The sequence below is a fragment of the Rhipicephalus microplus genome, chromosome 3 (assembly GCF_043290135.1).
Source record: "Rhipicephalus microplus isolate Deutch F79 chromosome 3, USDA_Rmic, whole genome shotgun sequence".
NCBI classification, from domain to species: Eukaryota; Metazoa; Arthropoda; class Arachnida; order Ixodida; family Ixodidae; genus Rhipicephalus; species Rhipicephalus microplus.
Window position 1 is genome coordinate 27380776 of NC_134702.1, and position 72089 is coordinate 27452864.

The 72089-nt window shown below is 47.5% G+C and overlaps 2 protein-coding genes and 1 non-coding gene across 3 annotated transcripts; all 3 read left to right on the forward strand.

Annotated features, from left to right (window-relative positions):
- The first annotated feature begins 9355 nt into the window (after positions 1-9355).
- Positions 9356-12943, forward strand: LOC119162128 (kelch-like protein 17). Its single transcript, XM_075887809.1, has 3 exons — positions 9356-9595; positions 10246-10452; positions 12666-12943. The coding sequence occupies exons 1-3, from the start codon at positions 9356-9358 to the stop codon at positions 12876-12878; spliced, it is 660 nt and encodes a 219-aa protein (XP_075743924.1). The 3' UTR covers positions 12879-12943.
- A 41294-nt stretch (positions 12944-54237) lies between these two features.
- Positions 54238-57643, forward strand: LOC142802747 (uncharacterized). Its single transcript, XM_075887777.1, has 5 exons — positions 54238-54455; positions 54860-54970; positions 55756-55947; positions 56417-56542; positions 57346-57643. Exons 1-5 carry the CDS (start codon positions 54383-54385, stop codon positions 57498-57500), a joined length of 657 nt encoding a protein of 218 aa, XP_075743892.1. The 5' UTR covers positions 54238-54382; the 3' UTR covers positions 57501-57643.
- A 5673-nt stretch (positions 57644-63316) lies between these two features.
- Positions 63317-63388, forward strand: TRNAS-GCU (transfer RNA serine (anticodon GCU)). The gene has a single exon. It is a non-coding gene; the product is annotated as a tRNA-Ser (tRNA).
- Positions 63389-72089: the final 8701 nt, after the last annotated feature.

A 72089-nucleotide genomic window follows, 5' to 3' on the forward strand; every position in this document is an offset into this window, starting at 1 on the left:
GGTTTTCCACTCAAGGCACTTTGCAGCGTTGCGATGGATTCATGGGCGCTTGTTGAGGGCATCGGAAAACATCGGCGAATGCCTCAACGTTGCGCAGCGCGAAATCGCATATCCCAGTGTTGCTGTTGCCGCTTTCACAGAGTGTGAAGCAAAGCGACACAAACAACATCCTGGCGCCGGTAAAACGCTCTAGGCTTGGCACAACGGCAGGAAGGGGATCTGCTTCGGAATAGGCGTCGAAGAGAGCCGCTGCTGTAAGTGCCATGGCGACCGTCGTCTTGGAATCCATGTCACTAGACGATTCCGCGGTGATGCACGTAGTCAGGTTGCCGATGCGATCGCCTTCGGCGATACCGGCGTAGGCAGAGCCGTAGGCCTCCAGAAGCAGCAGTCCTAGCGCCGATGCGACCTGACCGCCGAGTCCGCCGAAGTTGGCCGCAGTCACGAGACCAACATCGAAGATCGGGTACGACGAAACCACTGGCAACAGCTGGAAGGAGCGGCTCTCGTAGAATAGCGCCAACAGGGCGAGCGAGCCGAGGGCGTCGATGACCGCCGAGTCGTTCGAGCTTTCCGGAAGCAGAGTCGATTTCCGCCAGTTGTCGACGAACGAGCTCGTCATGTCGTAGCCAACGACGCCGGGCGCTCTGTCTTCGACGTCGAAGCCGAGGAAATATTGTGGCAGGGTCGTCCACTGGTCGACGAACTGGACGCCTTCCCGGTAGAGTGGCCACGAAGCGAGGCGGCGGTAGAGCGCGTCCACTAAGGCTGTAGCCACGAGCTCGGCATCTGCACGGGTGCTGCCACGCATCACCTCTTCGTTGTAATGAAGCAGCACTGCCCGGTGGGAAAAGGCGTACGCGGCGCCGACGCAGAAAGCGCCGTGGTAGGTGAGCGCACGCCTGGTGCTGCCGCCGTGGTAGCTGACGATCAGTTTCCGGTTGGCGTACAGAGCGGCAACCTGCACCACGGCCCACGAGGTTAAGTAGTGCGCTTGCATTTCGCCCATCACCTCCCAAAAGTTGAGGAATTCAGCCACGTACTCGAGCGCCGTCGTCACGAATTTCAAGTTTCGAACGTGTAGCGTCAGGTTGCTGAGGGCCACCTTCCAGTGATGTCCGGCGAGTGGCGCGTAAGTCTCTTCGGAGAGCACTTGGCGCGGCGTTCGAAGCAAGTAGCAGGCGGTCAGGTTGTGGCGAATGATCTCCTCGGCGAGCGTAGTTTCCGTAATGTTAGTCTCGTCACCATCGCCGCTTCCGAAAGCGTTCTTGAGGGTGTTGAAGTAGACATCGAAGGCCTCGCCAACATTCGGCCGCCGATGTACGAGGTGTCGGAAGGCCCTGCCGGGTTTCAGAAGCAGCGTCGTGCTCTCTTCGGACACGCGAGGCACCAGGCGCAACACGACGTCCCATCCGAGCCTCAACGAGGTGTACATAAGTGTGTGCACCAGGTCGACACGAGTGGTATCGGCATGCCTGGGCCACGTAATGCCAGCCTCGCTCAAAGCTTTCTTAACGTTAGCGACTTCGTCCGATTCGCCGAGTAGCACGTTCAGACAGCTGCGATACACAGCGGCAGCCCTCTGGACACTGTTCTGGCCCGAAGACGGTACCTCGACGCGGAATAGGCGCCTTGTAATGCGGTCCAGAGTCCTCTCGTACAGAGTCTCACGCACGCTCAGTTCGTTGTTGCGCCCCCAGTTGCCACACACGAAGCGTGTGAAGCTGTCGCAGGGACTGACCGTAGTGTCGATGGATGACGTCAGCAACTTGGTGTACTCGCGACACTCGAGAGACCGGCACATGTCACCGGTGGGGCCGTTCCTCTTGGTGAAGAGCACCACCATAAGCAGGCTGGCTCCGATGGAGGTGGTTATGTGCGCACTGATGATGACCATGGCGAACGGTTGCAGCGTCGGCCTTGGGTTTGCCTAGAAAGATCGTGCAATAGCTTACGATGTAGCCAGGAGCAAAGTGCCGTGTGCTATGCTTTTCTGACTGTTTTTAAAAGCTAATTGGTCCTCTCTGTAATCAACAGTAACTGTAACGTTTACCAAGTGAGTTTTTTGTCGTTATTAATAAACATTCCGCTTTACTATAAACAGGTGGGAGAAGTGATATCAGTCCATGTGTTCAACGTGCAGTTTTTTAAAATTTTTTAAGTGCATAATAGCACTGGGATAGAAAAATTAGCTGAAGACCCGAACATAAGGTCATTCTTTCCCCACGTTTCTTTAAAGCTAACATAGTCATTGATTTAAAGAAACAGTCTTTAATGTATCAAACAAGGATCAAGATGTTGTTTCGTGAGTGCTTTTATTATATACCTTCTGCATTAGGAAACACGGGTGCAAAACTTAGGAGATCGTTGCACACGTTCAGAGTGTTTCCTAGACGTAATCTAATGCATTGGGAAAGTAATCAGCAGCCGAGGGAAATTGCGTATGTTTTGACATCACTTCCCCATATCAGACACTGACTACTGTTGCGTTCAGCAGCTGAGGATGAGGGCGTGGGTTCGAATTCTGAACGAAATGGCTACGTCTTGATGCTGCCAAAATCGGAGAAATGCTATGACAGACTGTGTGCACGTGAAAAACCTCAGCTGCCGTAAATTAATGCGGAGCGCTCCACTAAGGTGTCTAATCCCCTAAAATAGCGTTTGATGCTGAAACCCTCAGACACTCGTTTGTTAGCGATATACCAATGCTTTTTTTTTACGATATACTAAGAAGCTTCTGGCGAGCTCGTTCTTTATTACGAGCTCCGCCACGATGGTCTAGGGGCTAAGGTACTCGGCTGCTGATCCGCAGGTCGCGGAATCGAATCTCGGCTGTGGCGGCTGCATTTCTAATGGAGGCGGAAATGTTGTAGGCCCATGTGCTCATAATTGGGTGCATGTTAAAAGCTCCAGGTGGTCGAAATTTCTGGAGCCCTCCACTATGGCGTCTCTCATAATCATATGGTGGTTTTGGGACGTTAAACCCCACATATCAATCAATCAATCTTCATTGCGAACCCCGATTACCACGACAAAAAACACACTGGAACAAAAACTAACGCGCGAAAGCCTATTTTATTGGTCTTGTGCACTTTGAATTGGGTTGTATGTGCTGGTAGTAATGATGCTAAAGCCAAACCAGTAATATTTGACTTGTCATGCGTAGTCGCAAGGTCATGAACGATTGCTGTGGAAAGACAAGGGCCGCACTGGGTTCTGTATTACACCAATAAAATTTCGAAAATGATTTTTCTTCTTTTCTCCAGGCCGAATTGTGTCAGGGCCATAGGGGTGAGCAGATGGAGCTAGGGTAATGAGCAGAAGGATAGCGGGACATCAAGTCTGTCCCTATTCCATTACTTAGTTGTAGCCGTTGTCGCGTCGGTGTTTAAACAGCAGGGATATGGTCACAAAGGTGATTGACGGCAGTGGCGTAGTCAGTAGGTGGCACGCCGAACCCATGCAACCCCTTCCCGAAATAATTTGTTTTGCCATAGCATACAAAGCGAACAAAAAGCGTTTCAAAAAGGTGCCCTCTCCCCCCCCCCCCAAATTGTTACCTCTGTCCCCGATTGAAGGTAATGTAGCCTACCTGTTTGCAAGAGCTGTTTGCTTCCTAGTTTCACTTCCCCAGAGCCGGCGACCAACGGCAAACAGTTACTTAAAACTCGTTCGCCTAGTTGGTAACTCCTCTTATTGCAAGTAATTTAGCGCAACTTATGAATTACTATGAACACCCACACATTTATGCTTGCTTGCACTGAAAATACAAACACCACAAACAGCACTTGCGTTGTAGGTGTATATTGAGAGGAAGGAAGTGGGAATGTGTGTGTGTCTAGAGATTCCAAAGTTTCGTTAAATTTCTCACAAAAGTGAATTGTGGTGAGAAGCATGGGAAATATTCGTTATAATTTTTACATCCATTGCGAAGCTTCTTTTGGTGTATAACTGGTCTAAGGGGCTGAAGGGTGGCTTTGCGGTGAATCTTGGATCACCCACGCACATGCATGTGGTCCGGACCACGCATAGCTTCCACCTTTCAGATTAATTCTGCTGACTTCGCCGTCACTGAGAACACGAGACGTAGTGAAAGCAAATGTACTTTACTATAAGCAGGAGAACTCGTATGTAGAATGTTAACGTCAGGAGCTCGGCGCCGGTATAATTTTATTCCACTGCCCAAACAACAGAATTGCAACGGTAGGTGCTTGAAATGTGTCAAAGATCCTGTGAATGCTGAAACAGCACAGAGCTCACTCACGGGTATCGGCTGGAAGTGGCTATGCGGGGCGTGTCTGCCTAAGCTACCTCGCTCTGATGCCGACCTGGCAAAACTCAGCTCAGCACTGTGCCTGGTGGGCGATGGCCGGTTCGCGCCTCGGCTTGGGACTCGGTCTGCGAGGTTAGTGTCGACCGCGCTTCCTTGAAACGAACGTGGAAGTGCTGATCTCTTCAAGGTATGACCTGAGAAAGGATGAAAAGATTGGTGAGCGTGCTCGCTTTATCACACCTTCCACTCGCGTGGCGTCGGCGAATGTTTAAACACAATTGATAAGCCCAAAAACGTCTTATTGCTTTGCACAGTATTCCGAGAATATTATCAGATGTAACTCAATTACCGATAACAATTTTACAAAGAGATCACGTTGAGCAATGATGCGAGATTGTTGGCTGCGGGTCGAACTTCACTCACGGGGGACCTTGGCAGTTATCTGTTCAGAGAAAGCTCAACAGTTGATTCGAAAAGTTTAAAATCGGAATTTTGTGGCTGTTCACATTGTCGATCTCTGTATGAAGTACTTTACTGATAATTTATTTTCCCTATGAGGAATAAGTAAAAAAATTCCAGTACTCATCTACAGTGATAACTCAAATCATTGTCGAAGACTAGCGCCTACTGCTTTTATTTTTAACTTTCTATTTCTAAGATTCAGAAGCCAATTTGCGGCAAGCTGTGACACGAAATGTTCCAAAATAGTGTCTCCGCTATTTATACCTGTTACGGGACGCATAAAAGGCCCATGTAGAGTGGAAGGATCTGTCTTGTGCACGCCTAAAGCACTCGGTGTGGCGTGTTCCTTGGCGGCTGCCATTCCTCCCGCCCTCGGCGGCTCAAAGGTCGGCGACGTCGTGGTGATCGCACCATTGACGACCAGCCTGGTTACATCGGTACAATGAGCCCGGCCGCCGAGGGTGGTAAGAGACTCAGGAGGGGCCGCGTCCTCTTGCGACCGGGTCATCCTTCCAGAAGGAGTAGCTTCCGCCTTGCTGCATTCGGAAACCTCGACGACGTGGTGCGCAGCCGGCGGGCCATTCGCGCTCTGTTCGTCGGCGGTGCCCCGGGGTTTCCGGTGAACTTTTTTCTTCCGAGGCCGTATTGACGTCTTGCTGCGACCCGTGGTTTCGGTCGCGTGTGACGGAGGCTCGGAATCCATTGTCACTGGTCGCCACAAGGCAAAAGAGGGACGACCTGTAGGTGGGCAGGGCTGGGTTGCGCAGCCAAAATCGAAAACCTGGTCTCCTCACGCGCTTACTTCTTCTTCTTCTGATCGCGCGGTTCATTTCGGTGTCTTCTTGGTCTTCAGTAACCTTTCGGCCAATGCACGTGCACGAAGCAGGAATACAACAAATCTCGAGGTCCACAAGAATAAAAAGAAAAGGGTTGATCCCTCCTTCAGGAATCGATATAACAAGAAAGTAAGACGTGCCCTACAGATGTAATTGAATGTGTACTGTACATTGATACAGGAGAGATTGCATGATTTATATTGGTGTTTTTCAGCTACAGCACCGTCCAAGTTGGATGCACTGACATTGACGCTGGGTGGTACGTCTTTCTCCAAATAACGAATAAGCTCATAATCAAACTTGATATCGGTATTTCAAATCAAAATTAAGTTACAAAAACTTTGTAGGAATGACGAATTGCTGAAAGTTTAGGGCAAATTCACCTTATAATCGGCCAATCCCCTTCTTTGGGTACGAGCCATTTGCACAGGGAAACAACAACAACAACAACAACGACGGATTTCCGGTGAGCGCAAGCGAGAAACGTGGTATTTGGCCACGTAAGGCAGGCGCATGTCGCAGAGCTACATTTGGTTTGGATGGACGCAGTAAGCGAGGTTGACGCTTGGGCTAAGGTCAACACCTCACTGTGTTTTGAGGCGTTGACGAAATTGCTCTTCTATTGACGACGTGCCGAATGGGACGTCACGTAACAACACGGGTTGCAGCTGCTAATCGCGGAGGCTGCAGTAATGATGAAGTATTTGACTTCATCGCTCCAAGAGGGCGACACCACCCCGCTGACCAATGGCACTCTGAGAAGAAGGTGTGACATAAAAGCTTTTCTAAAGTCGCTAGAGTCTGTGACCATAGCGCAGTGTATAGCGTGCTTGGCAAGTGTTGCTACTGACCGATAGGTCGTTTTTTGGATGCCATATGACGGAATTTTAGATGCAAAGCAACTTCTGCTTTGGGTTCGCTCCCCTACTGCGCATGCGCCATCCCTCTCCCTCTCCTTGCGTGAGCGTGAGGAGGTGGCAGGGCACAGCCTCCGCTTCGTTTCTCCTCTCCCATTTATCTAGGTGCCACAGTTGTGTGCTCGTATATAATGCGGTGCTCCCTCACTCCATTGTCTTCTCCTAGCAGCGATGGGTGTTCACTTTGCGGAACAATCACGATAGTACACAAAAATCGAAGGGGGGTAACATAACGGGTACGCAACTCCACACACAAATGAAACATACGCTGAAACATACAAGCGGAAACTACAAATGGAAACACGAGTGAACACCAGTGCTGATTCGCCTTCCCACATGGTTCCTTTTAGGTTGAGATGATGCAAGTTTTTCTCTGACATCTGATAATGTGCGTCTTGTGGAAGTGATTTCTATGACAGAATGATTGCCTTTTTTATGTGGATAGTTTACGGTTTCGGTTTCTGGGTGCCGAATTGGGCTGTGACGTGGCAGTGTAGGTGGCTTGGTCACGTCACCTCACAAGAATGTGACGCACGTCACGCTGATGATCATCTGCTCTCGCACAGACGTGCCACACAAGCACCTGCGAAACAAACATGCAGCAGCCGCTTTCACGGCACGTTCGTAGCGGTGGTCTCCAGAGGTCCCTCTCTTCACTACAATAGACAGATTTAGTTGCGTGTCCGCAGCAGCCATGCGGACACAGCCTGCCATTGCGAATAGCAATGCGTGAAGTGACTTCAAACTAAGTGACTTCCCTGCGTGAAGTGACTTCAAACTACTCCTGTTCTAGGATATGACTTAAATTCTAAGGCCTCGAATTAGGGATGTCATAATTACTATATAGTAATAATTATTTTTGTGCTGTCTATTTTGTTCCGTGCAAATGGCTCGCAAGCATATCAAAATTTACCTGGTAAGCAACTCGGATGAATGCTAACAAATTCGCCTGATGAACGCCTCAACATTGCTTATTACTGTTTTACGAATAGTGGATTAGTGAGTCCAGCAACTTGTGCACAACAACAGTAACAACGACAATGACAACGCCAACAAAAATTACGAAATTTAGTAAGTTTGCCCCGGAGCATTTGGAGTTTTGTTTGGACCAGTGAAATAGACTGGTGACTTTGTTGCACAAGTTTATCTCTATGCTTACCAGAAACGGTGCACGCACGGTAGGTCATACACCTTGTGCTTGAGCAAAGTGCTGCCCTAGACACGATCTTACTCTTATCGGCGCTTTCAAGAAAACTAGCGAAGTGCGGCCCTGCTGAACAAACAAAAATGGCACTGCAACAAAATTTTCTTACGCAACTTTTGGTTCAAGAAATGAAAGGCATGCTTTCGTGGCACCGCGTAGGTTTTTGTATGAACGAACCGAGCAGGTAACGTTACTTGAAGTCCTTTAGCTCATTCCATCACCGCGCTAGGAGAATGAGATTGGTATAGGGCAAGGCTGTAGCTATATTGTTGCTGCACCAAACGCATAGACGCGAAAGCGATCCCACTCCTGTAGACGGCCTAAAGCAATAGAATAGAAGTATGAGCACTATCATGGCGTTCTTAAAGTGACAGTCGCCACGAATTCAACAAAAATCGCATAGATGGTCACTGGTTGCGTTAGTTAAAAAAGTGACGAAGAATAATTTGCGTCCATATGTTCTCTTTTATTATTTTTAACGTTTCGAATACAGACAAAATGTTAAAGAAAAAATGTAGCCATATTTATACAGCTACGTGCCTTGGCACACCCAGTGTTATTCAGCAACAAAACTTTCGCAGGAATAAGACGGCGAGAATAAACTTTTTTTTTTCTGAGAAAGCGCGGTGTGCGCCTCAGGTGGGCAGGATCCTTATACCTGGTCTTCGCAGGCCAAGGCCAGTTGCACCTTCACAGGAACCGGAAAACGTTATGCGAAACTTTCCAAATTATTAACTAGTGAGGATTAGTACCATTGTAAGGCCAGGTGCCGATATGAATTGGCGAAGACAGAGTTGTAAGCAAGGTGCGCCAGAAATCGCCCCTAAAAAGGACTTCTTTTACCCTGAGTAACGGTTAATAGAACGTGGTTTTTCTACCATTTCACTGATTCGTGGTCATTTACCTGTCTGAAGTTCGACCCAGTGCACAAATAATAAAAAAGGGCGTTCTTTTCCACGTCACATCCCACCTACTTCACTAACAGCAATAAATTGTTGATAGATAGATAGATAGATAGATAGATAGATAGATAGATAGATAGATAGATAGATAGATAGATAGATAGATAGATAGATAGATAGATAGATAGAAAAGCTCAAAGTGCCTTCAGTTCGTTAAAAATATATTGTATTTCATACCAAGAGTAAGGTAAAACGACGAACTTAGAGAGTTCAGTTTGAGCAATATCATAATGATAATGATGCTCAGTCATTTCAATTATTATGGTGGCTTATGTCGAACCGCATAAAGAGGTTGAAAAAAAAAGGGACGCCTAAAGCATCTAAGTCATCTTTAGTGCTTGTGTTGTTATTCTTTCAGTTGCCTTAGTTTTGTTCAAAAATCCGCCTTTATTTTTATTTATGTACTTTTCTTTTTTTTCTACTCTCAGAGTTATCGATTTCTGGTAATTTTTATTTCTTTCATGTTTTATTGATAGACCTGGTATAAATTATAATTGATTCTGTGTTTTCCCCGGCATTCATTAGTTAATATGTGAAATACTTCTAAGAGTATTATATGAACAATTTTTGACCATTCTATCGATGTTGGTACGAGCCATGTGAGATCGCAACCATCATCGCAGCCAGCTCGAGATTCTCGTGGCGCATGCAAGGCTTCCGTTATTTCCGCATCGACGCGACATCTCTTTGCTCGGGGAACCATGTCCGCGGTCTTCTGGGGCGACCAGTCACAGCAGGAGCTTGAAGGCCTGACGCACGACTGCGTTATTCGAACGGCCAATGGCGGGGAGTTTAGGGTCCACCGCGGATTTCTGGGCGCATCGAGTCCCGTCCTTCAGGCCCTCTTCTCCGTGAACCAAGGAGGCCGTTGCGACGTTCTGCTACAGGACGTGTCGGCTTCCGCGATGGACGCTTTGCTCGGTTACTGCTATTCGAATAAGGTGAGCCCCCTATCTACTTTTCTCTGCCGTGCTGAAGCAGTGCTTGAGGAGCTCGGCTGTTGACCAGAAGGTCACGGGTTTGATCCCGACCGTGGCGTTGGTCGCAGTTTGATGGAGGAGAAATGCTAGAGACCCATGTGCTGTGCCATTTCAGTGCACGTCAAAGGTCTCCGCTACGGCCGCACTCATAGTCGGATCTTGGTTGTGAGACTCCAACCACCAGATATTATTATTACTATCTATCACATCGCAGCGGAGAGATGGGAGTTCGTGCCTGCAGTGCGCATATAGGCACGTGCGCAGAGGGGGCCAGGTGCGGGCCCATCCCAGTCATTTAAGGGGAATGCCAAGTCTGTCCTTTCTATTTTTACTGAGTCAGACTTGTTCTGTCACTTATTAAAGTGTACAGTTATGGCGACGCAGCTCTCTGGGTATAATGGAGGACGAGCCCTCCTGATGTCACATTCCCGAAACTGTTCAAACACCACCATTTCTTTGGAAAGGCGGGTACAAAAGGAAGGTTGTTGATGCATGTCATCGCTTCACGTTATCCATCACTTCGGTTCAAGTCATAATACTATGGCGCAGCCTAAATTGCTTCTATGAATTAGGAGCTAATTCTGACGCTGAATTCGTTTCTTCTGCACCAGCTGTGTCTCAACGAAAACAACGTGACCGAGATCCTGGCGACAGCAGACATGCTGCTCATGGACGAGGCGCGCAACCAGTGCTTGCACTACTTGCTGCGCAACCTGAGGATCGAGAACTGTCTGGGCATCGCTTCCTTGGTGCAGTGGTACCACTGCCCGAACTTCAGCAAAGCAGTGCTGAGCTACGTGCGCGAGCACTTCGACCAGGTCAGTGATACGCCTTCGACACGCGCACTCTGCTGCCGAAAATTCCCTATTAAACTTTTGTTGGGCTAGTTGGTGACGTGGACGAACGCCTACTCACAACAGATTTTTGTTGGAAGAAAACGTGAATACATGTAGGCTCACATTCTGACAGCTCTAATCACATGGCGTACTTATAAACAATCAAAAGTTAAGCGTGATGACGTATATTTAACAAAAACGGATATGTGATGTATGAAACGTGGTGTGTATGGCCAGAGTAACATCAACATAAAAATTAAATAATGAACACAGCAACAGAATCTACAAAACAACACTGTAGAAGCCATTAGAAAAAAATTGGCAGCATATCCACGGAGTGAATGATGGAGAGTGGGGCGAAGCATTCGTCCGTACATTCGTTCTTGCTTCCGTCCGTCCATGCGTCCATCTGTATGACCGTACATGCGTCCATCCGCCCGTGCGTGCGTGCGTCTGTTTGTGTGTCTGTCCCTGCGTTCGTCCATGCATCCGCCCCTGCGTCCGTTCATGCGTCCATCCATGCATCTGTTTGTGTGTCCGTTTGTCCATCTATTCAACACTCCAAGTACCACCATCTTGCATATTTTCATCATATATTCCCCACGTAGAAGCACCGCCATCCAGCGGACATTCCAAAGATTAAAAAAGAGGTGGCACATGCACACTTTCTTAAGGCTTGCGCTTCGGGTCTACTTCTCACCTTTAACCATCTCGAGTTCATGGTATATACTAGTTCACTGTATTCATGGCACTGCGGCCCAACGCTCGCTAAACCGTTCTAAAACCAAGAAGGTTACGCCCAGCGAGTATAACGTAGCAACATTTTCCTGTCAGACAGTGCTCAATGTACATGCCAATTGCTGCTAATGGGAAATGAGAGACAGGAGAATTCGGCTCTTACTTTCTTACGGCTTGCGCTTCGTATCTACTTCCCACCTTTAAGCACCTCGAGTTCATACATGGTATATACTAGTTCATTGTATTTATGGCACTGCGGCTCAACGCTCGCTAAACCTTTCTAAAACTAAGGAGGTTACACCCAGCGAGTATAACGTAGCAACCCTTTCTTGTCAGAAAGTGCTCAATGTACATGTCAAAGGCTGCTAATGAGGATCGCAGCGTGCGCGTTAACTAAAAACTGAATGCTCTTGTCTCTCATTCTCCATTAGCCACCATTGGAATGTATACATTAAGCACCATTTCTTATTGTTCAACATCGCACAGAAAAAATCTCTCAACGGCACCACCTTGGAGGTCAAAATGTTATACTTGTTACATACTAAAACGGCTACAAGGGACGAACGGGTGCCGCTGTAAGGAGCTTCGCCCCTAAAACATTTTTTTTTTCGTTTCTTGGTCATACACTGTGGATATACCAGGTTATGCGAGGAGTCATTTCAGCCAAGCATTTCTAAAAAGGACAGTTCATATTCGTCTAATATCTCTGACGGTTCGCTGACGCAGTCCAGGCCCTTCCTTTTGATAAATAACGTTTCTTTGAGCTCGCGTGTGACGTTGTCTCGATTTATATTCAAAATCAAGGTTTTAAACGAGGAATGCATCTGCAGGTGTTACATTTTGTCAGCTAAGGAAAGAACGCCAGTCAAGTCGGAGGGCCGTTTCTAAACCTAAGGGTTATATTCGCATTATACTCTTCAGGGTACTCGACTCCTCCCTATAGTCATTGTGGTTGTTGTGCAAGCCATGCGTAGGCTTACACAGTTTTCGTACAGTGCTGTGCTCGTATCGCGTACAATGCGTTTGCATAAGTGGACGTGCGTATATGTAATATACATGGATGTTCATGCATATGTGCATATACAATGCTAAGCTTGTATCAGTGGAACAATTTCAGGCGTTCACTAACAGTGTTGAAAATTGTTCGAGTGTCATGTACTGATTGCTTTCACACGCCAATTTCTAAGCACGAGTGATTCCGTACACAGTGTATTGTGAAAAATATACTTTACAAAGAAGTGGCTTGACCGTTGACGTACAGATATGGAGCCTTATTTACTGGTTAGACACCTTACGATACCAGTTGTTTTCGTCTTATCTTCCTCAGCCTGTTCTTTATCGGCAAACTATGCATTGAGGATCTCACCAACTCGGCTAATTAAGAACAATTAGGATCAAGAATTAGCGTTCTGTGGTAGGGCAATCCTTCCGCGCTAACCACTGCATATTCGACGCAGGTGTGGCGTACAAGCGACGAGTTTCCGGTGGTCACCGAATCGCTGCTCGTCGAACTACTTTCCTCCAACGAACTGAACGTGCACGACGAAGTGGACCTCCTGCACGCCATAGTGCGATGGTCATCGGCGAGAAATGCGTTTGCGGGAGGGTCTGGCGCAACTATGTCGAGGCTGCTGCAGTCATTCCGGGTCGGCCTCTGCGACTCATTGTAAGGGAACTAGAAGCGAAAGTTGGGCTAGCTCGTTGCTCCAATCACCGTAAGGGGTACCTAATTATTACGAAACTGAAAACCAGTTCCCGGGATTAAAGAATATGAATGGGGACTGTAAGTTTGCACTGATTTATCTTTGTGTAAAGCGGCATTCTTTACCGTATTCATTTATTCGGTTTGTGGAAACAATAAAAAGGAAATTTCTTTTTTTTTGTAAATGCAGTGTTAGTTTAAGAGTTATATCGCAAAAAAGAAAATAGTTTCCTAAGCGTCATTTGCAATTGGCCGAGAGGAATCGCTAAGAATTTGTTCATGTTTCGGAATACCTGAACCAGTTGACCAACAACTAAGGTTTTTGTGCCTCTTTTTTTTTAACGCAACAGACAGCTTACCACACACCGAGTCCCAATTACAGAATGATAAAATGAAAAACGACGACAAACATTCGTAATGAGAATTTAGCTTTCTGCAGTGAATATCAAGTCGCATGCTGCATACACTGAGTGCGAGAGCAGTGCGTGTTCGTGCGTGGTGGTCTACTGCGCATGCGCCACGGCTCGACTTTATCCACTGGCGTCCACAATGAAAACGCCGCTTCTCGCCATGCAACTCAGTTTACGTTGTGATTGCACCGAATTGAGTGGGGCTGGATAACATATTGTGCGACAAAACCACCACAATATACAAACTCTGGTTTTCAGGCCTAGTGCGTGACAGTATCAGACTAAGCGTCAACGTACATGAAGGTGATGGACACTCCATAATCTATGATCCAGCTTCAAGCTGCTTTTCCCTCAGGGATGCGTGACATGCATAACAGTGTTTGTTAATTTTAAGCATGATTTAGAAGTATAAGTTCAAGTCACTACGCGAGAAGAATGCTGGAATATGTCACGATGTTTCGAGGTCTTTTCATTTCTGCTATTATGTAATCGCACGTCCTAGCCGATTGTCACTTCATTTAAGAGCAATCTTAGCAAAAAATAATTTTTGTGAGTACGGGTGCTGAAGTACATTGTTCTTTGTTCAATACATCACACATAATTTACTACAAAGCCACTGATAGGTTGATGGATGTTTTTGTATTAACCACTGTTTGTCTCACTTAAGGTATCTGTAACGATCGTTAACTGAGCCTTTGACAAGCTCTGAACAATAGGGCAATATCCCCGAATTTCGTTGCGTCGGGTAAAAGTAAATTATTGCACGCACCGCATACGCAATTTTTCGTACTAATTTATGATGCTTTAATGTAAACGAATTATGCACCCACCGTTCCGGTGGTCTTTGAGGTACCTTTATATTCTTTTCGTTATTCCAAAACCTGGGCCAAGGCAAGCTCCTCTGATGTGTTGTTTTATGAAGCTCGATCAGCCTAATCAAGAAGCCGCTACATAGGTGTACCTTAATCCGTTATGACGACTGTTTCATAACACAGCTTCTGATATTATCACCGAGTATTTTCTTTACATGCTAGTGATATGGGTGTACGAGGAGGCGTTCACGTAATGCATCACTGAGCGCAGGGCGCTGGAAGACTTCTGCCGCTCGCATCCGACGCTGGCGCGCAGCCGCGCGTTCAGCCAAGTTGTGTGGGAACCACAGCAGCAGGGCCCCTGCCTGTGCTCGCCTAGCCCGCTCCTGCTGGTGCAGTGCGCTGCCCGCTGCTGCTCTCCAGGCGCAGCCGACGCGGTGCCCCCCTTCGATGGCTACGGCGACAGCAGCAACACCAACGCCGCTGACGCTGCTGCAACCAAAAGACGTGTGTCGAAATCTCACACGGATTACCGATTACTACATCAAAGTTCGCGGGACTATCAACGTCGGAGAGCTTGTAGTGACCACCAGTGAATTGCCGGGAAGAGCAGTTCTCCTGTAACACTTCCTCAACATGGTCGGGAAACGCGGCCAATCGGTATTCGAGTGTCTTCAGAGCACGTGCGTCAAACTATATAATGCAATACGCAGTCTGCATTATGCAATTAGTTCTCAGAGTCAGTTAGAATAGCCCTTCCTGTCCCAACGTGGGTGCGGTCTGCAGCCGACCCGCCCTCTTGAAGGGCATCGGCTTCTCAGGAACATTTATAAAGTTCTTTGGCTGACTGATTTACCATGCTTCCAAGCATGATGACGCGAGTTCGGCTCCGAATGATTTGTTTTGAGTTACGAAAGCAGCTGCATGAGAACCTGGTGTTTTGGCCGGTAACCTTGCTTTTAAAAGCTTTGTTACCTGTGCCCTACTTCTATTGGTCTGTCGTCTCTTGCGCAGCATAAAAGCGTATGCCTTTCCAGCTCGTCCAAGCATGCGGTTTAATCTTTTTCATAATCTTGTTCAGACTGTGCTCTTTTGGGAACCTGAACCCCACGACAAAACACTGAATGAGTACAGGTATACTGAGAGCGTGGAAACAGTAAACTGAAAGAGACACACAGTATGCATAACGCAAAGCCCTAAGACGCTATGACAGCACACAGTCTAGTCTACATAGTCCAGCAGAGCAGTTCAAGCGTTTCCTTCAGCACGTTATTGGGCTTTTGGCAATAGCAACATATTGTTACGTACGGTGAGGTAACTTAAGGGGTTTTTAATGGGCACTGAGTCCGCGATCACAGTAGACGCAACGTCGTCTTCCTTCTCTACGCGTGCTTCCCTTGTTTTTCCTGGTAGTGACACTTCGTATCATTCCTCCTGTCTAAGACAAAGCCCTCAGGGCAAGTCATTCCTGTATCCTTCATGTAAACGGCTTCGGGCGGGCAACATGCGTCACCTCTGTCTTGCATAAACGTTGGCCACTAGTGGTGACACGTGCAATTTCACAGTTGACCTCGATGAGACGATGGAGTATTACGAACGGACCGGCGTAGTGTGCCAGTAGCTTTTGGCTCAAGCCACGTCTGCGTACTAGGGTCCACACCCACACTAGATCACCGGGGGCATAGGTTACATGCCGGTGTTGACTGTCGTAGCGAGTTTTAGAGAAGTCTTGCGCTGCCAGTGTTCGTAAACAGGCAAGTCGACGTGTCTCTTCCGCACGACACAAAGTTTCCGCAATTGTTAAATCGTCATGGACGACAAAAGGAAAGATACTGTCCAGCGTATGTCGAGATGAGCGAGCGTAAAGCAGATAGAAATGGCTGTAGCCTGTCGTTTCGTGTTTCGCCGTGTTGAAGGCGTACGTGGCGAATGGTAACACTTCATCCCAGTTTTTGTGGTCGGAGGCGACGTCAATATACTCATTCTCCCGCAGGAACATCGTTCCCGCAGCTTGAGTGCGAGCGCTGTGGCTCGGCGCGCAACCCTGATCGCTGGTTGCCACGCATGCCGTACCAGATGCTCTTCGTGGTAGGCGGCTGGAGCGAAGGCCGCGAGCGTGACACGATCGAGACGTACGACTCCAGGGCGGGACGCTGGCTCATGAATCACATGCAGGGATTCAAACCCAGGCAAGCTTCTCTGGTGCACGCACATCTTGTGTCCCATTACGCATATCCATTGAGTGGGCATCGGGAAAGCTCTGATCACGTATTCCTTTCCTGTTGCCGTGGAGGTGGCCATCGTTTCTATGTTGGGGCTAGCTTAAAATGAGTGTGTAAACGATTCAGTTAATAGAACACACATATCACCGGCTCTGAGCACACATCGACTAGTTCTTAAATTTGCTTTGACCTTAACGGACAGATTATACATGGACATACAGCACAGAATGCGATGAATTCTCCTATGATGTGGCAATTTTCCCTACAGCGCAATTGTTTCGACACAGTGTATAACGAACTGAACACATATATTTACAAAAGGTAGGATACACATCGGACATTCATTAAGGAGATGCTTTGCGTGTGCAGTTTTCGCTGGTGGGCTTTTCTCAGGTAGTCTCCCACATCGGAGGATTATTCTCATAGGCCTGCGTAGGGTTCCCGTTCTAGAGGGCGAAGTTCATATATGGAACTGACTTTTCCCGCCCCTTCCCCTTCTGACGAGTTACAGTGCCCAGTCCCTATTACTCAATATATAGTACTGACTTTGCGTCCACATCATGGGGGGGGGGGAGATGCCGCCCTTCCTGGCCACCCAAAAGGGGGACGCAAAGTTCATACTATAAATTGATTATTAAAAAGTGAGCCCTCCAATCCGGCAGAGGGGGAGGGGGGGTGAAGTAAGCCTCATATATGAACTTCGCCCCCTTGAAAAAGAACACTACGATCATTCTTTGAGGTTCACTGGGCTTTCTCCCTTACGGAACTTTTCAGCTCGTCCACTGCATGGAAACTATGAAAATAGGTCTTGCGTAGCCACACACACACATATATATATATATATATATATGCTTGTTACCTTTTAGTTTCATCTTTCTGAGGTAAATGTTGCTCTGGCACTTCTGTTGCTGGACTGAGAAACATTAAGACCAAAACTTTCGAACGTTATGCACCAGATAGCATATTATATTCATATGCATCGATCCATCGTGGTGCAATGACTTACAGTGAAATACGTTTTATGCAAGAAAAATTGCCGTAAACCTGTTTATACATTTCTCAGTAAATGCGGCATCCGTCTGCTTGAACCTCCAATATAGGTCAGATATTCAATTACCTGGCTATGAAGGGCACAAGTTTTAAATTTGATTTGCGAAGCTGCCACTTGCACATAAATTTTAGAGCAATAGCACTACTTCTCCCGACGCAAACCCAGAAAGAGTTCTCGTGCGTGCGTTTGGTCTTGAAACCTGGCCTCCTCGCACGTGCATCGTCATAGTCATAGAAATGCGCAGTGTCGGTTTGTTCTCCTCTCCCGTTTACCCCATATTTGTCGGTTTGAGAAAACCGTGAGCTGGCGCGCACATGCGCCTGGAGACCTTCCTTCTAGTCAGTTAGGTACCTCGATAAAACTTGTTCCATCAAGGGACCTTACCGGTTAAGGCAACTCAGTGCCATAAAGCACGCAGAAGCGAACGGGGAAAGCGTGCCGCTGCTTGGCGCCCGAGGGAGACACCACTGCGGATTTTTTTCCGTGGCAGTTGCTGATGTCGCTCTACCAGACTGGTTTGACAGCATTTAACTTTGGCATTTTATTGTTATAAGAATATTTGGTCACGCTTTGAAGCTGTTATAAATATCACTACGTGCAACCGGCTTAAGGGAAGGCGCGCATCCAGAATTGTTTACTTCTTGCAAAGTATATGGGGCGTGATAGTGCAGGAACACCAAGGCGTATCTTTTCGCAGGGCGTACCACGGCGTGACGTTGATGCAGAATCGTTTATACGTGGTGGGTGGCATGCGAGACACTGAATACCTGCGCTCTTGCGACTACTTCGACATCAAGCGCTGCACGTGGGAGACCTGCTCGAGCATGAACGTCGCTAGAGGCTACGTCTCCGTTGTGGCTCTGGGCGGTTACGTGTACGCCATCGGTGGTCGAAACGGTACGCACGTGTATACGTTCGCAGTATACAGAGAGGGAACATACAGAAATGACTGTGCTGTGGGGAAAGCGTGGTAGGCTTGTGATCTGACATGACCCGAACCAATATCCGGGAGCCCGTCGTTTGGTACCGCGAGAAGGCAGGGTACTTGTTTTTGGGTTCCGGACTATGACTCGTGAGCGAGTGTGAAGCTGTTGGTTGACTTTACATTTACAACATCGAGCTAACAAAAGAAAGCTTTTTTTAGAGAGGAGGTTAGAAAAAGAGGTAATGATTTAGAGCACAGGGTGCTCTACTATAGGAGAGCTTAAAGCCGTCCCCAATGTGTCCAGTGTATTGTACTAGTGTATTGTTCAGGAAGGCGATCGATTAAGCAATTCGTTTTAATCCTTTTGCTTAGCACCCACCTATCTTAATCTGGTGGCGGAGTTCATACTTGTAAGCTTTGCCAATAAAAAAAAGCAAACATTAGGTATACTTGACGTGCGACATAAGTATGTAAGTGTTAGGCAGTGTGTCTTTTTACCTATAAAGTGCACAGATACCTATTTTAAACATCGAAATGTTTATTACACTGCGATGACAATGCGATGCTATGAACGAAGAAGCAGGTGTTTTCTACGCTTCGCCTAATAGTTCGGAGGGTTTAACCAAAATTACCCGGTCCTGCCACCTACCAGTGGCAAGAAGCTTTCCAAAAAAGATTTCGTTTCTTCACATTACTGCCAGATGGCACCATATCTCACTCAGCGTCTTTTGACAGAAGATTAAAGTCTTTCGACGTTCTTTGCAGCCAAGTACAGAGATACGAGGGTCGATATATATATATATATATATATATATAGATCGATAGATATATCGCTTAAGCTTTCTATAGCTATTTCTTCTTTCTATAGTATATTTGTGACATGACAGCTTCTACAGCGAAGCAATCGGTGGTTATGGTATTATTGCATAGCATCTTTGATATGTGCCACGACTTTGTCGATAACTAAAAGCGGTGCTCAGTCAACTAATTCATGTAATGTCGATGAGGCAAGATGTCTGTGTATCGTTCGCCACACTCAAAGAATGAACATCGGTCTTCCTGATCCTTGATCACGCAGCCGCCGAACGCACAGCCTCCGTTGAGCGCTACGACCCGTGTGTCAACCAGTGGAAACCAGTGTGCGCCATGAACAAGAGGCGAAGTGACGGAGCTGCTTGTGTCTTCAGAGGCAAGTCACGACGATGCTGCAGAACATCCATGCTTTTAGTAGATGTGCTATACTGAAGGCGACTATATGTACTTAGTATACACGACCGACCTTGCGACACAACTGGTATTGTTTCAGGATTGATTTTTGTACGTTTGCTCTCCTTTTAGAATGAAGCTGTCTTAAATACTCCTCTTGCCATCGTCGTATTTGTAGTAGTAGTAGTAGTTATATGCATCATGTAGATCACGTGACCAAAAGAGGAGTGAAGGGCGATGGTTTGGACTGACGTCACTGAAACAGCACGACTGAAGCTCCAATATCATGGGTTGTCAACTTTGTGCTGTCACGTTAGTGTTATCAGTCCATGGCATGTTGGTTCTTTCATTATTCTGTTAAGGCGTATATTAGCAGGCAACCAGCGGTCATGCGCTATGGCGACAGTCACAGCCAAGCACGGACTCACAGCGCGAGCATTGTCCTTGTTGGGTAGCCCCACTAGAAGGTACTCAAGAGTTCGACCCATTTCAGAGTTTGGAGGCTTCGCTACAACTATCCCGGGGTCGAAGAGGGAGCCGCCTGGTGACCTAACAACTTGTTACTATGAGCGGGTCATAATAAGCCTTCAGGCGCCTCACGTTGACGAGGTCGCACCCACGGTGGCGCATGTCCGAAGATTGTCCGACGGGTTCAATCAGATAATTGACCGGAGATGTGCGCTCTATGGCACGGTAGGCGCCTTCGTATTTGGGAAGTAGTTTTGAAGAGAGGCCAGCTACAGAGGTCGGAATCAAGAGCCATACAAGCGAGCCAGGAAGGAACGTGGGCTCAGAAGAGGCGGAGCCATCACGAATACTCTTCTGCCGCTCTTGCTCATGCGTCGTAAAAGTCTTGGCGAGCTCGCGACACTCTTCAGCATGCCTGGCTGTCTCAGAAATAGGTGCACAATCGGATGAATCCGGCGTGTACGGGAGTATCGTGTCCATGGTGTGCGACAGGTGCCTTCCGTACACCAAGAAGAAAGGTGAAAAACCAGTCGTGCTCTGAGGAGCAGTGTTGTAGGCGTAGGTGACAAGGGCCAGTATATTATCCCAATTTGTGTGGTTGGCGGTGACGTACATCGAACGCATGTCGCCGAGGGTGCCGTTAAAGCGTTCAGTGAGGCCATTCGTCTGCGGGTGGTAAGCAGAAGTTTTGCAGTGGACAGAGTGGCACTCCGTCAGAATGGCTTCGACGACTTCCGACAAGAAGACACAGCCTCGATCGCTGAGAAGCTCTGGGGGTGGTCCGTGGCGCAGTATGAATCGATGCAGCACGAAGGACGCAACTTCACACGCAGTAACTGCAGGGAGAACGGCGGTTTCGGCGTATCGCGGCAAATGCTCTACGGCAACGATGACCCAGTTGTTACCAGCCGACGTCTGAGGAAGTGGTACATCCAAATCAATATCTACGTGCCCAAACGAACGGTCAGGGCAAGGTAACGGTTGCAGACCAGCGTAAGACATGTGTGGTGACGGTTTGCGGCGTTGGCAAGCGAGGCAAGAGCGAACGAACTGCTGCAAGTAGCGGTATACATCCCGCGCCAGAAATAACGTTGTCCATTGCGGTGGTAAGTTTATGATACCTCAGAGTGCGCGCATTGCGGATCAGAATGCAAAGATTTACATATCTCCGACCGCAGACTGCGGCGTATCACGAGTAACCACTGCCAGCCATCGGCGTCGTAATTTAGTCGGTGTAGGAGGCCGTCACGGATGGCGAAATGATGAGCTTGACGACGCAAGGCACGCGTGGGTGGTGTTGCGGACGGATCAGAGAGCAAGTCGATCAGCGGCGTGATCCAATTATTCTTTCGCTGTTCGGTAACGAGGATGTCAACATCGATGACAGAAACAGCAATTGAGGTACTGAGCAGGGCACGTCGTCTTCCGGCAGAGGGGAGCGCGAGGGGGCACCGGTGTCAGCATGCTGGCGTCCGTTGCGGTAGAGCACGCGGATGTCGTAGTCTTGTAAGCGAATAGCCCAACGGGCGAGACGGCCTGAGGGATCCTTCAATGATGACAGCCAGCATAGTGCATGATGGTCGGTGACAACATCGAATGGGCGACCATACAAATAAGGTCGAAACTTTGTAAGGGCCCAGACAATCGCCAGGCACTCTTTTTCGGTGACGGTGTAGTTTGTCTCGGCTCTCGTGAGCGTACGGCTTGCATATGCCACGACATAATCAGGGAATCCAGGTTTGCGCTGCGCCAGGACAGCGCCGAGGCCTACACCGCTGGCGTCCGTGTGCACTTCCGTTGGGGCTGTAGGGTCATAGTGGCGTAGAATGGGAGAAGACGTCAACAAATGGCGGAGCTTTGCGAACGCGTCGTCACACTCGGATGACCACGAATCAAGGGGCCCGTTGCCTCCAAGGAGCTTCGTCAAGGGTGATATGATCGTGGCAAAGTTTCGTATGAAGCGTCGGAAGTACGAGCACAGGCCCACGAAACTACGCAGTTCTTTGATGGGCGCAGGTTTGGAAAATTCGGCCACGGCCCGAAGCTTGGCCGGATCAGGAAGAATACCGTCCTTGGACATGACGTACCCTAGGATGGTGAGTTGCCGTGCTGCAAAGCGGCACTTCTTCAGATTTAGTTGCAAGCCGGCATTGATCTCACGTGCCAAAACTTCTTTTATACATTGGAGATGCGTGGAGCAATCCGGATCAAGGGCGACGTCGCTGAGGTAACACAAGCACGTGTACCATTTCAAGTTGCACAGAACGATTTCCATCATGCGCTCAAAGGTCACAGGTGCAATACATAGACGAAACGGCATGACGTTGAACTTATAGAAGTCATCGGGTGTGACGAAGATGGTCTTCGGTCGAGCGTCGTCGGCCATGGGTACTTGCCAGTACCCCGATCGCAGATCGATAGAAGAAAAAAATTCGGCTCCGTGAAGGCTGTCAATCACGTCATTGATGCGCGGCAGTGGATAAATATCCTTGAGAGTGATCTTATTGAGCCGTCTGTAGTCCACACAGAACCGCACAGAACCATCTTTCTTCGCAACAAGAACAACAAGAGATGCCCATGGATTGTCTGAGGGCCGAATAACGTCGCGTCGGAGCATATCGTTAACCTGATCATTAATTACCCGACGTTCAGCAGATGACACGCGATATAAAGGCAGGTGGGCACCAGTGTCGGTGCGATGCGTAACAGTGGACGTACGACCGAGAGAACTTCGCCCGACATCGAAAGAAGAACGATATTCTTGCAACAGGTCCAGAATCTGGGAACCCTGTACCACCGTGAAATACTCAGCAATGGAGGGGACGAATACATCAGCAGATTGCGCATCAGAAGTGGAAACAGCATTGATAGTACGCAAACTGGGACAGCATGGTTCATCGAGTACGTCCAGGACTTGTGCGTCGTCGACTGGTTCCACTCTGCGGAGACATTCCGCTCGAAGCAAGGTAACAGCGTACGGGGACGGGTTGGTTACAAAAATAGCAGTGTTGCCCTGGTTGACCTGCTCGGTCGCGAAAGGTACTAGCGACCCTTTCCTGCTGCAAGCGCGGTCAGATGGCGAAACAAGTCCAATGGTGTCGGAGAGACCAGCGCAGTAGACAGACACAGCCGTCGTCGAGTTTGGAGGCACTGTTGCATCGTCTTTCGTTAGAATCTTGCTCAGTGTCGGGGGACTGTTTTTTGGTGTCAAATGCGAGAAGGGTGAGAGCTCAATTTCGACGAAGGCACAATGGATTACGGCGTCGTGGTGGGAGAGAAAATCCCATCACAGGATGACGTCATGAGAGCATGCCGGAATGATGATGAACTGTGCGGCATACAGAACGTCCTGAATGCCAACGCGAGCTGTGCACCCTGCTGTAAGATGAATACGATGCGAACTAGCAGTACGGAGGGACAACCCAGAAGGTGGCATAGTCACTTTTCAAATTAAGCGGCAAAATCTTTTGTCCATAACTGATACGGCAGCTCCAGTGTCAATAAGAGCCGGTTCACGAACACCGTCCACAAACACAATTACATTCTAGGAGCTGTTCTGAGGGCTTTCACATTGCGATAGCGTCGCATTACTTCCTTCAGGGACTGCGACGACTAGTTTTCCAGCTCATGAGCAGCCGAACTTGGCCGCATTGGAGACAAGGAACGACGTCGTGAAGACGGCGACCTTCGTGGAGATGAACCTGGGTGAGACGGCGGTGGCATAGACGGTGGATGGTCGTGATAGGGATGGCTGAGCTGGCCAGCAGCAGGCGAAGAAATGGGAGCCGGCTGTACGCAAGAGCAATAACGTGCTACGTGACCGGCGCAACCGCAGGCAAAGCATATGGGCTGGTTGTCGGGCTTGCGCCATCAGTTCGCCGGGGTAGGTCTCACCCATGTTGCCAGAGCTGATTGACGGAACTGTGGCTGGAAAGGCTGCATGGTGGGCTGAAGCTCAGGCTGATGGGTTGCGTCGACATACGTATCGGGCATACCCACGGCAAAGGACGAAGGCCGAGCGGCAGCTTCGGCGTAAATCAGAGCGGCGGGTTCTGGAACGACTTGAGGCGGCCTGGCGACCACTTGGTCGGAAGTCAGGGGCACAGGAGCCGAAGGTTGTTTGGGGTGGTATGCAGGCATGACCTCCGCTATTTTCTGCTCAATCGCTGGACGGATGGGTGGTAGAACGGTAGAGGTCGATTGCTGGACAGCTGGTGGGTGTGCAAAGGGCAGGAGAGAGAACTGGCGCGCGATTTCCTCACTTGAGGTCTTCCCTCAATGCCACTTGGGCACAACTGGCCTCCAAGTCAGCAAGCGTTGCAGCTCGTGGTGGGGAGCGACAGGTCATCGAATGCTGCCGGCGGAGCTCCTCGTAGCTCTGGCACAGTGTGATGACCTCAGCCACTGTGGTGGTGTTTTAGGCGAGCAGCATCGTGAAGGCATCATCGTCAATGCCTTTCATGATGTTTCGGATCTTGTCAGACTCGGACATGGTGTGATTGGATTTGTTGCATAAGTCCAAGACATCTTCAATATAGCTGGTAAATGACTCACCAGCTTGCTGAGCGCGTTCACGTAAGCGCTGCTCGGCTTGCAGTTTACGGACGACAGGGCGACCGAAAACGTTGATGACAGTGGTCTTAAAATTGGACCAGGTATCAAAATCAGACACGTGGTTGTTGTGCCGCAAACTGGCTACGCCCGCAAGGTAGAACACCAAGTTCGTCAACTTGCCGTAATCGTCCCATTTGTTGGGGACGCTCACGCACTCGTAAATGGTGAGCCAGTCCTCCACGGCAGTGCCATCGGTGCCAGTGAAGATGGGTGGATCGCGGATCCTGGGGACACCGGGACAAGGAGGTGACATGGGAGGAAGCGTTTAGTAGGGCATGATAGATGGTAGGGTACGTGATCGAAGCTCCAAAGGCATCGAAAGGGAACGGAGCACTCTACACCAATTCGTTAAGGCGTTAATCACCCGGCAATCAGCCATCATACGCTATGGCAACAGTTACGGCCAAGCACGGACTCGCAACGCGAGCGGCGTCCTTGTTGCGTAGCCCCACTAGAAGGTACTCAAGAGTTCGCCCCATTTCAGAATTCAGAGGCTTCGCTACAATTCATGCTTCGAGGCCCTAAAAGACTGTAGCTACGTTGTTATCTCAATTATTAGGGCTAATCACAACGTGAACATACTGCGTTCACGCCATATAAGCCGCCACGTGTAATCCACGTTTCGCGTCCATGATGCCACATACAAGCCGTAAATAATTGATACAAAAATTATGAATATTATATGTTCAAAATAAATTAGGATGGCTTTTGGTATTGTGGCCTATTGAAAGCAATTATCACGTTCATGACAATATAATCAGATACAAATAATTTTAACGAGCCACTGGCAGATCTGCTTTTACTTCGTTGTCCGATGATTGTAATGTCGAGTTGGAATTTTTTTTAACAGGCAAGATATACGCCAGTGGCGGCTTCGATGGCCAGAAAGTGCTCAGAAGTGTAGAAATGTACTCGCCCAGCCACGAGACGTGGCGCCTGGTGCGGTCATTGCCAAGTCCTCGCTGCAGCCACCAGATGGCGGTGGTTGGTGACCGGATGTACATCATCGGTGGATACGATGGCCGTCGACGGCTGAGCACTGGTATGCGGACCAATGAGCGGTGCAGACGTTCGATCAAAACGCCCTGATTGCTACACACCAGAATAGCCGTTTAAGTCAAGACCAAGTGCAGTCTCTTAAAATCCATTGAAGCATCGTGAGCCTAACACGACGTATAGCCAATGTGCATGACCTCAACAAAGTAGCTAAGCATACTGAATGCGTTCTTGAGCACGTTTAACGTCAATACAGGATTGCGGCCCGCACGGAGCTTTCAGAGACGCCCACCAAATCCAATACGAAGCTCTGCGCATGCAAGACTGCTCTAGAATTGGTTCAAGTTTTACTGAAAGGACGTGGGATGTAATATCGACCGCGGTGGCCTTATCTGCGTGCTGTGTTTTTATTTAGACGCACGTTACAAAAAACCAGGTGGATGAAATCGTAATAATTTCGTGGTTTTGGGAAGTAGCATTCCAATTGTTATTTACTTATTTTACCATGACTTGTCCTGAGATAGGTGTGTATTCTATGATTCATACGCTATGTCACCGTTGCACGCAATGCGTCATCTTAGGTCAGCCCCGTTGAAGGCACTCACTGATGGGCGAGATGGCGCAATCACCATGCCAGGAATGAACAGTGCTTGCGGAGAGCTTCAGGATGGTAAACGTATGTGCATCGCTGATAGCCCGGTGCGGCGCCGGTATTCTCGCCAAGCGTACTTACTATTGTAATCAATATCATAGTACGCGATACGCCAGGGGACGTGGCCTTCCGTTCCCTACACTAAGGAACTGACAATATGTACCCACAACATAGTCTGTTTCTCTTAATTTTTTTTAGGCCTATGCAGATGGTCGGTTCCAAGTGTGATATTTTACTCTCGCTGTTTTTATAGTGATGTGTACCGGCGATGAGGGGCCACTGTTTTGGCGTCTTGTGTGCCCCATGAGAGTTGGTCGCAGCACCTTTGCCGCAGCGTTGTTCGACGGCGAGCTTTATGTCATCGGTGGCTTCGACGGTGAGTATGGTGCCTCTGATGTGTTGCGAAGAGTCAACCTTTGTTTCCATATATGTGTATCGAGAAACCTCGTACGCTAGAACGTCTTTGTCTTCTTTTGGTTCATTGAGATAGTGATTCTTGAAGGGTCCCGCCGCGGTGGTCTAGTGGCTAAGGTACTCGGCTGCTGAAAAGCTGGTCACGGGATTGAATTCCAGCTGCGACGGCTGCATTTTCGATGGAGGCGGAAATCTTGTAGGCCCGCGTGCTCAGATTCGGGTGCACGTTAAAGAACCCCAGGTGATCGAACTTTCTGGGGCCCTCAACTACGGCGCCTCATAATCATATGGTGGTTTTGGGACGTTAAACCACACATTTCAATCAATCAATCAATCAATCAATCAATCAATCAATCAATCAATCAATCAATCAGTGATTCTCTAAGAGGCTATTCATACCATACAAGTACCACAATACTGCAGTTCAGAAGGGCCCACTGCGCTGTAATTCGTGATTATTTCAATTAGTGAAGTACGTGCTTTGCGTCCGTAAGTACACACACGCACTCTGCGTAGTTTCATACATTCTTGGTGCTGTTGATTATTTTTATTGTGCTTGAGCGATTGTTATAGATGTCAACTCACTCATTGCAAAATACTTATAACGTTGTGACGCCTGGTGGAGTTCCAGACTTCTACAAATATTGCATGTGCTAGTTAACTCATGAGCGTGCACGGTGTTGCCTTTCATGGGGCGGGGGGGGGGCAGCGAAGGATTCTCATAGCTCCCCCCTTCCTGTTATGTCGAACGTGTGCGTCTGGCTTGGCGAACCCTTCTTAGGTGACTAGGAAAGCAGCTGACCGCACCCTACTCCCCCGTACGCACGTATATGTGCTATTAGTGACTCGTCGCACTACATGACTTGTGGATAGATTTTTATGTTTGCCGAAACAGCTTCAAGCAGTGGTGTGGCTCTGTCGTACAACGTCCAACTTCCGCACAGGAGACCAGGGTTGGATTTCAGCTCAACTACCCCTGTTTACTTGTTTGCATTTACATCGTGTTTTTTTCGCTTGCGGAAAACGACGCAGACAGCTAAATTTTAGCTACACGGGCGCTTCAAGGCTTTCGCGTTGAAATCATGCATCACTAAATAATTATACAAGATTCCCTATCAAGAGTTTCTTTCTGAGTAACAACGTAGGTGTGATTTGTACAAGCATTTTGAAATTCTTTTTCGGTGGTAGAAACGCTTTTCTGGTTGTCGTAGCGTTGCTTCTTTGATAACAATTACTGACTATTCCTGTCTGCTCTCGGCTATCCTCAGGCGTGGGCACCACAGCGGAGGTGGAACGCTATTGCCCGTCCTCCGACAGCTGGCGACCCATGGTGCCGCTGAACGAAGCGGTCTCTGCCATGGCCGCCTGCACACTGAAGGGCCTCGCCATCTCCAGGCGCTTCTCCGCCGGCGCCGAGCGCTAGCATTGGCGGCGGCTTCTTTAATGAATTTGAATAAGAAACGTTTAATTTTTGTGAAACCTCGTAGGCTCATACGAATACTCACTCTTATTAGGTGAGTCGTCCCGTGAACGCTATATGCATGCATGTCTCCTTTCTTCTTCTACTTTCGCTTGCACGTCTAGGTGCATGCATATCTGAGCCATGTGAACGCCGCGCACAGGCGAGGTACTTATGAGTAAAGTAGTGTTGACACCAAGGTTGGGTGTTAGCCTGAAGCCAAACTAACTACATCATCAGCTTTGAGTGCCCGCAACAAGTGCTGTGAGAAATTCCTATCACGCGATCACACAAATATGTCACCCCACACGGATTTTATAGCTCTGGGCTTTTGTCCTGGGCGTCCACACTTGTCTAAGCACACGTCTACTTAGAAAGCCCTGGGCGCCGTTGTATTTATGATTGGTTGGTTTTTAGGATTTAACGTCTCAAGCAACCTCAGGCTTGAGAGATGCCGCCGCGGATTCGTCCGACTAATTTAAATCACCAGGGTAATAAATATTTAGTGTGCAGTTAGGCCGCATCATTCCTGAGTCCTCCCGATGTAATGAGCAATCTGCATATGTGAATATTGTGGAAGATGTAGGCGTTATGCACAACACTGAGAACTAATTAAAGAATTACGCATACACCTGAATTATTTGTTATATTACTTGCTGCTCTTTAAGAACTCGAATTGTGCTATAAAAATTATATTAAAATTGTTCCTTGAAATGAGAAACCTACCAAAGATGATAGTTCGACAGAAAATTGAGATGAAATACACTTGAGATATCCATACCCCTAATGAAAACAGACTGCTCAAGCTGCACCACCGTTCACTGGCCACCTTGTATATGTACACACACTGGATCGCACATAAGCAACTGACCACTCGTTGAAGGCAACGCTCCCCCTCCATTCAATAGGAATAATAAAGACGTAATACCAATCAAAGATTCCCAAATTATACCAAGTAACGCAACATTCACGCGATGCCCCATTACTCTTCGACGCATTTACTCAAGTTCCCACCGTGGGAAGATGCGGGCGGCATTTTTTTTCTAAATAAACCTTAGTTTTTGCGGTGGTGGCCTATTTTTGACTATTTTGGCGCCGAATTGTCCTGTTCCGTCGTCCTTTGACCGAATTCGGTATTCCCTTTATCTGTAGCACCTCTAGTTTACATATTGTTTGTATTTTGGCACGTGGCAAAGAAGCGATGACACTCATCGACAGCACGGACCCATAATATCATCCGTATTTGAAAATTACGTCCCTTATTTTTTCTCTCTTAGCCGATAATAGTAACAGTAGAGTATGCTGGCCTTTTTTCATAACTCATCAGCAAACGAGAAAATGTATGTTAACTGCATTTTTAGCCTCTTTATTTCCAAGCTTCAGTTTACTACAGCATGCAGTCTTCGCAAGGCCTGTCACAGTGTTAATGGTGAAGGAAATTGAGCCTCCCGTTGCGATTAAAAAGGGGTTCATTCACAATAAACCGCAGCCCGACTCCACGGGTTGCTGCTGTGACGCGTGAATCGAAGGCCAGCAGACGTCGTCATTTTATTCGATCTTTTTCCAACAAATGGCTGGTAGTTAGAATGACTCCTTCACGTTTGATAGGGGGTTTGACGCGTCACCCTGCCCAAGTTATTTCGTACAGGAGCTGCTGATTGCAAGTGTCGAATTGGCATCCAAATCGATGACGTCGGTGTAATAGGAAGACAATAATGACAAGAAGAAGAAATAAAGAAAAATAAGAAGCAGAAGAAACAGAAGAATATCAAGAATAACTGACCAAGGTACACTTAGTAAATTTTGGCCTATGACCAGGGAAGCAACAAAAAGGGAGAAGGCAGGGAGGTTTATCAGAAAGACATCCGGTTGGCGACCCTACACTGGGGGATTAGGAAAGGGGACAAGAAAGACGAGAAAGAGGGAAGAGATGGAAAAGAAAAAAAAAGGGGGGTGGCGGAGAGACTGACAGTAATTTCACTGCAGCGTGTAGAACTCTACCGCATGTCAGAGGCGTTCAGACAAGCCTGTCTTTCTCAGGAAACACAGCAGGGCTTTCACTGCCTTGTGGGCTGTCGAGGCATGTGGACGTTGCTGTAATAGCACCTACACAGAAAGAGGCCGATCATCTAGTCGCCGCATTGCGTTGGCAAGTACTTGTCTATCTGAGGAAAATCGAGGACAATGGCGCAGCAGGTGTTCGATATTTTCGTCGGTGCCGCAAACATCGCACGCTGCACTGTCAGTAATTCCGATTACGAGGTATAAGCTTTCGTGAAAGCAACTCCCAGCCAAAGGCGATAGAGAAGCGAAGCTGCACGTCGATGTAGGCCGGGTGGAGGCCGGAGTTGGAGTGAAGGGTCGAGCTCGTGCAGTCTTGTACGTCGTATGCTTGGTGTGTTCCACTCAGTCAGTGTGAGACTGTGGGCCAGTTGACGAATCTGCCTCGCCGCATCCGCTCTTGACAGCGGAATCGGAACGCTGTTCGCTTTTTTATGTGACGTGCGAGCAGCATGATCTGCAGAATCATTGCCGCCTATACCACTATGTCCAGGTAACCACTGAAAGACGATGTCATGGCCTTTTTGTATTAAAAGGTGGTGAAGGTTCACGGTTTGGTAGGTCAACTGGTCGTGGCATCCGCGTCGGAGAACTGATATCAGGCACTGTAACGCTGGTTTTGAGTCAGAAAACACAGCCCATTTACCTGGTCTTTCTTCTGAGTTGATGTGTTCCAGTGCATTGCACAGAGCCTCGAGTTCTGCCATCGTTGAAGTTGTCACATGTGAAGTCTTAAAACACCGAGTTACCTCTTGTGATGTTATAACCACTGCTCCACCTGAACTAGACGGCGTAGTAGAGCCATCCGTGTAAATGTGCACGTGGTTACTGTAGTTACAGTAGGAATAGACTCAGTTCTTTCAGGGCATGTGTCGGTAAGTCCAATTTTCTCCTCATTCCTGGAATCATTAAGTGAACTCGCGGCCGGCTCAAGCTCCAAGGAGGAAGCAGTGGCTTTGATGCAGGTGCGTATGTCTCAGCAAACGATGAACGATGCTTGTAGACAATAGTGCCGTATGTCGTGCGGGGCCTTTCAGCAGCTAGGCTCGCCAGGTGGTGAGAAGGGGTCCTGGAATAATGCCTGAGGTGCGTGCGCATTGTCTCGGTAATAATATGCGTATTTATTGAGTGATCTTGAGCGATGGCAATGGTTTCAGCTGTTGAAGCACTGCGGGGTAATCCAAGGCATATCTTAAGTGCTTGGGCTTGAATGCTCTGAATAGCGCGCAGGTTGGTCTTACCGGTGTTAGATATTGCAGGTAAGCTGTACCGTAAGAATCCGATAAACAGCACTCTGTACAGTTGTAGCATGGATGGTATGGGCACTCCCCAATTCTTTCCTGCAAGGAATTTGAACATGTGGCATGTTGCGATCAGCCACTTCTTCACATAGTTCACGTGTGGAGTCCACGACAGGTTTCTATCTATTATGACTCCCAAGAACCTGTGGCTTCTGCTGAACGATATCTATTCTTCATTAATCGATATACTGTAAGCAGGCATTGGTTTCCGTGTGAACGCTACCACTGCACATTTTCCGCAGGACACCTCGAGGCCTTGTTTACGAAGATAGCATGACGTCGTTGTAGCAGCCTTCTGAAGGTGGGCGCGAAGCTGAGGCCTTGGCACACCTGATGTCCAAATGCAGATGTCATCAGCATAGACAGAAAGTTCTACAAAGCTAGGTAGCTGCTCGACTAGACCAATGAGAGTTAGGTTGAAAAGGGTAGGGCTTAGCACTCCTCCCTGAGGAACTCCTCGGCTGCTGTAATAATCAGGTGTTGGGCCATTCGCTGTCATCACGTAAAATGATCTCAGCTGTATGTAGCTGTGCACCCACATATATATCTTGTCACGAAGACCTAGTGTTTCCAAAGCACTAAGGATGGTTTCATGGGTGACATTGTCGTAAGCCCCCTTCACGTCTAGAAACAGCGCGGCGCACAGTCTCTTACAGGCTTTCTGGTGTTGAACATATGTCACCAGATCAACAACGTTGTCGATTGCCGAATGGCCACGCCTGCATCCGGTCATGGATACTGGATAGATTTCGTAGTGCTCTAAATACCACTCCATTCGTATTAGAATCATTCGTTCCATCGTTTTTCCCACACAACTGACAAGTGCGATAGGACGGTATGAGGCAATATCCAAAGGAGATTTACCAGCCTTTAGAAGGGGAATGAGGCGACTTGACTTTCATGCCTGGGGAACCGTACCAGTCTGCCAGTAGTCGTTGTATAGGCGTAAGAGTGCCTTCCGAGCTTCGTCTACAAGATTACAAAGGGCACAATATATAATGCCGTAAGGTCCGGGCGCTGAAGAACGTCTGCACAGAGCCAGTGCCGCCTCTAGCTCATCCATAGAAAACTGGCATTCCATACAGGGATCACGTGAGGGCGGTAGGTTGTCAAATGTTCCCGTTCTTGATACTGTGAATTTAGAATCACCGGCAATTCTTCTACAGAAAGATTCTGCGACGTCAATCTCTCTGCATCAAAGGTGAAGTGCCAGAGATGTAAACGGGTGTCGCTGACCCAAGGTTGTGCTAAGACCCCGGACAGTTCTCCATATCAGTGATAGGGGCTTTCGTGAATCCAACGACTCGCAAAAGGATGTCCAACGTCGCCAAGCCGGTTTGTCCATGTGCCGCTGCATTTTCTTTTGAATGCGTCGAGCCAGCCTCAAATCATCCATGCACTTTGTCCGTCTGTACCTTCGTTCTGCACGACGGCATACTGCGCGAAGTTTCTCAAGCTCGATGTCAAATCGGTGCGCTTGTGACTAGTCAATTGTGTATGCGTGGTATTCTGCAGGACATCCTTTATCGAGTCCTCTAGGTTATATGATGAGCCGTCGGTACAGCTGTCTTCCATTAACATTTTGAATTTCGGCCAATCGGTGTACTTGAGGCCTCTTGAGGACTTGGAGCTGGTGAAACCTTCTATACACATGTAAGTTGGTATATGGTCACTGCCCCGCGTTGCCAGATCCGAAAACCAGTGCACGTTCCTGGTAAGTGAGCGAGAAACCAATGTAAAGTCCAGGCAGCTGCTATAGGCTGATCCGCGTAAATATGTAGGGCTTCCATCGTTACCAACGCAGAGTTCGTACTGCGAGGCTAAGGACACCAATTTTCTTCCTCAGAGTTGTCCCTGGAGCTTCCCCATAGGAAATGGTGGGCGTTGAAGTCGCCAGTAATCACCCATGGCCTTGGAGTCGATGTCAGAATACCGCGTAAGCGCTCGCAGTCAAGGCGGCTTGATGGAGATAAGTAAGCTCCGATAATCGTGAAAGCAACCTTATCCTTCTTCACAGTAAGGCACACATACTGATTCCCTTCATCAGGCGAGACTCTGTGGTGAACGTAAGTGAGGTCATGGCGCATGAATACAATAACTTTGCTGCAGTCTCTGTGAGTGGAGGACATAAAGCACTCATATCGTGACAGCTTGATTGAAGCACACAGGTTGGGTTCACAAATCACGATAATGGGGAAACGGTTCACAAAGACAAACTGTATAAAGTCAGACATGCGCGACTTCAGTCCTCTGGCGTTCCACTGAAAGACAGATGCATTCTTGACTTCCGCTCGAAACGACGGTGCCTCGCTGGCCATGGTTTTACCTTAGAGCTGCAAGCACCGGACTCAGGTTGTCTAGCACATGCAGTGCGGTCTGTGCAGCCGAAGTCTTCATATTACTCAGTAGGACACGCATGGTACTCATCAGCGATTGCAGCAAGCTTATCACTTGATCTTCATTCATCGCATCACTGGTTTGAGGGGTCGTCGAGGGCGGCGGGATTTGATGCAGCTCCGAAGTAGGTTGACTTCGTGGAAGAGAGGGCCACTGTTGGGAAGGTGCGACTGCTGTCCCCTTCTTCTGTTTGGCAGTATCCGTCTTCAGTGAGCTCGGTGTTTTTGGGTCAGCCTCTTTGATAGAGCATGACATCTCTCTATCGGTAAAGCCGTTTTTCCGTGATGGTCTTCGCCCACGCCGCCGTCGTCGGCGTAGTGTAGCGGCAGCTTCCCTGTGCGTTGAATTGTCCCGCACCATACGCCTGAGTACCGCGTGCTCGTTTCGCACCCGCGGGCAATCTTTGGATGAGGCCTCATAAGCGCCGTGGCAGTTTGGACATCGTGGCATGGTGGCACTGCAGGCGTCTTTTGAGTGAGACTCAGCGCACCGCGGACACACAACTTTGTTCTCACAGACACCTTTTACGTGTCCCATCTTGAAGCACTTGTAGCATTGTAGGGGCTTCGGTATGTAAGGACGCACTGAGTGGCGAACATGGCCAACTTCGACATACGAGGGAAGGCTGTCTCCCTCGAACACAAGCCTCAAGCAGCGTGAGTTGCCGAGTCTGGTAATGTGCGTGATGCGGGTGCCTTCAGTCGCTGGCTTTATTAGTATTGGCAGGTCATTAGCTGAGATGGAAAGATCCACATCATAAATGACGCCTACACAGCCATCACAACCTGTAGCCACCATTGGCCGAACTTTCACGTTGCCGATTTCTGTTATGTGCCGAAGGCTTTGCAGTGCGCTACGGTGCACAACGTCTACAGCAAGGACATTCTTTCGCGCATTGATCCTCACGTCTTTGATCTCATTCGGCCCGGTTTCCTCGAGAAGCACAGAAAGAACTTGCCTGTTCAGGAGTCGCAAGTTAGATGCAGGGTCTTCGGGCATAAACAGCATGGTGTGCGGCCACCGCTGTGGTGCAGTCTTCACGGTGGAAACATTTGCCGACGATGCCGTCCGCAGCAGTCTTCGTTTTGTAGATCGATTCATGACGACCGTGAAGTCATCATCCGATGACTCAAAGCCATCCGAGTACAAATCGGTTGCCTCACTGTTGGTGTCACTGGACGCGTTGCTACGCTTCCTGGACGACGAAGTCCGGCGCGACGGTTCCACGCCTGGAACATTCTCAGGTGTGTCCTGAAGCATCACCGCAAAGGAGGGAGCGGCAGCTCCCAGGATTTCCAGGAAAACAAATTGAAAATACTGAGACACGGGCACAAGCGTTCTGTGAGAAAATCACTTCCAACTATGACTATGACCAGAGACCAGAAAAGGCAGTGGCCTGATATTCAGCATATAGAAAAAGTTCGCGCATAGTCTAGCTAACCGCAAGAGGCTAAGGTAGAACTAAATACTCGAAAAGTATAAACCCGTGGTAGCAAATGATTATGCCGACTGTAGCCCGTGGTGCGAAGAAACAGTGCAACACTCTACAGAAAAGCTTTGAGGGGAGAGTAAAAAAAAGGCAGACTGTGAAAAACAACGACCCCAAGAAAACAACTGATGCTGGCCACATAGATATCAAGAAAATGCATCAATAAAGAAAGAAATCAGGAGCGTGAATGGGCCACTCGGCCAAATGAGAAAACCACAGAGAAGGGTCTGTCATGAACCCCGAGGAGATTTGGGCAAAATGATATGTATTGCCGCAGGCGCAACGCTGTTGTAACCCAGCGACTCACTGGACTGTACAAAGAAAGAAGAAAATAATGAAACAGGCAAATAAATAAATATTAATAATAAAGAAATCAATAGAAATTACGAAGATTGCATTGGAAGAACAGAAGTGATTATATAGGCCAGTGAAAGGGGAAATGTAAATAACGACGGGAAACTAGGTAAGAAGAAAATAAGCATATGAAAAAGAAAAAAAGAATGAAGCGATAAACAGGGATAACAGAAGGAAATAAGGGAAGAAAGGAAAGAAGTTATTTGTAGTTTAGTGAAACTGCCGTGAAAGCAAATGCAGCTACTATGACTATACAAAGTATGAACGCCGGCTTGATTCAGCTACCCAGACGTCAGAACTGTTGTGCTCAGACTAGGCAGTGCTTGCCACCGCACTTTCCACTTAGTCTTATAAATGTTACGGTGCGCACAGGTGGGAAGCGTAATGAAGGAATGAAGAGAAAAAAAATGCCCGCAGCTTCCCTCGGGGGAACACTGAGGAGGATGCGGACCATATAATTGGTTAACGGGGTGTTAAAGTGCAACTTACTTGGGTCGATGGCTAAATTGGTTAACGTGGTTGTGAAATGGGGTGTTAAATTGCGACTTACTTGGGTCGATGGCTGAATTGGTTAACGTGGTTGTAGGAGGGGGTGTTAAATGAGTGAACACGTACACACGTATGCGAAAGGGCGGCGCTGGTCGAAGGGACGTCGATCATTGTGTTTGTGGATTCGTTGGAATTCATTTCACCGCGACCTTGGACGTCGACGCGCCGTACAAACCAACCGACGAGCGGCAACTGAGCGAGCGAGCGCCGACCTTGAGTATATATACAGCACGACGGCGCATGCACTGTCAGCTGTTGAATGTTCTCGAAGCGCGACGCCACATGCGCGTCCACTGGAGAATCAGGAGAATTGTAGATGTCGAACGCGGTGTGTAGAGGAGGAAGGGTGCACAGATGGTGGAGGAGTGAAGCGCGCGCGGTGTGTAGAGGAGGAAGGGATGCACAGATGGTGGAAGAGTGGGCGACGGCGCGACGGCGCATGCGCGCGCGTCAGCTGTCGAATGTTCGAGAAGCGGTGCGGACGGCGCGGACGGCGCACTACAAGGCGCGAGTATAAGATGCTTCCGCATCTAAAAAACAGAACTGAAGAGAGAATGAACGTACGTTAACCAGAAATACTTCTGGTTACCTACCCTACACCGGAGAAGATGGATATGTGTGGGTTAACGTCTAAAAACCACCATGATTATGACAGACCCCGTAGCAGAAGGCTCCGGAAATTTCGACCACCAGGGCTTTCTAAACGTGCACCCAAATATGGGAACACGGGCCTATAGTATTTTCGCTTCCATCGAAAATGCGGTCGCCGCTGCCGGGATTTGATCTCGCGACCTATGGATCAGCAGCCGAGTACCTTAGCCACTAGACCAGTGCGGCAGCGTCTTACCCTGGGGGATTGTCAGAGTCAGATTCAGTCTTATTTTGTAATTAGTACAATGGTTACATGGTGCGAATATACAGCAGGGGTCCTGAAGTCAAGGACTGCAATAGCACCTCCTAGGAAAGGGAAACAGAAAAACGGAGAAAGAGGCAGAGGAAGAGGGAAGAGATCGAAAAAAAATAAGAGAGACAGCTAATTCACTGCAACATGTTGGATTGTATACCACAATCAGGAGGTCCTCACATAGAGCCGCTGTCTTTAAGAAGCACGAGTGCTGTTACTGTCTTGCGGGTCGTCGAGAAATGTTGGCGGTGCTGTAGTACCCCCTGCACGGAGAGAGGGAACAGTAAACTAAACAGTGATTCCCAAACGCTCATTCCACATTTCAAATGGATGTGATTCTCCCGCCGAAGAAGTCGTGCTCTTAGTAGCGACACGTGATTGGATAATAACTGTGGTGTCGCTGCTATGTTGACGCTAAGGTAGGTGTTCTTACTCTGTGAACTATCCGCTGGTGTCACGGAAACACTGTTGCTATAGTGTAGAAATTACGATGTTAACAACTACTTATCTCAATAGGAAGACGAAGACCGGAAGTCTTGATGTGCTAGGTCATTATCATGATCACTGTTGCAATTTCCCTCCAATTGCGTGAAATACTCCTATTGGCTTTTCGAGTGGTGTGCTTAGGCTATCAATACGACAGCGATATGAGACCTGGTCTAACAGCTATTTAAAAATAATGGTTATTCTTATTACTTCTCGACAGCTGTTTCGAGGTTGCCGTTTTCTTCCACCTCGCCAAATATTTATTCCCACGCCTGACAAGCTGTAAGCATATCTGTCATGATTCGCTTGTCCCTGGAAGGTTCGGTGACAGCGTAGAATAACGTTTACAGGCATTTCGCGGCGAATAAATATTTGTGCTGCCCGCGCCGACGTGTAAAGCATGACTGATGCCGGTTCGCGCGAAGTGGGAACGCGCGTCGGACAAGAGAAGAAATATCAACGAGGCATTCAGAGGCACCATCAGGGTGGAAGAGAAGGCATATAAGAAGTGAGGCGAGAGACACGTGGTGGTAACTATAATATACATACAGGTTAAGCAACAAGAAACGCATCACAGAAAGAGAATGCCAATTAAAAAATACACCACAAACAAGACATAACTTCCGAAAACTTTCTTCCTGGTGTGCATAACTGCCTTCCTGATGTGAACGACTCGGTCATAGAAAAAAAAGTAAGAAAATAATCTGCAGTTTGTTGATAAAAATAGAAGAGCGGAAATACGGTAACGTGTCGGGTCACCGGGCCGTAACCAGAACGATAGTTATAGCGTGAGAACACAACGACGACACAAAGACAAGAAGTACACGTCGTTATGTTCACGCGCTATAACTATCGTCCTGTCACACCAACCAGCCCAAGCTACCGCATGCACTTCTAACGTAACCATAAGCTATATTTGGCGAGGAGAATTGAATGGGAGGCGCAACGACGTCTGGGACTTCGTGTCAGCAGCCATTACAAATGACTGCGCGGTAACGCGATTTTTACAAGCTCGAGTGCTCGTTAGACGAATCATAGAGAGACCTCGGGCTATCATCTTCATCTTGATTTCGGGCAGTGTGGGTGTATTATTATCCGCTAGTTCCTAGAATATAGCCATCTGAAGAATACGTGACACTCGTCTTGCTCTCCTGGAAAAAAAACAAGCGATATAACTTTTAATAGCGTTATTTTTTTTTGTTTAGGCTAAGCCATCCATGTATGGGGTTTTGTCAAGCTGTCTTATACAGCTTGTTTCCTCTGTCACAGTCACTTACCACGTACGTACAACTGTACGTGGTAAAATAAACTAAACTCAAACTCAAACCTATATCATTCGGGTGACGTGTCTAAAATGTTGAGTGAATAAGCGATTGAATATTTGAAATTACGGTGATTATGATAGTGGTGCTGTAAAAAAAAAGACTTCCATTATCGCTGTCCACAAGTTTTCACAGCCTGGAAGTAGCTCATTTTTCTTTGTTTCTTCTTGAAATTCGACGCAGAGAGACCATGTGTAAGGGGAAATATTCAATTCGAGTCTGTTTTCTCGGTTTTCTACAACATCGATCACACCTTTAAGATGACGGTTAGAGAACAAACGGCACGAAAGAGTTCCTAAGGCCACGTAGTGGCTCAACTATAAACCCTATAGATATGTATTTTGCACACAAAGCCTTGGTCGCTTTAGCTCCGGGTCATCTAAGCGAACGAAATTTAATCAACTTGGACACTACTTTACTGTATTAGGTCCTGCGGAAGGCGACTGAAGTAAACGGCACTTAAAATATAGCCTCAATGAGCGCTCTTGCTGTCAGGACCATTCTTCCGTTCTTGCTCGCACTTCCCGGCCTTTCCCTTTTCGAAACCACTTGATTTTTGGTTTGTTGTTTTAACTTAGATTTCTGGGGTAAAGCTAAAGTACAAAGCTTTAAATCGTTGCCTTACCATTATTTTTTTCTAGTAGCGCTATGGCTCAAATTTAAATAGAAGTCTGGCCTGCAGGGTGGACTAGACATATAACGATGCGCAAACCAAACTGATCTATTGAAGACAGCTTCGTTATAGAAGCTCATAGAGTGCTCCTTTCTTGATCTGTCCTTGTTTTCGCACCCGGATGGGATTCGAAACTTTGTTTCAGTTACGACGACGTTTCCAGCAATTTCGGAAGGACTTCTACGTGCAACCTTGATGCGCAGATAAGGAAACGAGCGAGTTCAAATGTACGGTCGTTACCCGACCTGCGGCAATTTCGTGTTTGGGTAACTTTCTGTTACTGGAATGTAAAGTAATGTGCGCGTCAGTGTACATGGAAATACTTCACACTTGAATTGTTTTTCTTTATACTAGGTTGCGGGATTGAATCCCGGGTGCGGCGGCTGCATGTTCGATGGAGGAGAAAATGCTGTAGGGCCGTGTGCTCACATTTGGGTGCACGTTAAAGAAGCCCACGTGGTCGAAATTTATAGAGCCGCCCTCTACTACGGCGTCGCTTATAATCGTATTCTGGATTTGGGACGTTAAATCCCACATATCAATCAATCGATTGTTTTTGTTTACACTGCCTAAAGATTACCCGTGGCTTCTCAAGCTCAGGTGAGATTGCATGTAACAATCAAATAACTTCTTACTGTTTTTTAACCATAATCAATGCACAAGCATAATTTGAGCCACTAGAAGAAAAAAAGTACTTACACTGGCATGCAGGTAAGAGATAACGCTTGTCATTTTGGAATCATGCGCGCGTACTCTTTGCTCAGAGGTGGGTAACTTGCTTAATCTAGGTAGACGTGGCTTGTAGCATATGCGCAAGCCTTGTATTATAATCGAATCTGTTCCTCGAGCTTTACTGATGAGGTAATACAAAAGAAAAATAGTTTAGTGTTATTTAATGTAGCTGAACATGTAGGAATGGTCATTACACTTCCCCCTTTAAGTTTGAGAATCCTCGCGCCCAAATCCGCACTCATATATGCGCCCATAAAGACGATATATAGTAGAAAGAGTTTATCTGGAATATATTTAGAAGTATGGTGTGTTTCTTATAATAAAAAGCCAATTGAAGTAGGCTACGCATTGTTTTTATAAGCCGAATAAATCTTCTTCCTTTGAACGGAGTCTTTTCCCCATCAGAATTTGAAAGCTGAAAAAAACTTTGTCGGTGAGCCACTACCACTCGAGCACTCGAGATAATCAACCCAGCACCAAGGTAACCTAAAAGGGCCCTCTAACACTTTTAACGACTTCACAGTTTTACATCTTTTTCTAGCTGGTTGCGTACACTGATGGCTTAAGAGACAAGTGCCGCAAGAACGGCAGCGATAGGGTCACGCAATGCAATGTTATTCAGCGTAGAGGTCTCAAAATATAAAGAAATGGATGCTTACCCTTAACTCGATTTTTGCGGGCACACCTTACCGTGTTTCCCTCGCCCTCTCACGTCGGAACCTGCTCAATGAATTGAACTGAGAGCCTTACCGTACACGAAGCTCGCATGACATTGCCTGTTACGCCCAGCGAATTAAGACCGCTGGTACGATGGTAACAAACAATGTGGTACTGAAGAGGGAACGACACGTCTGAAATGAGCCAGCTCGCGAACGCTTCTCTAATGTTAGGTGGCATTACTGATCTTTACTTTTCGCAATGATCTATATATATCCACGTTCTTACAGTTCTTTCTTTAAATTTCTTAAAATAACGACGCCTGGAGCGTCGCGGGCGCGTTTCCTACAGCACATGACGTTCGGCGCATTCTCAGACTATCTTTGCAGTATTCAAGCTGGAAAAGTCGGAGAGCATTATTCTCTGTCTCTTTCACTGAAAAATCAAGCTAATGAAAAAAAATCCAATAGTAATAATATTTTGTTGCAATGGCGCGATTACATTTAACGTGAAATTTCTCATCATATGGCGACAACCTTCCGGCGTCATGCTGAAAAGATAGACGCTGTTCACGATGATGACACTTTATACGAATGTGTAACGAAACTAAACGCAAAGCAGCCGTGCCGTAAAAAGCATTGGATGTACGGCTCGTCCCAGCACGCTGCAGGGCGCATTTAGTAGCTCATTGTAGTCACCTGTCGCCACGCCTTACTGTCTTAGGCATGTTAGGAGTAGCAGGCTGGAGATGCCTTTTCCAATACGACCTTCTTCTCCTCTTACCATCGCTCTTACCCAACGCCGACTAAATTTCAAGGCCGAAAGGCTGCCGCAGTGACGTCAGAGGGTGGGGGCCTAGTTACGCCGCGAACACGGCTGAAAGCCGGTGTTTCGTTCACGTTTTAGGAGAACCAACGCTCCCGCTCTCGCAGCTGCTGCGGCCTAATTGGGTCGAATAAAAGATGTGGAAAAAAAAAGTCTTACTGAGCATGCTCAGTTGGGCAACTGGGCCATAGGGAAAGCTGGGCCCCCAACCCTTACGTCACTGCGGCAGCCTTTCGGCCTTGAAATTTAGTTGGCGTTGTCTTACCCCTTGCTGGGGATTAGCCGAGTGTTGGGTGAATTTTTTTTCTCTTTTGTTGCTTTTAAGTGTTTCTTCTTCTTTTATGGAACTGTTGTCGACTGTCCAGTTAGTAGCTTGAAATGGTGGATCACAATCTCCAACTCCACCGCTGCCACCACTATTTAATCATCAATATCGTTGCCATCATCGTCATCCTTCTCATCGTTGCCATTGTCATTATTTAGGCACTATAATTTTAATATTCATCGTCGTCGTCGTCATTCTTATTATCATCATTCGCTCTGTTTGAGCGGTTGTATAAAACACAAAATAAAACTTCACGAGTACATAATAATTAAAAACACAATGAAGAACTTTTTCAATGCATTCATCGCTTGTTTGTGATTCAGAGGAATCAGTTCAATCCGCCTTTTATTACCTCTTGAGTTTCGTTTGAAGTCACCGTTCCTTCCTTTAATCTCGTGAAATATATATTGGCGACCGAGTTTGACGAAAACGACGACGAACGCGATCTTCACGCGAGGCTCGTGCCACGTGCCCCACTCGCGTTCATTTTGCATTCGACGCGTCAGCTCGATCGTTCGGCAGCCATGTCCGAGTGTTCCTCAAAGAAACAGGTCTCCTCGCTGGAGGCCGGCAGCCATTCGCGAGACTGCGTGGTTCGCACGGCCGACGGAGGCGAGTTCAGGGCCCCGCGCAGTTTCCTGTCAGCTTTGAGCCCCGTCTTCCAGGTCGTCTTCTCCGTGGACTACGGGGGCCGTCGCGACGTTTTGCTAACAGACGTCTCTGCTCCCACGATGACTGCGTTGCTGCGCTACTACACTTCGAACACGGTGAGCCGACTAATTGCCACTCCATCAAGGCACGAAGTGCGTTGGTGATTACGATAGGTATCACAATAGGATGGAAAACTCAGTTAACGTCGGTATATTATAGCATGGACGTGACGTGTGAATGAAAGACATTCTTTACCGTTCTTTTAGGGGCGAAGCTCCTTCAGCCGTGGGTTGTGCGTCCGCGATTCATGTAGTAGTAGTAGTAGTAGTAGTAGTAGTAGTAGTAGTAGTAGTAGTAGCAGTAGCAGTAGTAGTAGTAGTAGTAGTAGTAGTAGTAGTAGTAGTAGTAGTAGTAGTAGTAGTAGGAGGAGGAGGAGGAGGAGGAGGAGGAGGTAGCCACCTCTCGTTTAGCCCTTGGAATGTCCGCTGGATGGCAGTACTTCTATATGATGAAAATATGAGATGCGAGATGGCGGTGCTCGGAGAGTTCACAAGATGGATGGACTGACGGACGGACGGACGGACGGACGGACGAATCGACCGACAGATAACACGGATGGACGGACTCTCGCACGGATTGACGGAAGCAAAAACGAACAGACGGTGGAAGCGCGGACGGACTGATGGATGCTTCGCCCCACTTAAGCATCATTCACTTATGGATATGCTGTGATTTTTTTCTGCTCTCAGTCTATGTGCCCATCCTACCCGGCCTTCTTTCATAAAGTTTATACACCTAATGTGGTTACGAACGGCCTCCAAGATCAGACGCATTGCCACTTTGAGTGTTTACCTGATTTCGCACTGCATCCGTGATTGACCTACCTTTCACCGAGCAAAGGCGTCATGCGATTATGTCACAAACTTTGGAGGTGTGTGACGTCTTGAAAAAATGGTAAGGTGACGTCATACTTAGTGAGTTTTCGCATCACTCTTGTTAACGCCGACGTTTGGTTTTCTTGTCTGTAAGGTATCTTATGCCTTCGCCTTAATATAACGCTCTGCGAATTGCAGACTGAGCCGTCTTTCCTCCGTACTTCTGCAGCTACGCCTCAACGAAGACAACGTGACCGAGGTCCTGGTTGCGGCAGACATGCTACTCATGGACGAGGCGCGCAACGGCTGCCTGAATTACATGCTGCGCAACCTGAAGATCGAAAACTGTCTGGGAATGGCCGCCTTGGCACAGTGGTTCTACTGCCCAGACTTCAAGCGAGTGGTGCTCAGCTACGCGCGTGAGCACTTCGACCAGGCGAGTGATTCGCATTGCACAGAAATTGGGCTTTCATCGCGGGTGATCGCCTGCAAAAACTTTGCCTGCTGAAACACTAGCTAGTTCACGTCAGTAGTTCGTGCACAGGCAGCCTAAATTTTGTAGGTGGCATTTCGTGCTCGCACGGAAAAAGCTACGTTGTATTAAAGGTAAGCTCTCAAGTCTTCGATATACATTAAATATCACTTGTGAATTGTCGCCCGACCCGTGGTGCTATGCATTCGCATGCCGTGACTGGCTCATCGCTTAGTGCTGACATTCACTTGTTTTATGAAGAAATAGGTGGCGAGGGAAAGTGGAACTTGGAGGAAGGGTACTGCTTGCGCGAAAAAAAATTAACATCTTCCCAAAGGGAACCTTGATGGGAAGCGAAGCATCAGCGTTGCGCACGGGTGGCGTCACGGGTTGAACGGCGCTAACGCGGGTGCGTGGTGAGCACTCGAATATTTGCTGGAAGCGATGGCTGGTGCAGGTCTTGTCATTTCTTTGGATTGGACATTGGCGCTGGACCGGAGCTGACGAGCGTTTCGCCTTGGCTACCACAGCCTTCGGATCAGTGAAGTGCACAATGAGAGGTTTCTGCAAACATTCTACGTCGAGGTTCGCAAAGACCAGACAGAGGTGCGGTCCCCTTATCGTGGTGGGTAGTTGCCGTTCCACAGAATCGAACTTCAGCGAATGCACGTCACGTACGTATTCGACGAGCTGTTCTCTTTCTCATCCGCTGAGGTCAACGTTGAAGAATGCCGCGACTCCAAGAGGCGCGCGTCGACACGCCTCGCCCCAATCAGTCAGCGTCTCCTCCAGACAGCGCTGAAACTGTCACTTAGGCAGGTTGGTAGCGAGATACATCGCCAAGATTGTGACGTTTTCGGTGCGCACGGCAACGCACTCGGAGCAGGAGCGTCTACAAGAGGTTCCAGGTTATTCTTCCATGTGACTTCCGTATTGGCCGGCGGGGCCCTGCGCTTGCGGGCGGGTGCTTTCGAGACGTTGCCGACGACTGCGACATCAAGGATTCACCGGCGTTGGCCTTTTGCCAGGCGTCCTTGGCTCGCGTCTCGTCGGTGTTACCCGCGTGCCGTCTGCATTCTCGAACGCGATCGGCGTGCTTGAAGTGCACCTCGTGGGTGTCGTTTGTCTTCCACTGCCGATGCTTGCGTTCGGCTTCCCTGGCTTGCGCCTCGTTGGTGTTCCAGGTGCGACGTCGTCATTTGCGAACGCGATCGGCTTTGATGACCTTTGCAATGCCGGCGACGACCGAGCTCAGCCAAATCGCTACGGTTCTAGCCACCATAAAATCGCTTCGACGTGTGAAGGAGCTTCGCTTCCCGGCGTCCTCTCCATCGCAGATAAACGAGCTGAAAGAGTGTTCACTTGATGTACACTCAAATTTTGCGGGTGGTTGAGATGGTGAAGCGAGAGAGAGGAGACACGCAGCAACCGCGTGGCAGGCGACAGAAAGTGAGACGCCACCTCGTATTGCGAAGGGTGGCGTGACCTACTTGGCAGCACCACAACACCTGCAGCGAGGGGAGCATGGCGAGGCTCGTTGGCATGGAGACACGGACGCTCAGCGTTACGCAGGCTAATAAAAGAGCTGCTTCGCATCTAAACATACTGACTCGCCTTTGAACTTAGGGTCGTTTACGGACCCGGTCAAGTGGGATATCGATAGAGTGCTGCGCTTTATTCTCTGAACAAAGCCATCTTTAGAGTTTGAACAGCTGGGCGTTCCAATGAATTGCTCGGCGACGTAGAAACGAACAGACCCAAGTTTCTTTTTATTAATTCTCGAACGAATATTTCATTGCAGCCGCGCCACTGTCACTCTTTACATGGCGGCGCCTGTATTCTGGCTCACTTGCTGATATCACTGATGCAGTAACTGATGCGTCTCACGGCACCGCGCTTTGCGTTTGACGCAGGTGTGGCGCACGAGCGACGAGTTCCCGGGCATCTCGGAGGCGCTGCTCGTCGAACTGCTTACCTCTAGCGAGCTGAGGGTGCGAACCGAGACAGACGTGCTGCACTCAATTGTGCGCTGGTACTCCAGAAATGCCTCCCCAGTCAAGGCAGGTGCTGATCTCTTCAGGCTTCTGGAGTCTGTCCGAGTCGGCCTCTGCCAATCATTGTAAGTTGTGGGGCAACTGTACCCAACGTGGAATGCACTGTAGGCTCTCAATGATGCGAGTTTATTCGTGTCTACAGAAGGCTTGATTATGAATTAGCAGCCTCGGTGGTAATGTGGTTACGGTGATCGTCCATGATGCTAGTGTGCAAGTAATACAGACAGACGTCGACACTTTGAGGCCACAAACGGATATTTCGTCTGGAACCATTTAGTCAGATGCGAACAAGAGCTGGTGCAACCATCTCGTGCTTGGTGCGTTGTCGTCGTCGTCTTCTGGTCGAATTCTTCTGGTCCACACTAGCGCGCTACAGTAGCAGTCCGGTGTTGTGGAGGCGAGATGTTAACCGAATTGAGTTCACGTAGAAGGATGTCGGGTGGATGAAATTTTTGAATCACTTCAGTGCAGCATGACTGAAAAACATATCGTAGTTCTGGCACGCAAAACCAGAGACATTCACTGATACCGATGTTTATTTAGTACACAAACTAATTAGTGAGATTAGAAACATGTAAATGTACGCTGGATGCGCTAGAATTTTTAGATATGTTGCCTTTGTCGAAGATGGCATTAAAAGGGTATGAACGGTTAATGCAATTACCACAGCTTTCCTGGCTTAAACCTAAACAGTTAGTACTAAGAACTACCCAGATTCGTTATAAATAAACTGTGAGCCAAGAGAGAAGTAGTGTAGCAATGTCTTACCTATATAGGATCATACATTTTTACTGGTTATCACGAAAACTCTATTCAGCTATAGTATTCGTTGATTTCGATTGCAGTTGTTAACTTGCGCATGTCAACAGCTCCCCATATACCAAATTTGGTGTTACGTGACTTCAATTAATGATGAAATATATGACGTGCCAACATGACAATCCTGGCACGCATGTCATGTAAGAACATGCGTGACCAACTAGCCCAACGAATTCCGCTTCTGGTGACTGCTGCATGTATGTAGTCGCATGCAAAATGTCAACTTCAGGCGGAAGTGGAGAGGATTAAACCCCTCCCCCACACTGGCCACTCCTGTAGTCGACGTCCAGAGTCACGGAATAGACACTCAAGAGGTGAAATACGTAGCAGAGGCGGCACCGAGTTATGGGAGGGGGGGGGGGGGGGTGAGCGATGAATTTGAAACAAAATCAGTCCGCACCATACAGGGTAAATTGTAGATCATTAGCAGATGCGCTGTTATTGCAGACGTTATATAACAAGCTCATGATGATCATATTACTAACGTTGTCCGCCGGAGTCTCATCGAAAAGCCTAATCAGAGAGTCGGCGCTTACGCTATACTGCTGCGCGTAAGTATGCCGCACAACGCTTCCGACGCTACTTTAAATAGTTTGACTTCGATAATTCAGATTTCAATAGGAGTGCGAGGATTCCATCCAACAGTAATGGGTCACTGTTCGCAGCCCCGCCGCGGTGGTCTAGTGGCTAAGGTACTCGGCTGCTGACCCGCAGGTCGCGGGTTCAAATCCCGGCTGCGGCGGCTGCATTTCCGATGGAGGCGGAAATGTCGGAGGCCCGTGTGCTCAGATTTGAGTGCACGTTAAAGAACCCCAGGTGGTCAAAATTTCCGGAGTCCTCCACTACGGCGTCTCTCATAATCATATGGTGGTTTTGGGACGTTAAACCTCACAAATCAATCAATCAATCAATCAATCACTGTTCGCAGGGAGCCGACAGACTGCTGCCACTCGAGCCCGACGCTGGCGGGTATCGACGCGTACAACGCGGCTGTGTTGGAAGCTCAGCAGCGGGCCCCCTGTCTGTTCTCGCCCTGTGCGCGTATGCTGCTGCAGTACGCTGCCCGCTGCTGTCTGCCCGCACATGTGGCGACCCCTTCTGACGAAGGCCGTGGTGACGGCAACAATGCTGACGTCACAGCGGCGGGTGCGCCCGCAAGGCGTGAGTCCCAAAGTTATGTCTTCTTACAGCTTCCATACATGCAAGCATTTACAACTATGGACAGCTTCAGCTGGTGCCGATGCACGTAGGAAGACGGGGCCTGAATTAGCGAAAATAGCTTGCACTACAAATGGTATTGAAGAAACCCTGAATTGATTTCGGTGGTTTTGTATAAGCGAATTTAGCCGTATAAACAGACGTATTGAGAATGATTTGCAAAGTGATTTATGCTCGCTGCGTCTGCTGCGTAATTTTTACAGTGAAAGCTGTCTTGAGATCACAACGTGGTTCACGTGCCAACCGTAGCTATCCACCGCCGCCGCCGGTGTCCGTAATCACGATTGCACGATGTAAAAAAAAACACGTTAAACAAAAAAATCGCAGCACATCATCGGGTTGAATGATTATGAGTGGGGCAAGGCTTAGAAAAATTCTATCAGTAAACCGTGAATCGTCCGTCCACTGGCCACGTACGTCCGCCCGTACATCTGGTGAACACTCCAAGTACCACCATATCGCATCTTTAATTCATATTGTCGCGGTTCAACGTAAGCAGATCACCAAGACATTGAGTCCGAGAACCGACGGCGTGTGTTTTTATGCAGGAGCCAAGTGCAAGAGACCTAAAGAAAAGCACGTCGTCTTCTTCAGTGTCTCTTTTAACAAGACTGTTTGCGCGCACATCGTCTTCGTTCTCCGTCTGTTTCGAGCGCGGCATTTGCCTCTCCTAAAACGAGCATCGCCCCGATGCTATAGCCGAGTCATTGATTCGCGCATAAAGTCACTTTGTATACAAGCGACGGTACATCGCAGAGTCACTGGCTGACGTATGGCTTAATGCGCACTATGGGCACAAGCTCAGGTCGGTGCTGGCGACGCCTTGTACAGTTTGGGATATCCCAGATGACTTCGTAGGTAACGTCACTAAGTCGTCGCAGCACACGGTTAGGTCCGAGTACCTTCTGAGCAATTTTTCGGATAGTCCCCGTCTTCGTACAGGCGTCCACACCCATACCATGTCCCCAGTTTCGTATGCTACAGGTGTATGACGTAGGTTATAGCGACCTGTGTCGTACTCTTGCTGTTGGTATATTCGCAGACGTGCAAGCGGCCTGGCTTTCTCTGCGCGTTAAGTAAACGCGTCAGCACTCGCTTCGTTGTCATCGCAATCGTGTGGCAGCATCGCGTCCAACATCGTTCTTACTTCTCATTCGTGAACAATGATGTATGGGGTCATCCGTGTGGTTTCTTGTTTAGCAGTATTGTATGCAAACGTGGGGATACAATCTCTCCAATGCTATTTACCGCCTGCTTACAGGAGGTTTTCAGAGGCCTAGAATGGGAACAGTAAGGCATAAGAGTTAGTGGAGAGTACCTTAGTAACGTGCGCTTCGCCGATGACATTGCATTGCTGAGTAACTCAGGGGACGAATTGCAACTCATGATTACGGAGTTAGACAAGGAGAGCAGAAAGGTGGGTCTTAAAATTAATCTGCAGAAAACGAAAGTAAGGTACAACAACCTCGGAAGAGAGCAGCGCTTCGAGATAGGTAGTAGTGCACTTCAAGTTGTAAAAGACTATGTCTACTTAGGGCAGGTAATAACCGCGGAGCCGAACCACAAGAATGAAGTAAATAGAAAAATAAGAATGGGGTGGAGCACATTTGGCAAGCACTCTCAAATCAAGACAGGTAGGTTGCCACTATCCCTCAAGAGGAAGGTATATAACAGCTGCATCTTGCTGGCACTTTGCTATGGAGCGGAAACCTGGAGACTTACAAAGAGGGTTCAGCTTAAATTGTGGACGATGCAGTGAGCAATGCAGAGAAAAATGATAGGTGTAACCTTAAAAGACAAGAAGAAAGCAGAGTGGATTAGGAAACAAACGGGAGTTAAGGATATCATAGTTGAAATCAAGAAGAGGAAATGTACATATCCCGGGCATGTAGCACGTAGACAGGATAACCGCTGGTCATTAAGGGTAACTAACTGGATTCTCAGAGAAGGCAAGCGGGTTAGGGCGAGACAGAAGGTTAGGTGGGCAGATGAGATTAAAAGTTTGTGGGTATAAATTGGCAGCAGCAAGCACAAAACCGAGTTGACTGGTGGAACATGGGAGAGGCCTTTGTCCTGCAGTGGACGTACTCAGGCTTATGATGATGATGATGATGATGATGATGATGATGATGATGGTGATGATGCAAACGCTATGTAACAGAGAATCTCATCCGAGTTTTTGTTTTTGTGTTCGATGTCCACATACATTGAAAGCATGTTTCCACAGTTTTGTTGAGCCGCTCGGTCAACCCGTTGGTTTGTGGATGGTAAGCTGTCGACTTGCGATGAATAGTACCGCTGAGCACCAACACTTGATCTAAAAGCGTGGCCGTGAATGTGGTTCCGCGATCTGTTATCACGCTCGACGGCGCACCGTGTCTCAGCACAATGTCCTCTATGAACAACCGGGACACCTCCTCTGCTGTGCCTCTCTGGATGGCTTTTGTCTCGGCGTAGCGAGTAAGGTAGTCGGTCGCCACTATATCCCAGTGTTAACCCACACTAGAGATGGGAAGTGGGCCCAAAAGGTCCGTTCCGATCTGATCAAATGACGTTGTCGGGATCTAGACAGGGTGTAGCAAACCGGCTGGTTTCGTCGGAGGCAACTTGTGCCGCTGGCAATCGAGGCAGGTCCGAACATGATGCTTCATGGCAGCGGTGATTCTAGGCCAGTAATACCTCCCTCGAACTCTGCCCAGTGTGCGCGTGTAGCCTAAATATCCATATATGACCTCGTTGTGACACGCTTACAGTACCTCAGAATGAAGAGTGGTAGGGACGATAAGCAGGTAGGTGGACCCGTCTGACGAGAAGTTCATTTCGTAAAAGACATTGTTTCGCAGACATAACGACGATAGTCCTCTTGCAAAGGCTTTGGAAACATTTTGGCTTCGTCCTATATAAATAATCAAGCCAAGTAGCCCAGGATCGTCATGCTGGGGATCTGCGATGGTTGACGCGTCGAGGATTCCAAGGAACGCTGTCTCTTCATCAAAAGAAGCAGCCAACTCTGTTGGTGATATAGACAGGAAGTCTGCGTCCTTGTGTCATCTTCCCGATTTAAACACCATCGTTATATCAAATTCCTGTAGTCTAAGGCTCCAGCGTGCCAATCGCCCGGAAGGATCGTTCAGACTTGTTAACCAACACAACGGGTGGTGGTCACTGATAACCTTGAATGGGCAGCCATACAAGTATGGGCGAAATTTCATAACTGCCCACACAACGGCGAGGCATTCCTTTTTTGTGGTCGAGTAATTTGCTTCTGTGCGTGACAAGAGTTCTGCTTGTGTAAGCGATCAATCTTTCCTCGTCGTCCTGGCTCTGCACAAGCACATCTCTGAGGCCAACATTGCTTGCGTCAGTATGGAGCAATGTAGGGGCTGTCTCGTCAAAATGGGCAAGCACGGGGGTCTTGTGTAGACCTGTCCGCAAGTCATCGAAAGCAGCTTCCTGTTCGTCGCCCTAAACAAATGCAACGTCATCCCTCGTGAGACGAGTTAAAGGCGACGCAATGCGAGAAAAATCTGGAATTAACCACCGATAATATGCACAGAGACCCAGAAGACGCCTGACTGCCTTTTTATCTGATGGTGTTGAAAACTGTGTGACCGCGGCAACTTTCTCGGGATCGCGACGAACTCCTGCGTAACTGACGACTTGGCCAAGAAACTGTAATTCCTCAAAGCAGAAGTGATATTTATCCGCCTTGAGCGTCAGGCCTGCGGCCCATATGGCCTGGAAGACCATTTGCAATCGTTCAAGGTGTTTGTCAAACCTTGAACGAGATTAACTTGCAAAGCACATTCAGCTCTGGAATCGAACTCGGGAACGCATGCAGCCGAGTTATTTTGTGGAGGTATATATCTAGCAAGCAGCTTTTTGCAAACCATCAACGGAACCTTGAACTGTTTTTGTGCCATATACATTTGTTTGCGCATGCATTTGATCAGTGACTAGTTAGGCTTCATGAACTCGAGAGAACCCCGGTGAGCACTTTCGGCTCCGACTTCGGTTCGTGGTGCGCTTATCCGCAAGAACATTTAACTTGTGTTCGTGCGTCGCTTTAGTGGTTCCCCGTGAACGAATAGTTGTTTGTACACTTTTATTGAGAAATAAATAAAAAAGTTACACTGGGACTACACATCCCACTGTTTGCTGAAATGCATGGAGGTATGATATCTTCAATAAAGTGAGCCGTAAGGCACTGAAAAATGTATCCGCCCCAGACTATCATATAGAAAAACGACCATCACAATACAGCGGCACGAAACAGCGATGCACAAATGCCACGGCATGCAGGCGACAGTGAACGTGATGCTGGCCGGGCGCCGAGCTGGCAACGTGGTGGCAGGAGGGGGGGGGGGCACTTCTTTTTTCCCGCGTTCGTGCTTATCGCTGAATGGTTCTGCGTAAGTTGGTGCCAGCCCCTGGCACCACGCTGGCGTGGCAGAGTGGTGGCTCTCCCTCTTTTTCTTTTTTTCTTCCTTCTTGCGCCCACTCTTACTAGCTGTAGGCGTTACTTCCGCGCCGCGGGGCTGTCACGGGTATTTTTTATTGATGGGCTTCCTATATACAGGATATTATACATAACGCAGGAGTGCGCCGCCTATATGACGTTCGTTATCTGGCACCTGACTGAAAGTGTACTGTAGTGAAGCAGAAACAAGTGTGTTTATGTGCGAGACCAGCCCCGATTAGCCCAAGTTTTGTTCTTCCGACATAAAGTGTCTTTCTTCAAACGGCTGGAGTGCAAGCGCTGCGGTATTGCAAACAACCCTTGTCGCTACTTTTCGCGACGAAAGGGGTACTTTTGTTAACATCATGCAAAATAATCTAAGCTTTTTTTGAATATGTGGTTAATAATCTTCTGCTAACGATAACAAATAAACATTTTCCCGCAGCAGGACCACCCACTCAGGTTCCTTGCGGGAGCTGCGGCGTAGTGCGAAACCTCGAGCGCTGGCTGCCGCGCATGCCATACCAGATGCTCTTCGTGGTGGGCGGCGTCAATGAATGCGGTGAGCGTGATACCGTCGAGACGTACGACCCCAGGGCTGGACGGTGGCTCATGAATCGCATGCAAGGATTCAAACCCAGGCAAGCTTGGCGTACGCACGTTACGCATCAACATTATTTCACCCTAGAGCAGCCACAAATCTGATTATTCTAAAATTTTGAGGCCGGCCAGAAGAAGCAGCACCCGCGGACACTGTTTCAACACAAAAGCGTTTCATGTCGGTTTCCATAAAACATTTTCTGATGCTACGTCGGTCATCGAAAAGACGCCAGTAAGATGCTGCGCAGTGTTTTCCGTATTTGCGCGGTGGTCTATTAGTTCACTATGGTCTCCACTTCCGGTTCTTAAAACCCCGTCTACTTTTTCTATATCCTTTCATGGGATAGTTTTGTTACGAGAACGTCTTTGAGACAAGCTCGATCAGTAATAATCGCTGACAACTTGTAAGAGCTTCGCATAATGTAGATTCCAACTTGCGGCGTTTGAACTGCTGCTCCTTCTTTTTTGATAGACACTGCAAATTTAGGTTCTTGTGTTCTCTTAATTCTGGCACCTATGGTGAACCTTCCGAATATGGAGGCCAGATAGCGTAGCCTCTCAAACGCGATGATCTGGAGTGCAGTCCCGAATGATCAAACTTCAAAGTATGTATTAAAATTGCCGTGACGCTTTTCAGGCCTGCGACACTCGTAAACGTTTAACTGTGAATAGAACTTTTGCGCGATTAACACTTCAAGCTGGGCATTTTCGAAGTGTTTGATGTAGTCACGTGGATAGTAATTTTTTATAACTTGATTCAATCTCGCTTTACAAGTGTCCTAAACCTAATTTATTGCACAAAAGGGGCATGTCCATCGAATGTTTCTTTTTTATTTTGAAAGGACACGTTATGCGAGATAGCCATAATAGGAAGACGCGTGTTTATTCGGCAGGGCATACCACGGCATAGCATTGCTGCAGAATCGGCTGTACGTGGTGGGTGGAGTGCGGGAGAACTCGTTTTTGCGCTCCTGTGACTGCTTTGACTTCGAGAGCTGCACGTGGCAGAGCTGTTCAACCATGAAAATCGCAAGAGGCTACGTCTCCGTTGTCGCACTAGAAGACTACGTGTACGCCATCGGAGGCTGCAACGGTACGTGGCACCCGCGAAACGTAGTGTGTGCACTGTTAGTAAAAGAGTGCGTGTGGTGAGTGAGTGTGATCTCTTACTCAACTCCTGCCTAAAGATCTGCTCTGCTCTATCCAGGCACCCAGATCTTTGGTATCTGTGTCCTGGCCGTAATTAGCACCTTACCTCGGACTTTCGTAAGGCTGACACAGGCTCGCGAGGTCTTGCGGCCTAGTTAAACAGCCGAGGTGCCTCTTGTCGGGTATTGGAACGTTCGTCTATTGCCTTGGCTTTTTTGCAAGACTGCTATGGGAGCCGCTGACATTGGCTCCGGTTTCAAGTGTCTGCATGAAAGGACATACTCAGAAACGCAAAGAATGTTGTGTAAGACAAGTAAGTATTAGTAATTACGGTCTTTTGTAATGCAGCCGGTGGGTGCATCGCCTCTGTGGAGCGCTACAGCCCCAGCTCCAACCAATGGACCTTGGTGCGCGCCATGACGAGACAGCGAAGTAACGGAAGCGCTTGTGCTTTTAAAGGCAAGTTACGACAATGCAGTGCTGCCAAAAATGTACACTGCCGTTTTTTTATGAAAAGAAACACGCGAGCAAGTGACCGGCGCTCTTCGGCGGCTTCCCAAAGCACCATCAACTGAGAGCTCAAAAAAAGCATGTCCGCTTTTGGTGGTGTTTAGGGAACGGAGCGGCAGCGTAGTCTAAGCGCTGGTCCACCGGCCATGACTTGTTATCTTGTTTGGCAATGTATGTTGGCAAAAGCGGGCATGTTTTATTTTATTTGGATCTCAGTTGATGGTGCTGTAGGCAGCCGCCGCAGAGCACAGGCCACGCGCTCGCATGTTTCCTTTCATAAAGGACGATACTGTAGAAGGAATCGAAAAGAAAAATGACTCTTGCCTGGAGCAGTGAAGTTGCGACGAGTTTAGCGCAAGCGTATCGTAGTAAGCATCGTGCGCAATGCTCTTTTCGCGTGTGAGATGCTCGCTTCGTGGTGACTCAAATCACGCATGCGAAAACGGCTGTCTGGTTTGCTGGGTGCGGCAGACGAAGGAAAAAAAAAAAAAATAGTGAGAGCGTGTACTGCACCTGCGCCCAACTCGTTGTAGCCGCTGGTCGACGGTGATGCCGAGCAATTGTCACTGCCTTCTATTTCTGTTCTAAACCCTTCATATCAAATCTATGCTAACATTGAAGGTACCGTGTAATAGCGTAATATGTCGTAAAGCACAAGCACTGTGACACAACTTATATTGATTGCTTCAGCAGAGATTCTTTTTTACCTATAATGCTAACTCCATTTTTCACAGGGCGAATATACGTGAGTGGTGGAGTGAATTGTCAGAAGGTGCATGCCAGTGTGGAAGTGTACACGCCCTCCCAGGACACGTGGTGCGTGGTGAAGAGGCTGCCAAGTCCCCGCTGCTGTCATCAGATGGTGGTATTCGATGGCCGCATTTACGTCATCGGTGGATACAATGGGCGCCGACGTCTACAATCGGGTATGCTGATCGAGCATCAAAGGTTTCTTTGTTTCAAACATGGTAGTCTTTCTTGGAGGCCTTCAACGCAAAAAATTTAGTCTGTCTGTCTTTCTCTGTATATTCGTTTGCCCACCTTTAACGGTACCCTAAACGGCAGCAAAGTGGCCAAGCGATACTCCGAACGGCGGACCCCATCCGAAGCGCCCGCCAATATTGCTCACGGTTCAGCGTTCATACTTGTGCAATTGTCTTTTTTCCGCTCAAACATGCAGAGTATTCGTTTGTCTATTTTATTCGTCCTTTTGTTTTGCCACGGATAAAAAAAACCTTATCCAGCGGCCGTGGTTTGGCGCTCCAATGGCCCCTCCTCCCCTCTGCTGGGCCCGCTCAGCTGCTCAGCTATTACTCTCGACTGTTTCCGCTATAGCACTCGCGCTACAAAAGTAATTTACGGATTTCCATATTGTTTTTTGTATCCCGTTCATAGTTCTGTGCAGTGGAGATGGAGAAGAGCCGCTTACGTGGCATCAGATGAACCCCATTAGGAGATGCCGCAGCAGCTTCGCCACAGCAATTTTCAACGGCAATCTGTACATCATCGGTGGATACGATGGTGAGTAGTGTCTTTGCTGTGTCACGGACTACTCGGTCTTATTTTGTCGCTGTGTTCATCGAGACCACCATATATACCATGGTACACTAACACGAAAGCTCTACGATCCCACTTCTCGCAAGCTCATTTATCGTGGGGCAATGAGCTCGAGCCACCGGAGCGCAAGCGTGGCAGGTGTGACGTTCAGCTAAGCGGTTGTCTCTGGACGGGCGTCGCAGCTGCGCTCTCTCGGAGCGTCGCCGCTGCTGTCAAGGGACTATGCGAAGCCTTCACGGCTGACTCGTCGGCCTTCGGTAGCTCACTATACACGATTGGCGCGCTGGTACGGCCGCGTCCGTGCGCTTTAGGGCAAGTGCAAGGCTGAAATCAGTTATTCAGTAGATATGGGTGGGTGGCACGCTGTGAAATTTGCAGGAAAGTTGCGTGCTCAAAGAACGGAGTAAAGCGAGACCAGGTTATCACGCTAAACAGAAATCAAGATAGGCACTTCACAAGCCGTAAGACCATTTTCATCTATATTCACGAAAGAAACCTTGAAATTTCCAATTTACAGTTTCCTCGTGTTAAATAGGTTTACAATAAATAGGATTACACTAGTTTCCACAGTATTCAGTACAACTGTATACTACTAATATTATTAGTACTATTACTATTGTTATTACTATTGCTATTGCTACTAGTATTAGTACTACTACTGCTGCGCTATCACCACTGCAGATGCATATATCCAGCATGCCTCTCTGAAGCCCCTTTGCTTTGCATAAAACTACTGACTCCTCTTATCTACTTCCGGCTAACCTCAGGCACGAACATCATAGCGGAGGTGGAGCGCTACTGCCCGAACTCTGACAGCTGGCGAGAAGTGGCACCCCTCAACGAAGCTTGCTTTGCCATAGCGGCCTGCTCAGTGAAGAGCCTTAACGTCTGCAAGCACTTCTCCACCAACGTCGAGCGGTAGCCACCACCCTGCTTTCAACACCTCCTGGTTAACCTCCCGGCCTTCCTCTTTTTTCTTGCCTTCTCTCTAGCTCTCTTATGGATGCAAGCTCTCTTATGCACGACTGCTAGCACTCTTGTAACATCCTGTCAAAGTTATGCATTTCCATGGGAACATTAATAATAAATTGATGAACTGATATTGGTCGTCGGCTATTCGCTACCCAGATGACTTTCCCCCAAAGTGGGAATGCGCCACAGGCAACAGGTGAACAAGAACAAGATGACATTTAAAATTCTTCACTGTGCTCCAGCTGCGCAATCACTGCACTAGGCTGTTCAAATGTTAAAGGCGGACTACTTCATTAAATATCCACAAACGTTCCCTTCCTTACAAAATGGTTGATGACGATGTTCACAGGGGCAGATAACGTTATCACGTTCCGCCTTTGATAAGGCGAAGCGTAAGCATTTTCTGGGCAAGTTTTGCTTCTCAAAGCGTGGGTCGGTCGTCACCTGTACGTATGCATGTATAACCCCCTCACAGCATATCCACTGAGGCAACGTTAATGATTGGGGCGAAGCTTCGGAGAGTTTTATCGGTAAACCGTGAATCATCCGCGTCCATCGTCTGACGCACGGATGAACACATGGACGAATGCCGGGGCAAATGCACGGATGGAAGCAAGAACGAACGAACACACAGAAGCGTGGACGGACTGATGGATGCTTCGCCGCACTCATCATTATTCACTCCGTGAATATGCTGCGATTTGTTTTACACCGAAAGCTGTAAAGAGATAAACACTCGAATCAGCCGCGGCGCCGTAGTTGTCCGCCGCCGCCGCCGGTGTCTAATGTTATACGAAATAAAGAAAAAAAAACCTTGTACCAAGGACACAGTGTGGCTTGAACTCGGTTCCGCGTCGTGCCAGCCCAGTATTCTACCACCGAGCCACGCCGGTCCTTGGGACTCCCTCGCCAACTTCCCTTAGGCAGGCTTGATGTCGGGAAAGGAACTGCGGTGATATGAGTAATGACGTGTTTTAGAACAGCAAAGGAACAACCAGGCGTCCCACAACGCGAATAGCCTAACGAGTGGGTCGTCCAATGCTCCAACCCCTTACAAAAGCTCGTTTTCGATCACCTAATAACTTTGGCGCATACCCACTTCAGACATAATACTTCATCGTCGTGAGCTACTGAATGTACAATTAACGCAAAATTTTGAGTGTTCAGCGGATATCACGCTTCTCAGAAGAATGACGAAGGATAGCATAGTGAATGCCGGCCTACTATCCAAAAATTATTTATGCCGTAGTGGGTACCCAGCAAGTGTGTTTGCAGCAGTTACTCAATGAGTGTAGAAAAGGCTCTGAAAGGCCGCTGTTCTTGCTTTCCCAGTGACTGTGCTGCACCTTCCGTGCAGGCCTGGCGTTTCTTTTTTTGCATTCTGTCGAATGGTATGAATTTTTTTCTTCATCCTGACAACCTATAACCACAAGAGTAGAAGCTTGGGCTAGTTGGTGCGTATTCATATTTGCAAGGTGTTTCAGCACGCGAACAAAGGAAAAAAGGACAGGGTAGACAGAAAGAGTGCTACCCTGTCCTTTTTTCCTTTGTTCACCCGCTGAAACACCTTGCAAATATGAATCTATACCCGTCGCTTACATACCCGATTTTACTAGCAAAAGCCGGTTGAGAATCGCTGCTTTAACAATCAAAACTATCCAAAATTTGCTTATAAATCCAAACATAACTATATGGCGGAATGTCGGTAAGCCGTTCCTTCCCCCTTGTGTTTCGCTCAAAATACTATATATGTGAGCGCGAGCAGAATGTGCCCTCATTAATGTCGATTCGCTCGCTGGATTCCGTGCCGACCGGTGCCGACGCACACATGGGCGCGCGCACGCGTGCATTAATATTAGGGGCACCGTCGCATTTTCTTATCACGCGTCAATGCTGCATACTGCATTATTTAATGTAGAGGATTTATTTAAATTTTATACATTGAGCCCGTACCATTCTTCTTAGTTTACATTCTGTGTGCATTGGCTGATACAGAACGCTTCATTTCTTGTGCGCCAACAAGCAAATGGAATAATGTACTGACAGCGTGAAATGAGGGATGTGGGTTCTTTAAGTAAGTTAAGCAAAGTGTACCGGCACACTGCCACATTCGTGCTACTTGGAAAAGTGCCGCGTACATGCCTGACTGCATCAATTGGAAAGGCGTGTAGCAGCTGATAATGTTACCTTTCCTGTTCAGAATCGTACCTGAAGGTGATACATGAATGAAACATGTGGTTGGTGCCGTGTCAGGATCGAATGATGAAGAGGCAATCAGCGTTATCTGAATTTCGGCGCCCAAGTTCAGGCACAATCTTTCTGTCACGGTACTATAACACTATACTGCTAATGAAGATTGGTCCCTACAGTGAAAAAAAAAAGGAAACGGAAACCTCATCTAACCGCCTGGTATGGATGTGTGGAAGCAAGGGCCATAAAAATAACGAATAAGCGGAAACAAGAGATATGGTAGTAAAAGTAAGGGTTGTCACGTGACCTCACAGAAAAGGAGCAATGTTTCCCCGGTAGTAATGCGCAGGAAACCGGATTCGCAGAAATAGGCAGCGGAAGCGTTCACCGGAAGCTAAACATTGTGGGTAGTCTATGAGTGCGTAAGTGTCGAGTGCAGTTTCGTGTAATGCGTCACGGACAGTTCCTGCTCTCGTCGTCATGGTCATTCCTTACGACAAGGCACCAGAGGGGCAGAAACTCAGCCTGCATGCTTACGCGTACGTGGCCCGACTCGGCTCATTGCACGCCTAATGGGACGCCGGGAGCCTTTTCGATAGATGTGAGGGTAGTGTGAACGTGCAACGCCTTGCAACGAAGCATCTTGTCGTGCCATCAAAGACGATGCCAGATGAACGCGTAGGTCGTTAGGACTATGGTCATGCGGGAGGATAGAGGAAGCACATCTTGCAGTGTCAGTAAACGTGATGAGAGGCCGACAAAAAGCTGACGCTTGGTGGAAGAGGGATGATGGCGAAAAGCTGTTATGTATAAATTTCTTCGGGGCAAATGTAGCAGTAGTTTCATTAGGTCTTGTGTTGTTTCCAGTTTATGCAAGACTGAATGAACAGCAGCGAGACAAAAAAAAAATGCTGTCTAGAGAAATCAGTAAATTTTCTTTTCGCCAGTATTTAAATATATACATTCGCTTTTTTTGTTAAGCTACCCGATTCTTGGCTGATCCCCCAAGTTGAGTGTCAGCTACGAGTTTAGGATCTACATCTACATCAGTACCAGCGGTAGAGTGGGCTATATAAGGCTTTTCGTAACTCCTACTTCTCGATGGAGAGCACGCATTCTGTCTAAATGTTCCTTTGTTTTCTTTTCTGGATGAATTTTTAGTGCCGAGATAACTGTTGGTATTAAATAGTTGAGCTTGTGACTGCTATTAGTATGGCAAGGATTTAGGAAGATTTATACTCGAGGAGAATTTATAGGAAACATTTAGACGGTACTTTTTCGAATAAAGGGTTTTTGTTTGAAACAGTACACTTGTAGATGTAAGGATAAGTAGGAAGAATGTTTCTGCGTGGCTCGGGAATTTTTCAAAGCAAATATGCGGCTGCTGCCACATCACGGTGTAATACAGACGTGGTTACAATTGTACATATGTAGATATGTGACAAAGTTATGAGGTTCGTACTTAGTGTGCACTTATCCAAGACATATAAGTATTGTCAGTGCAAAAAGAATGTGTGAGTTTGCGAACATTGCGTTTCAAAAAAGGTTTCCGGCAGGATATTCATGAACCAAGGACGTTAAAAAAAGCATTAGGAGCTAAGCCTTTAAAACAACACGCTCACTACCTTCTTCTTTTCCCCTCCCCAGTCTGCTTTCATGTGACCTGTGTATCCAAAGGTGAATTCAATCAATGTTATCTTAACATACTTCTTATAATTTGTAGTTCTCACTACTCGCCCTGTGAAGGCCGGTATTTCTACAGGAAAAATTCGTTTATTTAATGAAATGAAATCTTTCTACGTTCAAGCAGTCGAAAGCTTGGTCAAAAGCAATATGGAGTGAAGGAGCTTGATTCTAAGCTCCAAAACCAAACCAGGGTACTAGAGATACTTCCCTGAAAAAAAAATTCTTCGTCACACGCGTCGATCCCCCGGAGTTGAAGCAGGATGCCATTCATTCCTTTCTGGCGAGGTTTTACGGCTCTTACGCCACAAATCTCTCCATGCTTGATCCAAATGGCTTGTTTAATTTTTTAGGAGCGTTAAATGTAAGCTGCATTCTGTTTTTTTAAAGGCTAGGCTTCATGTAAGTAAGGTATCCACAGAATATGATGATAAATTACAGTTGTGTGGGACGCTGATGTTTGTGTTTGCGTGCGGATTTACATAAAAAGTGCTTGTGGTGGGAGCCATTGAGCATTTACTCAGACGGACACAGGATGAAAAACGGTGATGGAGAGATCGTGAACTATAAACTGGCTTTATTGAGTTGATTGCTGCTTATATGCACTTTTCCCACTTCCCTAAAAATAGGAAGAGGGGTTAGGAAAAATAGGAAACGCACCTCAAACTTATCTCACGTCAGCAAAAGCTGCGCACAGCTTCTTTCTGTCCTACACAGAGTAACGGAAATATCACTTACGCAGTTGTCGACCACTTCTTTTATATAAAGAGCTTCTGACAGCTGACGTGCCCAAATGTCTGTTTGTTTCTGCCTAGAATTGCCAGCGTTTTAATAATTGCCTCGTACACATGCACGAGCTGCATTGTGTGGGAAGTTCACTCCTCCTGTTCTTGTAATCGACACAGTATGATCCCATACGCGTTCATGTACGCAGTGTCATGTTTGTTTCCCGGTACGAAAGTCCGCACGTGAGCGTGATACTTGACTTTATACACGAAGCAATCCTGTATGTGTAATTTTGAATCTGAAACTATATTTAAAGAGCAGACTATACAAAAAAGTACACCACTCCTGGACCAAGATAAATCTTTCACCGCCACCACCACAATCATCATCGTCGTCGTCGTCGTCGTCGTCGTCATCGTCGTTATCGTCGTCGTCGTCTTCGTTATGGTCATCAATTCAACATCAAGATTGTCATCATCAACATCGTCATCCTCACACCACTCCTGTGGCACATATAGAGAACGTTTCGGTATGTTTTTCTACCGCAGCCGCTTCGTGTTGTCCGTTTCCGCAGATCCTTGGGAATAAGCTGACAAGCTCTCATGGCACAGAAAAGAAAAAAAAACTTGCACGTCATGCCAAAACAAAACAGACTTCATCTACATGAACATGAATACGGGTTGACGTGAAAAGAAACAACTGTGAAATTCTTCCTATGAAGTCGCTGTGTTGCTGCCAAGATTTTCGTTTTTTATGCGCAACGATTTCCACCACAGGCATGCAAACCCAGCAAGACGCATGTTTAAAACAAATTTCAGACAATTCAAAGCACCATGTACTCTACTTTGAAGAAAGCATTAACCTTCCCGTAAAACTAAGAAAGAAGCTTGGTGTAGACCAAAGGTTAGACGATTTAGATTACAATGTAGTCTACTATGATATAGTTTAGGGATGTCCCGGCTCGCACAACACACACTACATTATTGATAACATTCACAACTAACTTACTTGCATTTTGTATGTATATAAAAAATTGTTTAACCATTCAGAGTATTTGGTATTCTACTATGGGACAGCGGAAAGTCATCCCCGCTACGTGAATACGAAGCGACAGGTTAGAGTATTTAGAAGAAGCGTTCAACAATTTTGAATACTTCGTACTGCCCCGCCGCGGTGGTCTAGTGGCTAAGGTATTCGGCTGCTGACCGCAAGTCGCGGGTTCAAATCCCGGCTGCGGCGGCTGCATTTCCGATGGAGGCGGAAATGTTGTAGGCCCGTGTGCTCAGATTTGGGTGCACGTTAAAGAACTCCAGGTGGTCAAAATTTCCGGAGCCCTCCACTACAGCGTCTCTCATAATCAAATGGTGGTTTTGGGACGTTAAACCCCACAAATCAATCAATCAGAATACTTCGTACTCTACTATGGGAGAGCAGAAAGCCTCGTTTCGGCAGGAAGGCCAGCCTTTGTCACAGTCATCACTCTGGTGAAAGCAGGCCCTCCTGCCGAAAGTCTCTGTTAAGGAACAATGCCCCCCGCATCTTCCTATGGGGTGAACTCGAGTAAACGCCGCGCCGCAGAGTGGTGAGGTTGTCGCGTGAATGTTGCGTAATTGGGTATGGTTTGGGATTGCGTAAGTGTTATTTCGCGTTTATTATTCTTATGCAATGAATGAAGGAGAAGCGTTAGCTTCAACGAGTAGTGGGACGCTGATGTGTGATCCAGTGCGTATACATATACTGGGTGGCTAGTGAACGGTTGTGCAGCTCGAGCAGACGGTTTTGGGAGGTGAGAGAGGGGAGGGAGCAAACAGTTGGCACGAGACGCAACCATGCGGCACGATACGCGAGGTGCGAGTCCGCTTAGGCGTTGCGCCGTGCTCCCTACCTGGCTGCAGAAATTAGGCACTTTCTTCCTCTTCTAATCACTACCACCACTATCCCCACAACCACCAGGGGGGAGTGTGGAAGACGGCGAAGCACGACACGTGACATCGCGTGACGAAAAAATGCTTCGCATTTACAAGTGGGTAATGATTTAGACTCTAAATTAGGTACTCTACCTAGGATTAGGTACTCTACCATGGGGGAGCATAAAGCTGTTCCGTGGGCCTCACACTTGATGATGCCCCGTCGAATTGTAAACACGGAGTTAATGATGAATGGGGCGAAGCGTCCGTCCATGCGTGCGTTCATACGTCCGTTTGTTCATCCACTCATGCTTCCATCTGTCCCTCCGTGCATACCTGCGTGCGTGCATGCGTGAGTGCGGGGGTATGTCCATCCACCCGTCCGTACGTGCGTGCGTCCGTTAATTCGTGCATGCGTCCATCCGTCCATCCATGCTTCCATATGTTCGTCTGTCCGTCTGTCCGTCCGTCCGTGCTTCCGTTGGTACGTCCATGCATCCGCCCGTCTGTGCGTTCGCCCGTCCATGCTTCCGTCCATCCGTCCGTGTGTCTATGCTATTTCACACACTTCCATTGTACCAACAGCATTTAGGAAATGAGCCAAGAAGCGGTAATAAGGCAGCGCAACTTATTATACTGTTCGGGAGGTATACTGCCGGTTACGCCTGATGCGTTGCCCCTTAAAATTTACGCCGTGAACTAGGTCAGAATGTTGCATTCGTGAACCTTGTCATCACCAATTGGCCTGCCAAATCCTCATTGGACTGTCACGGTTTAGAAAAAAATTTTGTCACAGACGTCAATAACGTTTCAACAGAACATTTTCTTGTTCGACATACGTTAACAATGACGACAAAACAGGCTTCGCATGAACATGGATATGAGATGACGTGGAAAGAACGTGTACATTCGATAGTTGACACAAGCACAGCCACACAAAAATGTGTCAGAAAAAGATGCACACGTATGCACATTGCAAGGTAAACAAGAGGCAGAAATAAAACATGAATTGGACATTTTCGCGTATTTACATGTTGACTTATCATTACTGCTGACGCATCGATACATCAGCCTACCAATACCAGGCCGGCCTTAAGATAAATTTCACTCGTCTGTCACAGACCAATATAAAAGGGCAAGACTAGTGCCGAAGAAATCCCTCTTCATCGATGAAGAAGAGCTCCTCCTCCTCCTCCTCCGAGAGAGAGAGAATAACACATTTATTGATAATAAATAAGCCACTGTAGTGGTTGGACTTCCTAGTCCGGAAGACCGTTGGCTATTACCACCGTCCGGGCTCGGTCGACCAGGGCCTGTTGCTGCACTGGGTCAGAGCTGGACAGGGTCACCTCCCACACGACGATTGTAGGGTTATGATTGGCCGATATACTATGATTGTTTTGGCACTCCCAGACCATATGAAATAAAGTGGCCGTCTGGGGACAGAACTTACACTGCAAATTGTACACCGAGAGGTCAATCTTGGACAATAATTAAGGAATTGTAAATGCTGATGATTGTAGTCGTCTCCACGTGACCTGCGATGCTTTATCAAATTTTGGGTCAGGTGGGTGTAGAGTGCGTCCACTCAGCCTGATGTGCTGCCGGATGTCAGTATAGAAAAGGAGGGGCATTGGATCGTCCTGGTCAGCAAGAAGGTGCACTGTGGATGAAGCAACGGATGCCCGGTGTAAGAGATCGTGGGCGGATGCAAGAGCGCGTTCATTGCCTCTAACTCCTGTGTGCCCTGATACCCATAGCAGCTGTATCCACTGACCTTCACGACGGGCCACAGCCTGCTGCAGAATCGAATGTACAAAGGAGTTCCCCACTACAAGGAATTCCCCACTACAAATGTGTTAACCGGCCGACTTGACCTCTGGCGAAATTGCGATACGCCACCTGGAAATCCGTGAGAACAAAGGTGACTTTTGGTTACGCATGGATAAGGCTATACCGGCCTCTTCCATGGATGTCATGTCTACTCCGATAGCTGAGATGTAGTCGGCGGCTAGATAAATAGATACGCGCAGAGTCGCCGAAGTTCTCTATGAAATTCTTCGCATTAAAAAAAAAGCACGGTACGTTAACGAGAACAATGCATATAAACAACGGGAGCAATTACTATTGAATTCTTGCGTCACACTGAGAGTAAGAACAATTATAGCGACTGTTCTTGCTGCTGAGACATTTCTTAATAAACGAGAAATGTCTACCAGTTTGGGGTCGCCAAGGGCAAACAGGAGGGTGCCGTTGATAGTCGCACGCAGCAACCGCAACTTGGGTGAAACATTTCTTCTGTAGATTCCGCACTGCTTCTTTTCGCATGTTCTTACGTTATTGCAGACACGTAACGAATGCTGTAACTTGTCCACCGGGGTTTAGCGGCTGCGTTGCTCGGCTGCTGGCTTGAAGGTCGTGGATTCGATCCGGACCATGCTGGTTGCATATCGACGTAGGCGACATGGTAGAGGCCATTGTCCTGTGTGGTGTCGGTGCATGCCAAAAAAAACAACAACAAAAAAACCTACGAGATATTCGGGATTTCCGGGGCCCACTACAGCGTCTGTGGTAATCATTTATTGGTTTTGGGACGTTCAACCCCGCATATTAATAACGCTGTGACTGTGTCTGTATCCGCGAACGCTAAATCTGAACACGTATGCCGCACTTGTTTTATTTTTATCATCATCATAATCATCATCTTCAGCCTGACTACGTCCACTGCAGAAAAAGGCCTCTCCCATGTTCTGCCAGTTAACCCGCTCCTGTGCTTGCTGCTGCCAATTTATACTCGCAAACTTCTTAATCTCATCTGCCCACCTAACCTTCTGTCTCCCCCTAACCCACTTGCCCTCTCTGGAAATCCAGTTAGTTACTCTTAATGACCAGCGTTTATCCTGTCTACGCGCTACATGCCCGGCCCATGTCCATTTCCTCTTCTTGATTTCACATATGATATCCTTAACTCCCGTTTGTTCCCTAATCCACTCTGCCCTCTTCTTGTCTGTTAAAGTTACCCCGACAATTTTTGTTTCCGATGCTCGCTGCGTCGTCCTCAATTTAAGCAGAACCCTCTTTGTAAGTCTCCAAATTTCCGCTCCGTAGCTAAGTTTTATTTTGAATAGTCACTATTGGGATATTTCAGTACAGAAATTTTGTCAAAGGAAAGTTCATTCAGTCAGTATACACAAACACTAGAGGCCCTCATACACTGAAATTTGGTCTGTCTGTCTGGTTGCCTGTTGGTGTCTGTCCAACAATTCAACCACACGGCAAAAGTTTAGTCCTGAGCTGGAAGCCCACCCATCTTGATCTGGAGGCTGTGTTCATACTCGTGAACATAGTCAATAAAAAAGCATATATTACGCATTCTCGAGGCGGAACATTAATACGTAAGTGAAGGCCATGCGTATTTTTATTTATAAAATACATAGATACGTAAATCTAAACACCAAAAGATTTATGCACTGCGCCGACAATACGATGCTAGGAACGAAAAATTGGGTGTTATCTATGCTTCGCCGAAAAAATTTAGGGGCCATAAATAAAACGACCCACTGCTGCTACCTTCAAGTGGTTGTGCTTTCTAAATAAACTTTCATTTCATCACATCACCGCCAGATGGCACTATGTGTCACGCAGTGCCTCCAGACAGAAGACTATCGTATTACGACGTCCTTTGCAGTGAAAAAAAAAAAGACATACGCTGCCGTTTTTTGTTGTTTATGTATGTATTCATATATGCTTTACCACTGGTTTTGTCCCCGTTTTTCCGGCTTTCAAGAGAAGTATTTCACGTACTGTGCTGGCTGCACTGTACTCCGTAATTAGGCACATAGTCTGTAGCAATCATCGTTGACTTTGAAGTATAAAAAATAAGTAACACAGAACAAACATGCCTTTCTGCTGATCTTTTTTCAGTACAACTTTTGTTTCCCGCCGTGGGATACAGCGTTTGAGGTGGTCGTTTTGGATCAGTAAGCCACTACAAGAAAATATCGGGATATTTCAACATGGCCCCATTCCTTCGAAATTGTTCATTTCTTTCTTTCTTTCTTTCTTTCTTTCTTTCTTTCTTTCTTTCTTTCTTTCTTTCTTTCTTTCTTTCAACACGTCATTTTTTGGTGCTGGGGTCCATGAAGATTTTAATGACGTATTTCCGTCACAGAAATGCGTCATTATATTTCTGTGACATACTGCTGCGTGAAATGCATCGTCCCAGTTTCATGCAGCAATCACTTTTCATATCGCTAAAATCAAATGAAACAATTCTATGTTTATGAAACTCGTGAGAGAAGCAGAGCGACAAAAAAACATGCTTATGTGTAGTCCGGATGCCCTCCTAATAACAGAGCATCCCTTGCGTAGATCGTGAGAAGCAAATAAAATATTTTACAAAGATTATTTTCACACTTTAGTGGCACTTTCACAAGAAGATAACGGAAACGTTAGCATCATCCAAGTAATTTTCAAGCGTCTGAAAAATAATGACTGAAGATAGAACTGTAAATAAAGGTTCGTAATGGTGATGCCTAGTGGTCTTTAAAAGCAGTCTTCTTTAAGTTGCGAAAGTCCATAAAAGCAGTGGTATTCTGTACCCACAATCGACTTATGCTTATAGGTGTGGAAGAAACGAAAACATTGCACCGCCTCTCAACACAAGCGCATAGCTGCCTCGAAAAGTGGTGCGAATAACTCATGGCAAGAAACTGATTTGCTAAACGACCTCGTCATTGAAAGGGTTTTGCAGGAGCATTTTCGTGTCTTTTCACACGTTATTTCGAGCTGGTTTAGTTATTTATAAACGATGCGTTATTGCATCCTGAGAGAGTTCGCAATATTATTCGTGGTCAATCAGACATGTGGTTTCGTTTTCGGTGAAGCGAATTCCTACAGCGGAAAAAATTGCAAACAAAACGAACTCTGTCGAAGACGATGCCCAGCTCATCAACCTACTTAAGATGTTTGTCGATGCCGTGAGATCCCTGATTGCCGGTCACCAGACACCAGCAGCCCTAGCCGCAGAACAGCTTTTAAAGGCGCTCGTCTCAGTTCTTGACGGCCTTCACTAAAAGCAGTGTGAACAGTTGAAAGCCCCGCCCCTTCGTGCTGCAATGAAATGCCCGATCATTCCGTTTACAGGCATTTCTCATGTCACTATTTTTTTTTGCACGAGAGTGTTTTTTTTTTCCTTTTTGCAAAAAAAGTTTCATCTTCCCTCTCTTTCTTTCTTCCCTTATTTCCTCTATGCCTCCCCTTCACGAAGGAGCAGACAGGTGTTGTGCCCCTATAGGTGGCAGTTGTCAGCCTGTTCACTCCATATTTCCTCTGTCTTCATGTTCTCTATGTACTCAAAGCAAATAATAATAATAATAATAATAATAATAATAATAATAATGCGATGGACATATTAAAGGGGTTCCAAACCAGCGCTTGGCTTTGAAAGAATTACACATTTTGCGAACAGCAAACACTGCTAGACAGGTTTCGTGATCGTTCAAGAAATTAGCGTGATATTGCCACTTTCTCCACACAGATGCTCATCCTTCCTATGTTCGGGGCTGCCGACGACTGCTTTGATTCGTCATAAAGCAGAGTTATGCTGCCCGCCCACATTGCACTGTTGGCTTACTGTCACGGTACGCCGCCAAATGCCTGCTAACGCTCACCGAAAACACACCGTCAGTGCGCAAACATGTTCCATGACCCGCTGACATAACCACTTGCCGATTTTTTTCGAAGATACTGTTTTAAATATTATAAATAATTATGTTCTTAACCAAGACATTGCTCAATGCATTTGGTATATTTTGATGCTTCCTTTTTTTACTGCGTACCCCATCGCCGTTAATAGTCAATATGATCGGAGTAACTCTGTGTGCTTACGAAAAACAGTAATATTGTTACTTGTTGCTATTCAAGTAAAACATTATTTCACACACGTTACAAATTTACTTGCAAAAACTGTCTATAGCGTAGGCATCACTTGGGCATTTCAAGGCAATTATATCTGTTAGGCTGGCGCCACATTGAGGCATACGCTGTCGGCAAGGGCACACGGAATACTCAAGGCCAACGCGTTTGGATTATGCTCTGTTCGTTGCTTTTGTAGCGAAACTACAGCCGTTCTTGCTTCCATAATCTCGTTATTCAAGTAACTTATGGGTAACATTTAGATCCTGCGTCTTGACCGGGATAATTACGAGGGCGCAGTCTTGGTTTCCGGACCGAAGCAAGTCCGGCGATATATAACGGCCCTTTTGTCGGGACAGGGGTGGGTCTCATTTTTTCGGAAATCAATGCCGTAGCCGTCAGGCTCTTGCCAGCACAAATAATTGTTCTTGATAATGTGTTTATTTGTTTTCTGCAAGACACATTCCTTTCGTCCTTTGGGATTATTTCTGCGTTCTGTTTGCTGCGTAGTGTATTTGAGGTTGCGTTTCTGACAGCCGATGTATATTATATAACAGTCCTCCCTACCTCCCCCCTCCATTTTTTATGCCTGACTGCGTTGTCTCTGCTCGCTGTTTATATAGGGTGAGCAAACACTGCTTTACTACAAACAGGGACATCATATTTTGAGAGTCTAAATGCTTTCCTTTAAAGTAGTTGAGAGCGAAGGAAAGGTTGCAATGGTATCATGCGTGGTGCCCACTCCTCTTCCTTTCGGGCATCCAATATTTCGCCAGGCTTCAAACCGACGAAGGAATAACGAACGCCCAGGCAGTACACAGCAAACATTTGCTGATTATGACGAACACATGAGCAAGCGAGACAGAGTAGCTTGAAATTCACTAACCCATGGGCCACAAAAACGTTTTCACTACACTAGTTTTTGGGACGGCACGCAGCATTTACCTTAGAGCAGGTGTTGGTGTGATTTTTCATTTCAAGGACGCAGAGAGGGAAACGCAGGGCGACTGCGGTGACGACCCTCTCGAACGACACTGATTTCGACTAATTTATTATAGCTTGCACAAAATGAGCCGCTTTTTTTGTCTGTCGGTGTAATCAATGTCGTAGTTTTAGTCATGGTTATCGCTGTTTTACGCAAAAAAAATATTGTATGGATAAAAATTCCTCAAATACATTTTTAACAAGTTTATATTCAGCGAGGCCACATCCGAATATTTGCGATTACGAAGAGGTTCAGTCCTAATACTTGTGTTACATATCAACAAAGATTGCGGCGTCGCAAAGTTTTTAGGTTATAGTTGCAGTCATGAATGAAACATCAGAGTTTGTGCCATTATTTTATTGAGTAACTACAGACGAAAATCGCCCAGCCGCGGTGGTCTAGTGGCTAAGGTTCTCGGCTTCTCACCCGCAGGTCGCGGGATCGAATCTTGGCTTTGGTGGCTGCATTTCCGATGCAGGCGGAAACGATGCAGGCCCATGTGCTCAGATTTGGGTGCACGTTAAAATACCACAGATTGTCGAAATTTCTGGAGCCCTCCACTACGGTGTCTCTCATAATCATATGGTGGTTTTGGGAGGTTAAACTCCACATATCAATCAAATCAACTCTGTAGTGACACCTTAAAAACTCGTAATAAGTCACTCTATCAGAGCTTATGTCGCAGAAATCCCACTGTCAGCGTCAGCCCTGTTGGTTGTGAGCGAAAAATCATCCAGGAGCGAAAAAAGCAAGATACAGAGATCGCCGTGGGAGGCCGATACTTGTCCACGCGTGCGTGCGCGATCACACCGAGGGAACCGCGCATTCGAAGAAAAAAAAAGTGCTCAAGGTCACGAAGCGTGGGTAACGTAGTTTCTTAGCCCATGCTAACCCTCCTTGCTTAGCTTCCAGCACTTTCGTCAAGACGAGAGAAGAGATAATGCAATTGCAGCATGCGACAAACCTTTGTAACTCCACTCGCACTGGACGGATTCTTGAAATTTTTGAGGCGTTCCACTCGTGAGGCAATAAGCTTCTTGAGTGAATTGATTCCATGGTTTCTTGAAAAAGTGTTTCAGGGCCCCTTTAACACATTTTGCTCGACAGGTCTTACGACGAAAACGAGCCCATT

Excerpts from the sequence above, each read along its gene's own strand:
- LOC119162128 (XM_075887809.1), top strand. The coding sequence starts at position 9,356 with ATGTCCGCGGTCTTCTGGGGCGACCAGTCACAGCAGGAGCTTGAAGGC. Across the intron at positions 9,596-10,245 it reads GTTACTGCTATTCGAATAAG|CTGTGTCTCAACGAAAACAA; the intron begins GTGAGCCCCCTA and ends CTTCTGCACCAG. Across the intron at positions 10,453-12,665 it reads TGCGCGAGCACTTCGACCAG|GTGTGGCGTACAAGCGACGA; the intron begins GTCAGTGATACG and ends TATTCGACGCAG.
- LOC142802747 (XM_075887777.1), top strand. The coding sequence starts at position 54,383 with ATGAAAATCGCAAGAGGCTACGTCTCCGTTGTCGCACTAGAAGACTAC. Across the intron at positions 54,456-54,859 it reads CGCCATCGGAGGCTGCAACG|CCGGTGGGTGCATCGCCTCT; the intron begins GTACGTGGCACC and ends TTTGTAATGCAG. Across the intron at positions 54,971-55,755 it reads AAGCGCTTGTGCTTTTAAAG|GGCGAATATACGTGAGTGGT; the intron begins GCAAGTTACGAC and ends CATTTTTCACAG.